This window comes from Budorcas taxicolor, chromosome 11, assembly GCF_023091745.1.
Source record: "Budorcas taxicolor isolate Tak-1 chromosome 11, Takin1.1, whole genome shotgun sequence".
NCBI classification, from domain to species: Eukaryota; Metazoa; Chordata; class Mammalia; order Artiodactyla; family Bovidae; genus Budorcas; species Budorcas taxicolor.
Window position 1 is genome coordinate 45,959,304 of NC_068920.1, and position 72,089 is coordinate 46,031,392.

Genomic DNA, 72,089 nt, shown 5'->3' on the forward strand with positions numbered 1-72,089 from the left:
CAGCCTGGAGAATTCCATGGACAGAAGAACCTGGTGGGTCACAAAGAGTCAGACATGACTGAGCAGATAAGCACCTTAACCACACCTGCGAAGTCCCTTTTGTCATGTAATGTAACGTACTTACAAGTTCTAGGAATTAGGCTGTGGTCAACTTTGGGGGGCAATTATGCACCACACCCCCTAGGACTAAAAGGACAAAGGGCTGGGTGGGGGGTTACTTTTACAAGAATGTAGCAAAAGCTGTGGCTCTGGAGAGAGTGACCTGGTAGGCACTGTGACTGTATATAAACAACCACTGCCAGCTGAAGCCCAGCCGCACCCTCTGAGATCTCTCTCTGTTCGTACGCTCATGTCCTGCCGCTGCCTGAGCCCAAATGGCACCGAGAGGGCAGGGGGGGCCTAAGTGATGGAATCCATAGAATTTGGCATTTCCGAGCACAGATTGATGCAGATAAGCGTAGAGGGTAGGGTTCTAGGGGCACAAGTCGAATGGCCAGAAGACTGAGGGTATCAAGTGAATCTAGGCTGAATTCCCCGGAGGATTCAGACATTTCTAGGCTGGTCTGGAGAAATAAATAACACAACAGCCCCCACAGGGCACTGTTTACATGAGAAATCTGACTCCTGAGAAAGAACCCTTCCCAAGGGAAGGATAACGGAGGTGGGGAAGTTGGTTTAAGGACAAGGGGATGCCTGATTCTGAGCTCAGTGCATGACCTATCGCATAGACTAAACTCTGACCCATTCCACTGGGCTTAAAAGCAAGTCTTTGGCCGAGTGGGTTCTGATAAAAAGCAAAGATAAAGAGTATCATTTCCATGGAACGCTGAGGATGGAGGAGCGGACTGTGACAGTGGCATCCAGGACTGGTGATGGGAGCTGCAACGTGAAAGCCACAGTACCAGCTGTAGAGGTGCTTTTAGGGTCCCCACCAGGGACCTTGGCCCAGACACTGCAGCAGCTAACCTAGAGGAGCTAACAGGGGCAGAACTGGCTCTGCTGCCTTTTGAAAAGGTTCCACATAGCAAACTGGGGCAGGAAGAGAGGAAGGCTGTGCCTCCAAAGGGTCAAATCAAGCGGACTCGTTGTTAGGGCACCAAGGAACTGAAATTTCTGCAGGAAGCATGGGGGCAAAGGACCAAGAGAAACACTCTTTTGTGTCTGTTATTATTATTGCACTCCTACCTATAGCCTGGGACACATGGAGTCACATGCAAAGAGGGGTGAACTAAGTCTATGTGGTCAGCAGGGTTCCAGCAGAGGACAGGCCCTCCTACTCACTGGATAACTTAAGGCCAGCCTTACAAAGGGGCTGCATGCATGCTCAGTCACTCAATCATGTCTGACTCTGTGACCGCATAAACTATAGTCCATCAGGCTCCTCTGTCCATGGGATTATACAGGCAAGAGTACTGGAGTGGGTTGCCTTTTCCTTCTCCAGGGGATCTTCCCAACCCAGGGATGGAAACTGCATCTCTGGCACCTCCTGCATTGGCAGGTGGATTCTTTACCGCTGACCCACCTGGGAAGGCCAACAAAGGGGCCCTTCCAAAGATCTGGGTGGGAAAGAATCTACAAAGAGTATGACAGCAACCTGGGGCTAGACAGGGCAGGAGCTATCACAATCCTAGGCCTGAAAGGATGAAAGGAAAGGGTGGTAACCAGAACCCAGAGGCAGAGTGGACTGCCGCAGAGGAGCCAGGGACTTCAGGAGAAACTGAAGGTAGAGGGAAGTGGCTACCAAGTAGCTTAGGAACCAGGAGTGGGAGCGGGATATCCTGTGCTCTGCTTTCTTTGAGTCTCCCAGTGTTATATTCCCCCTCCCTGTCGGGCAAATCCAAGACCAGCCTCCCTGAACGCAGAGAAGGATGGAAGGGGGTAGGGAATGAATCGGGAGAGACAAGTCAAAGAGCTTCAGAGCAGTCACTAGGCAGAAGTACATTCTACCACCAACTGTCTGGCCCTATGTAGCCTGTCTACCCAATGCATTAGGTAAACCCAGTGGGGTTTGGTCTGTTACACAGCTCACCCCATTGATCTTGGGAAATATTGAGTTGCCAAAAATTTTGTTCAGGTTTTCTCATAAGTATGAACTTCCTGGCCAACTCAATAGGTCAGAAACAAGGCCAACCACTGTGATATGATGAGCATCAACACCACGGAGTTTTCTTTGCTTTTGGTGAACTTTACATTTTTTTTTTTTTTTTGAGAAATTTATTCGATATAAAAAGATTTACACTGTGAGTAAACAGTTTTTCCATTTACAGGTAATGTATCTCTTACCATTCCAGGATAAATAATGCTCAAATCAATCAAAATGAGAATTACTTGCTAACGTGTATTTTTTTTTTCCAAAATAAAAAATTTAATGAGTGGCATTTGTCTATAATTTTGTTAGTCTCTTTAATTTGTAATATTTTATAATCTGGATTCTCACCTCTGCTTCTTTCTTTTTTAAAAAATTTTATGTATGTATTTTAATTGGAGGCTAATTACAATACTGTAGTGGGTTTTGCCATACTAACGTTTTTAAAACTTTTTATTTATTTGTTTAGGTTGTGCTGGGTCTTCGTTGCTGCAAGCAGGTTTTCTCTAGTTGTGGTGAGCAGGGGCTACACTCTAGTTGTGATGTCTGGGCTTCTTGTTACAGTGGCTTCCCTTGTTGCAGAGCACAGGTTCTAGGCCCATGGGCTCAGTAGAGGTAAATGGGTTTAGGTGCTTTGCGGCATGTGGGCTTTTCCTGGATCAGGGATTGAACCCATGTCCCCTGCTCTGGCAGGAGGATTCTTAACCACTGCGCCACCAAGGAAGCGCTGGGGAACTTCTTGTGTGTGTGTGTGTTTGCTAAGTCACTTCAGTTGTGTCAGAGCCTTTGTGACCCTATGGATTGTACCTCGCCAGGCTCCTCTGTCCATGGAATTCTCCAGGCAAGAATACTGGAGTGAACTTCTTCAGTTCAGTTCATTCATTCAGTCGCTCAGTTGTGTCCGACTCTTTGCGACCCCATGAATCGCAGCACGCCAGGCCTCCCTGTCCATCACCATCTCCCGGACTTCACTCAGACTCACGTCCATCGAGTCCGTGATGTCATCCAGCCATCTCATCCTCTGTTGTCCCCTTCTCCTCCTGCCCCCAATCCCTCCCAGCATCAGAGTCTTTTCCAATGAGTCAACTCTTCGCATGAGGTGGCCAAAGTATGAACTTCTTAGACCCAGTTTATGTGTCTGGTTACTACAGGCCAAGGCAGGTGATGGTATTAAAAGGCAGTGCCAGGTCAGTGCATTCACCATAAAGGATCATGATAGTGCCTGAACTGCATTTGAATTTGCTGTGGAAAGTTCAGGTCTGATGTTCCATGTGCAGTAGGAGGACATGAGTTGGTGCACGGGGCCAGACTCCGTGCCATGAACAGTTCCCTAGTGACTGGAGTTAATCAGATTTCACCAAATGCCTAACCACGTTGTGGAAGAGAGTCTATATGTGGGAGACACTGCTCGCTGCATCTCCATTTAATCTCTTTCTCCTTTGAAGCAACGTATTTCCCACAGGGTAAGTTTCTAAAACTCAGACCATTTAATTTTGGGGAACAATTTTATATAAAGGGAAAACTTAACTTTGTGTGTTTTCTTCCAGATCCCCTGACTTTCTGAGATTATGTATTTTGCTGGTGGGAGCTTTTTTCCCTCCTTAGTTCTACAATAAACTCTTTGTTGTTTAACATTCTATTAACCACAACCCTCTAGTAACCGGCACATCTGTAAGTCTCCAGTACAATAATTGTTGTTCATAACCATGACCCTGGGGCTCTGCGTGGTCTCAGATGCTTCCAAGTCATCAAAGGGAACACACTAAAATGATTTTGCATTCCCAGAGCACACATCAACCAACCACAGAGGGAAGGAGTCCAGATAAGTGCTAGGTAGAAGAAGAAATAATGTAAGGATTTCAAATTTGCCACAGGTAATTCACTGTATGGAGAATGAAATCTATGCTACATCTGTTACAGCTTGCCCCCACTCAATGATTTTCTTCACGGTCAGTGTAGACTCAACCAAAATACTTGTGCACAATTTTCAAAAGTACATGGCCGTGAAAGCAGATGTCAGTGTACCCAATTCAATCACTGCTTGCTTGTGCCAAATTTGTATTATCCATTGACAAATTAGAGGTTGTTAAAAAGCTTTTAAAATTGGAAACTTTCTGAGCTTAGGAGTGGGTGAGACATAGCCATCTGCTGACCACACAGCGGCAAACACCTAGGTCATTTCCAGAGCTTGGAATGGACAGTACTAAGCTTCACATGGAATGCTTTCTTCCCTCCAAGAAATCTCTGCATTAGTCACAGCGACACAAAAGAGTAAAAGCATAAAAAGAAACAAAGGAGGACTAGAAGAACAAGGTTGACAACGGGAGGAGCGATTTCATGGCCAGACTGATCAGGACTCCCAAATTCAAGCTCACTTCTCAAATGTATCACTGCAAGAGAAAGGCTGCAGAGTATGTTTCTGCTACACGAGGTGAAGTTTATTCTGGAGGAAAAGCAACACGTTGGACCCCATTTAAGGTTCTACATGTCAGGTTCTCCTGCCATCAGAGACTGGACTTGACCATGTAAACCTGGTGGATTGGCAGATAGATAGGAGAAAATCAGTTGGATTGGGAGAGAATAAACAGGATTCTACACATGTTAGCAGGAACATCTCTTCACAGCAAAAATGAACATATTTTATTCTGAATAAGAACAATAAAAGTAGGATGCAGTTATTTCCACAGATGGAGATAAGCCAATCCTTCTTTTCACAAGGTTATGGTACAACCTTATTTCTATAGAAATATTATAACATTTTTATTCTCCAGCTATCATTTCAGAATAGTTGAGATAAGTGAAGAAATGCATGCTTTCAAAGGTGGGCTTTTTTGGGGTACATGATCTAAAGACTGTATTTTCTATAGGCACCATGCTTCCTACAGTTTAGCAGTGACTTACTGGACTTAACTAGAAGACAGCAGCCTATTATGGGATCTTGCAGCCCCTGCATCTTCCAAATTCCATATTTCCACCCAAATACTCAATATCACCCCAACTGTCTACCTTGTGTTCCTGTCAGGGTGCCAGTGGCATTTGGGCTGCAATAATTCCCTGCAAGTGCGCAGGGTGTTTGCATATTTAGCGTCCCTGGCTCTTATCCACTCAACACCAGGAGCACTCCCACCAGCAAAAGTCTTTAGGATGGCCACGTCTACAGGCACTCGCTAGGAGAGCAGCGCCTTCTCCTCAATAAGAACACCGGCTATTTCATGTGAAGCCTCCAGAGCTGCGATAAGGAAGTCAGATTGCAGCCAGGACAAGGTTAGGCAACTGACTGCGCTTTTCTGGCCCCATCTTTTCTGAGCCATTCATCTCCCCGCTCTTTATGTAAAGTCATAAGCTTAGAGACATCAGTAACACGAAGATGATGCAAAAGGAACTTGTTTTTGAACAGATATTTGACTTTGTTTTTAAAAAACAATAATGTCAATATACATCATTGGATTTTTTGTACATTTTTGTGTCTTTATTTATTTTTGACGGTGTTAGGTCTTTGTTGCTGCATATCGACATTCTCTAGATGCGGCAAGCAAAGCACACGCTCTAGTTGTGATGCTCAGGCTTCTTATTGCAGTGGCTTCTCTTGTTGCAGAGCAGGGGCTCCTGAGCACAGGCTCGATAGCTGTGGGACATGGGCTTAGTTGCCCTATGGCATGTGGAATCTTCCTGGACCAGTGATCGAACCCATGTCCTCTCTATGGGCAGGCAGATTCCTAACTGTTGGACCACGAGGGATGTCTGATGTTTGACTTTAAAAAAAAAAAAGTCCATGGAATTGTGGGAAGCCTGATTCATGTTGGCATAATATTCCTAGATTCCTTTACTCCTTGCCCCTAGGATTCCTTAGGGTCAGCTTCCTGTTGCACTATGTCTGAACTCCTACCTGAAGTTTGGTGCCCAACTGCCTAAACGTTAATAACCTCTCACACATCAGCTTTGCCTCCAGATGCAGCTCTGCCCGGCTTAGCCTGATTTCACGCTCTTCTCCAAAGCCATCAGCTGCCAGCCCCACCTTCTCAGACTATGGCAGAGACTCTCCAGAGAGGGCTGCCATCAGTTCTTTTCCTCCTTTAAGATGAGCAAAGGTGCATGCTACACCATCAAGATGAGGGGCCCATGTCTCTTCCCTTTCAATCTGGACTGGCCCTATGTCTTGCTTTGATTAACAGAATGCTACAAAAGCGGCAAGCGGTAACTTTTAAGACCTGGCGAAACCAGATGCCACATCAGCAGCCAGACTACCCTGAGACCACCATGCTGTAAGGAAGCCCAAGCTAGCCATATGCAGAGGCAGCCTAATGGGGCACCAGGTCAATAGACCTGTGAGCATAGTCTTCCTGGACCTCCCAGCCCAGTCACCAGCTGAATGCTTCCAAGTTCCCCAGCTGACACCACTTGGAGAAGAAAACTGATCACATTTTTGCTGAATTATGGAAAATAATAGCTTGTTATTTCAAGCCCCAAGTTTTGAGATAATTTGTTATGCAAGAATAAACTAATGAAACACATACCAAGGACTAAGGTTAAAAATATCTCTCTGCCAGGTTGCACTGGGATGTGCTTTAAACCTCTGAATTTTGGCAAGACTCTCATAAAGATCTTTTTTTTAAATAATTTTTTTTTGTTTATTCATTTTTGGCTGTGCTGGGTCTTTGCTGCTATAAGGGGGCTTTCTCTGGCTGCTAAAAGTGGGGGCTACTCTCTAGCTGTAGTGCATGGGCTACTCATTGGCAAAGGCTTCTCTTGTTGCAGAGCCTGGGCTGTAGAGTGTGTGGGCACAGTAGTTGTGGCACATGGACTTGGCTGCCTTGTGTCGTGTGGGATCTTCTGGGACCAGGGATCGAACTTGTGTCCCATAGGTTGGCAGGTGGATTCTTAACCACTGGACCACCAGGAAAGTCCCTGTCATAAACGTCTACAACAGTCTCCCAACTCACACCAGGAAAGGAGGACTTGCCTACTGCCACTCGGGCTGTGGTACTATAACCCTCATCTATGGGCCTTTCTAAAACCCTTTTGGTAGGATTCTACTTACTGTTTGTCCTTTGTCAAGGAAAGGAGGTTCTTCCTGTTACCCTAGGCATAACCTCTCCTTTTTGTACAAAGGACATAAAGATCTGCTGTGGCTCAGCTTCCTGGGAGTTGGCATTCCACCTCACATGACTCCATCCCAGCTTTATCTAAGTAGACACAATTCTTCTCCAAGGGATATCTTGGCAACTGCATCCAGAATTTCATTCTATTCCTCAGAAATCATTTTTTTCCCTGACGTATAGACTCATGTTTAAATAAATCAATCATATAATGTGTATGATTTATTTCACCTTTGAACATGAGCTGCTTATCTAGCAAATTTTTTAGACTATCCCAGTGTTTTCATTCTCAGCACCGAAAAGTTTTTGTTACGTCTCTATTTCTATGTTTTATTAGCTTGCAGGAGTTCACCATCACACTTGAAAAATAGCAAAAAGGTTATGAACTGCCTGTTACTATCTTTGCATAATCCTACCCTTCACTTCAGAGAGATTTCAAGTACTTTCTAATCCATTTTGTGGGACTCTTTCCTTAAGCTTGGAAATCTGTAAGAAGCAAATCTTGATTTGCAGTCTCTGTTACCTACTCTTACCCCATAGCAAATCCCTTGCAAACCAGGGTGGAAAGAACAATTCCAAATTAGGCACCACTTTGGCAACTGCTCTAGGAAATGTCCTAATTTTTTTAAGAATAAAGTTTATATCAACAGGTTTATATATATATAATCCTCTGAAATTTGGACACATCAAAGTCCAAAACATTAGCCCATTTAAAGAGATCATTTTCTCAATGACTGCTGCTTTGGTGATATTACTTACTGCCCTGTTTCAAAGTTCATTTTGTAAACTTTGAAGACATTTTGAAGACATGTTTACAAAGGCCATGTGCACTCACCATTGAGGCAGGGGGTGAGAATTAAAAGCCATGTTGATAAAACTGAAGCCAAAGTTTGGGGAAAGAACTGGGTTTGTTGAGCTATGTCTTTCTTTCAGTATTTTTAAATGACCCTGGAACGGCCACTCCTGGACTGTAGGAGTAAATGAGAAGACAATATACAGGTGAGAAGTGACAATTCCCACACACCGCTGAGACATTCACAGTGGAGATGGCTTATCTGAGTTATAAGTCTGGCAGTCGGGGGAGACTTTTGGGTCTTGAAATTTTCCCCTCCAAGGGAGACAGCTGGGCTCATCCAGGGTCTGCGGATGGGTTATCTCAGTGAACTAAAAACAGTCCTAATGAAACAAGGTGGGCCGCCCATTTCTTCAGCCCCCAGCATGGGAGTTTACATCCATCATCTCGCTAGTTAAGCCTCACAGTAGCCCGGAGAGGTAGAAAACATTCGGAAATTAAGGAAACAAAAGCTCAGAGAGCTTAAATAATTTGCTCAGGGTCATTCACTTTTCTAATAAGATTCCCTGGGATGTGAACTCTGAACTGATGACTAAGAGACTTTTCTCAGAGCCTCTCCTAAATCTAGATCAAAGACTATTAGCTTGTGTCTGTACCAACCACCAAGCCCACTCCTAATCTTGGCAGAGAGCTGACTAATGAATGCCCTAGATGATGGAGATTAGATGGGAGAACGTGGCTGGGTAGGGAAAAACTCAACTAGCTATGAGCAGGTGGTAGGCCATGCTCATTTCTGTATTCTAACCATACCCTTCAAAAACATACTGTCTCCCTGCTGGATCCTAGCATAACACCTGGAAGCTGCTCATGATTTTGTAGCATTCAATTTGTCACTAATAAGACTTATAATGTTGGTGATGATAACAATAGCAACAATAAAAAGAGTTAAATTTTAATAAGCAATGTCCTGAGTTCCCAGGTGGCTCAATGGTAAAGAATCTGCCTGCAATGCAGGAGACTCGGGTTCGATTTCTGGGTTGGGAAGACCCCCGACCCCCGCCGCCACCGGAGAAGGAAATGGCAACCAACTTCAATATTCTTGCCTGGGAAATTCCATGGACAGAGGGGTCTGGCAAGTTACAGTCCATGGAGTCAGAAAAAGAGTGAGGCACGACTTAGCAACTAAACCACAAACAACAGACACTGTCCTACACATACCAAAACCATTAGCTCTTTGTGTGTTCACAGAAACCAATACGGGAAGTACTGTTCATTATAGCATCTCACAGATGAGAAAACAAAGGAGCTTGTCCAAGATTACACAGCTAGAAAAAGCCAGAGAATCAAACTAATCAGGCTAGGTTTAGTACTTGTAATCTTAATCACTCTACCAGTATTTTTCAAACACTGTAATGGGGCATTTGTCCAAAGTACTCTTCCCAGTGCCCTTCTCTGGAAAATCTAGTGTAGGAGGTTTGGATTGGGACCCAGAGCCCTGCAACCTTTTAAGAGCCCCATGAGATTCCTGCGATGATAAATTCAGCATGCCTGCCTGCTGTCTCTCACTACTGACAAAACCCCTCTAACAGCACATTTGAGCACTGTCAGAAGCATTGGGTTTTGCAAGGAAGAGTGAATTTATTTATGGGTACAAGGAGAATAACTCCCTATCGAAAAGGGTTTTTTTCCCTTCCTCCAACATCCACAGCTCAAAAGGTGTTGAGGGTACATGTTCTTTAGAAGGGTTGAATTTTCTTTGGAGTTCCTGCTCTTCTTACTGTTAGCAGAAGAGAGTCTGGAGACCCCTCCTCCTGTGGGCCTCGGTTCTTGGTAAGAATGCAAAACAGAATCTGAGGTTTTACCTGTTGCAGGAGAGTTTATTGAAGGTAAAGAGAGAATAGAGAGAACACCTCAAGAGTGAGGCGGGCCAGGCCAAGGAAGCCAATGGCCTTGGGGAGATCTGGGGTGTAGGGTTTTTAAGGCAAGGTTCTTTTGTACAATCCAGGAGGCTGTTGATTGACAGTCTTAATTGACAGCTGCAGTTTACATTAGAAGAGGCTCCACTGCACATGCCCTTCCCATAATTCAGTTTGTTATAATTATATGTATGCATTTGTAGGATATTTATGAACACTTAATGAACCCTATATGGACGTAAGTCTGAGTGAACTCCGGGAGTTGGTGATGGACAGGGAGGCCTGGTGTGCTGCAATTCATCGGGTTGCAAAGAGTTGGACACGACTGAGCGACTGAACTGAACTGAACTGAACTGATGGCCACCAAAGGTTATCTAAGGACATGATAGCATGAGGTGTGCAGATGTGCCAGAGTGGAGAAAATCTCTCCAGTCAGCCTGTGGGGGGTTTTTCCAGTCCCTTGACCATTTTGGAGTACTGATGGGGTATGTGTTTGGGAAGGGGTTGCCAAATAGCTTGAGATTAGGGGCTATTCCACATTCAGTCAATGGGGCCACCTCTTGTTGCTCATGGCTAACTTCCTGCCTAACATTACTCAAATAAGTCTTCGTCAGCACATTATCATAGCCTTTCTACTATGGCAGATGGATTTTCCTTCTGCTGCTTCAGAAGTCTGAACAAAAGAGAGCAAACTGGCAGAAGACACTCTGGTTCCTTCTATAGTCATCGTGAACTGGAAGAAGACACAAGTTCACTGACAACTGAGAAGTCAGCAAGATTACAGTGGGGACTGGATCAGGAATGGCCTTGCCTGTTGTGGCAGGTGGGTTACTGAGAAGCAGATGCCAAGATAGGACTAGACATGTGAGAGGTTTATTGAGAAAAACACCAAGAAGGATAAAGGGAGAGGAAATAGGAGAAGGCCAGAAGAGCCTTCAGATTGTGATGTAGGTTTGACACCTGCGAAAGGAAAGAAGGAAGGAGGAGGACTTCTTTGCAGTCCAATGGTTAATACTTCAGCTTCCAAGGCAGGGGTTGCGGGTTTGATCCCTGGTCAGGGAACTAAGATCCCACATGCCTCATGGCCAAAAAAAGTAAAACATAAGACAGAAGGGATGTGGTAACAAGTTCAGTGTGTGTGCTTAGTCATGTCTAACTCTTTGTGACCCCATGGACTGTAGCCCTCCAGGCTCCTCTACACATGGAATTTTCCAGGCAAGAATACTGAAGTGGGTTGCCATTTCCTATTCCAAGGGCATCTTCTTTACCCAGGGGTTGAAACCCCATCTCTTGCATCTCCTGCATTGGCAGGAGGATTCTTTACCACTGCACCACCTGGGAAGTCCAACAAATTCAATATAGACTCAAAAAAAAGGAACAATTCACAATGAAACTTAGAAAATTAAAAAAAAAAAATGAGGAATGAAGAAATTGGGTTGGAAAAGCTCCAGAGACTGCAGCAAAACCCTGAGAAAGTCTTGGCAAAGCTGATTAGGAGCTCCTCAGCAGGGGTCGCCTGTTAGCAGAGTCTTGCATTGAGTTCAGTCACTGTCTTGTGCGGTTTGGAGCAAGAGTGTCCCTGGAGTGAGTGCTGTGGCAGATCCACAGCTCTGGTGGCTGGACCCTGACAGTCACCATGCTCTCTGCAGCAGGTTGTTTGGGAAGCAATGTGAGGGGCATCCCTCTATAGTTGTCACATATGTGTGGCTACAGAACTTCTATTTAGTCCTGAAAGCAAAGGTCATTTTAGAAAATGCAGTGGGGAGATAAAGAGACTAGTCAGTAGGCTACTACAAAAATTCAGCCATGAATAGAAAAGAGCTGAGCTCAAAGAAGTGGCTGTGGGAAGAGAGGCATGAGCCACATTCAAAAGTTAAGAACCTCAATGTTGGCTCTTCAAGATGCCATCAGTTCAGTTCAGTCGCTCAGTCGTGTCGGACTCTTTGCGACCCCATGAATCGCAGCACACCAGGCCTCCCTGTCCATCACCATCTCCCAGAGTTCACTCAGAGTCACGTCCATCGAGTCCGTGATGCCATCCAGCCAAGACACCATGAAGAAAATGAAAAGGCAAGTCACAGACTCTGTGAAAATATTGGCAAAACATATATCCAATAAAAGATTCATATCCAGGAAGTACAAAGAACTTCTATGACTCTATAATAAGAGACAAACAACTCAATAAAGAAAAAGCAAATGATATTGATACCTTACCAAAGAAGATAAATGGATGCAAATTTCATGAGAAGATGCTCAACATCGTTAGTCCTTGGGAAAATATAAAATAAATGATAATGAAATGTGCTGCTACTCCTATTAGAATGGCTACTGTTAAAAGATGGCTTCTCCGGTGGCTCAGCGGTAAAGAACCCACCTGCCAATTCCGGAGACATGGGTTTGATTGATCCCTGATCTGGAAGGAAATGGCAATCCACTTCAGTCTTCTTGCCTGGAGAATCCCATGGACAGAGGAGCCTGGCAGACTCCATGGGGTCACAGAGGGTTGGAAATGACTTAGTGGCTGAACAAAATGTCGACTATTAAAAGACGGACAATTCCAAGTTGATGAGGATACAGAAAACCTGGAACCTAAATACGCTGATGGTGGTTCGTAAAATAGAGCATCCAGTTTGTAAAACTACAGCAGTTCCTTTAAAAGGTAAGCATATACTCACCATATAAACCAGCAATTCCAGTTCTAGATCTCTGCCCAAGAGAAACAAAAACCTGTATCCACACTAAGACTTGTATGAGCATGTTCTTAGCAATATTAGTCACAATAGCCAAAAACTGGAAAAGCAATCAAATGTCCATAAATAAGCAAACTATGGTATACTCATAAAATGGAATACTATTAACTATAAAAGGAACTGCTGACGCCCCGATACTTTGACTACCTAATGAGAAGACCTGACTCATTGGAAAAGACCCCGATGTTGGGAAAGATTAAAGGCAGAAGGAGAAGGGATCAACAGAGGATGAGATGATTGGGTGACATCACTGATTCAATGGATATGAATTTGAGCAAACTCCAAAGGTTGTGAAGGACAGAGAAGCCTGGTGTGCTACAGTCCATGAGGTTGCAGAGAGTCGGACATAACTGAGCAACTGAACAAAACAACAAAGGAACAAGCTACCGCTACATGCAACACCAGTGGATCTCAAAAACATCATGGGAAGTGAAATAAACCAGATACAAAGACTTCCTATTGTGTAATTCCATTTATATGGGATTTTTAGAAAAGGCACAACTGTAGAAAGAGATAGGCGGTTGTTTGAGGCCAGGGTGGGAGTACAGAGAGGCGCAGAGAACTTTTCAGCATAACGGGAGTGTTTTAACACCAAATTGTGATGACAGTTGCCCAACTCTATGCATTTACTGAGACACATTGAAGGACCTGTTTAAAGTGAGTGAATTTTATGAAATGTAAATTAAATCTCAAAAAAACTGTGAAAAAGAAAATGAGCTAAGAAAGCAAACAAGATGGGATATGGCAACTCACTGTATCTCCAAAGAGTAAGATGGAAGAAAAAGTCAAGGATGACGCCTAGGTTTCTAGCTAGGGTCCATTAGGGAGGATAATATTATAAAATAATATTTGAAATAGGAAAAGCAGATTTAGAGTTTAGCTTTGCACATGTTAATTTTTAGCTGGCTTTTGAATGCCCGGTGAAGATTTCCAATGAAGAGTTGAATGAGTAGTCTGGAGATCCTGAAAGGGATAGGAGTTGGAAAGCATTCGAGAATCATCCACTTCTAAGGAGGTAGCTGAAACTCGAAGAGCGGCTGAAATCCTCTAAGAAGAATGTTCAAGTGAGGGTTAAAGCTCAGTTGAAATACATTTTCAACTAATGTGAGCAACCTAATGAAGGTCAACTTCCCTAGAGAGTATTTCACTATTTGTGTGATGATAGGAAGGAATTGCCCTATACTTTGTATATTTTTCCAGTAGCTCAAGACCTTAGAAATTCCGCTTATAAATGTCAGAGCTAATATGTAGAGGTAATTTAACCCAGCCTGTATTATCCAATGTTTATCTTACGTCACATAACTGGAAGCTGAACCATGGCCAAGTGAACAATATCTGAGGACCTACCCTACACATGATGATGTGTTAAACATTCTTGAGATTGCAAGGGAATTTAAGTTTTAGGAGCTGATTTCAAGAAGTTTGCAGTCTGGTCTTACAGAGGCTATACCTTTTCAGCATATGGATTCTGGGGTAGGCAGAAATGGTGGCAACTAACACCTGGCACAGCCAAACAAACAAAAATAAATATTTAAAGAAAAGAACGTAGCCCATAGCCTGAAACATATAGGACAGTCCATTCTTTGAAGAGGGTAACACTTTTCCATTCTTACAGAGATTAAAAGTTGCTGAAAAGAGAATAACATTTGTCTTGTTAGAGGTTTATAGGAACACTGGAAGCTGATGGTAGCAAGAACAAAAGATTTCGACCAGAGAAGTCTTTAACAACTAACCACACCCCTCCTTCACCTTACCTTTAAAAATGCTTTGCAGATACTATAAAACTCAGGGAACTCAGCTTTGTGCTCTTGAGGGAGGCTCAAGATGGAGGAGATATATGTATACTTGTGGCTGATTCATGTTGTTGTGCAGCAGAAATCAACACAAAATTGTAAAGCAATTATCCTCCAATTAAACATAAATTTTTAAAAAATAAATTCTTTGCCAATAAAAAATGCTGTGTTGAAACATTTCAAGAAGTTTGGGGTTGAGGGGTCACAAGTCACCCTTTCTGCTTGCATGTCCTGCAATAAACTTTTCTCTACTCCAGAATCCAATCTTTCATTTTGTTTGGTCCCTCTGTACATTGGGCACACCATCTTGCATCCGGTAACAGTAACTGTTGGGCTATTTGTCTCTGTAATGATCCTTTACTGGAAATAAACTTGAGGACATTGCTCAGGCCAAAAAAAAGCTTCTGTTTTGTTTCAAAAAGTGAGTTCTTGTGGGTTTCTTTTTTAAGTTCACATTGGTCATCTTATTTGAAGTGAATTTTATCCTGATTTTCCAAGAGACACAGTAAGCATTATTTTCAGGAGCCATGAATATGTTGCATAATTCCATGCACTGATGGGTGCACTCCAGACAATGGAGAAACGAAACAGGCCCCTTGGCCTTTCATAAACAACCTCCCTACACGGAAATATGGATGCAGGAGCTGGAGGTGGGTCTGACACGTGATTCGAGTGAGCAAGGCAGCTCTCTAAACTCTGTGGCCGGAGGGCAGGAAATTATTGGCTGAGATTGGCAAATGGATAATGAGGCCTTTGAAAGCCACTGAGGAGGAGTAAAAGTAGCAGCCATCAAGAAGTAGGAACACAGAGAGAACATATTCTGATGATCCCGGGCAGGGAGTGGCATCTCCCTGCAGTGTGGTAAGGAGACTGCTGTGTCAACAACTGCAGTCATGCTCCAAATCACATAATATGGCTAAGGGAGAGAGAATTGGAGTGGGCCATCAGTTCCACCGTCAGACAAGGGAAGGGACCCACCTAATGTGTTCTGTCCATGTTAACTATGAGTGAGCTGGTCATATAATGTCATTTTCTAAGTTTGTTCCACAAAGGATAGCAAGCTTCTTCTGTCCTCCAGTAGAGAGTCAACCAAGAACTCCAGGATGACCTAGAGCAGTGGTCCCCCACCTTTTTGGTACCAGGGGCTTGTTTTGTGGAAGACAATTTTCCCTTAGATGGGGAGGCAGAGAGAGGGGGTGATGGTTTCATTCTACCTGCCATTCACCTCTTGCTGTGCAGCCTGGTTCCTAACAGGTACCAGTTCATGTCCCAGGGTTGGGGACCCCTGGCCTAGAGGAAGGCAGATGTCACCTGTCAGCATCCACAGCACTGCAGCCTCAGACTCTATGTGCCACTAAGCTGAATGCATCTCCACAGACACACTTTCAGAACTGTCCAGCAACTGAGGGCCACTACAAGACAGCAAAATACATAAGCATTCTCCAGATATCTCTTTTTCCTTTTGCATGCAAACTGAGTTTCCCCAACATCCATGTTTTTTCAGCTCAAGAGCATATTTTTAAATTATTTAAAAAGCACTTACTTCAAGAGGAAAACTTTTATATAGGCATCCTCTAGTTTTTTTTTACATGAAATTTGGACTCATTTCTGATTTATACAAATGCTATTAAATTATATCCCCAGTATTCTTTTACTGCTTACTTCAACAGACTCCTGCCACCATAAAAGAAAATGTTTGTGACTTAAACAAAACACAAGCAGGTGATCTGTGTATAACCTGTCAATTGCCAATGGTGAGGATAAATAATGTACACACGAGGAGATTCTTAGGTAGTTATTATAATCATTACATCTTGCTTCAGAACTGTCTTTGTTGCTGTTGTATTGCTACCACAATGGAAGGGGCCAAAAAGCTTGGCATGAGGAGAAGGAGCTCACATGATCCGGAGGGCTTGGGCAGGCATGAGAAATGGTCCAGAAAAGAAGTTCCAGTTCTTCCCGGTCCTCCCTCCAACCATCTTAGCTGCACATCTCCTGAAGTTCCCATAAAACATTTGGTCCAACCCACATATCCATCTGCCTTGGATAGGATTGTGTTTTGTGTCCGTGTCTAGCTTTGATGCCTCTGAATTTGGTGATTATGATCATTTTCCTTAAGGAAAATCTTGCAGGACTTCCCTGGTGGTCCAGTGGCTAAGACTCTGGGCTCCTACTGAAGGGGGTCTGGGTTTGATCCCTGGTCAGGGAACTAGACCCCTCATGCTGCAAGTAAGAGTTCGCATGCCACAACTAAAAAAGATCCCACATGCCACAATTAAGACCCAGATAAACAAATAAATAAGCAAACTTTTTTTTTTAAGAAAAAGAAAAATCTTGCTAGTAACTTACAAATGTTTTTGCACAGGCTGAGACCTTGGATTTAATTTTAATACATATTGATTTGTTCCTAAATAGGATTTTATTGAGCCTCTTTGGTTTGAAATTCACCCCCACTTCATCTGATGCATACTGGAGTAGGGATGTTTCAGAACTGGTTATGCCTTCCATGATACAGTGGAAAGGCACAGTCAGCTCCTTCTAACCAATCAGGCTTTGCCTCTGACCTTATACCCAGAGTTTTAGGTAAAGCCAGTGAATGCAGAACATTCTCTTATATTTCAGGGTTTTTGATATTCAAGAGGGCATAGTATATCATAATCTGTTGGTTTGTTATAGGCATCAGTATCATCTCATAAATTGAATGTTCAATCTGGTCTCATTGACCATGTTTGTTGAAAGATCATATTTATTTTTCTTAAAATTAATCTTTTGTTGTCATTGTTGATCAGTGACACAAAGGATGCATTTTCTGTCCTACAAAGTGTCTATTTGTGTAATAATTTACACATAAGAACCAAATTGCCACATCATATACGCTCTTGCTATTAAATAATCTGTCTGCTTAATGGGAAGCCTTGTCCCACAGATGTACTCTCAGTGTGGTCCTCAGATATAAAGACCAGTCATGATACGTGAAATCAGACTTTTTCTTCCTCCAGAATGTGTCCTACTGTAAAATATCAGAGGCAGTTTATAAATCAATCAGGGCAGACTTATAAAGATTGTTAAAGTCATTTGTATTTATGTAAATTAGTATATCTGTTCATTCACCATTACTCTTGGTGAAGATGCATATTTTTCTGTTAGCTGTTATGTTTAACTTAAAAGAGACTGCCTAAATCACCACTCTTCTTTCTGTTGGCTTCAGTACAACACAGAAATGAACTTTTGTATATCCCTTCTCAGGCATAATATATTTGCCAATATATATCCCACCTCACATGTATATTGGCATATATATATCCCACCTCATGGGCTTTCCTCATAGCTCAGTTGGTAAAGAATCTGCCTGCAATGCAGGAGACCCCAGTTCAATTCCTGGGTTGGGAAAATCCCCTGGAGAAGGGATAGGCTACCCACTCCAGTGTTCTTGGGCTTTCCTTGTGGCTCAGCTGGTAAAGAATCCACCTGCAATGTGGGAGACCTGGGTTCGATCCCTGGGTTGGGAAGATCCCCTGGAGAAGGGATAGGCTACCTACTCCAGTATTCTTGGGTTTTCCTTGTGGCTCAGTTGGTAAAGAATTCACCTCCAGTGTGGGGGACCTGGGTTTGATCCCTGGGTTGGGAAGATCCCCTGGAGAAGGGATAGGCTACCTACTCCAGTACTCTGGTCTGAAGAATTCCACAGACTGTATAGTCCATGGGGTCCCAAGGAGTTGGACATGACTGAGCGACTTTCACTTGCACATCCCACCTCATATAGTTTTCTTATAATGTGGCTGTCCCTCTTTTAAGTCAGACTGGGGAGGTCATGGCTATGTCAGCCAACAGAGTATGGTAGGAAATCATGCTGTGTGCTAAGTCGTATCCAGCTCTTTGCAAAACCATGGACTGTAGCCCACCAGGTGGTCTGTTCATGGAATTTTCCAGGCAAGAATACTTGAGTGGGTTGCCATTGCCTCCTCCAGGGAACCTTCCCAGCCCAGGGATTGAACCTGCATCTTTTGCGTCTCCTTCATCGACAAATTTAGGAGAGATACTATGTAAGTTCCCAAACAGATCATAAAAGTTTCAGCCTTATTCTCGTTCTCCCACCCTCTCCCTCTCTCCGTCTGTTTTTCTCTTTCTCTAAAAGTGCTAACTCTGGCTGATGCCAACCTTGGGCTATGAGGAAGCTCAATCTGGTCTCTGAGGGAAGTCCCCCTGGAGAGGACCTCACAAAGAGTCTCTGAGACTCCCAGCCAGCGACCATCACCAACAGCCAGACAAGTGAGTGAAGGAGCCTTCAGCTGACTGCCTAGTGTCTATCCTGTTTCAAGTCTTCCATCTGAAGACTCAGCCACCTGAAATAATGGACTCAGGGAAGCGCATTTACTTTAACCTTAATTATGGAAATAACTTTATCTGAAATATTTTTTTTTAACTCAAAAAAAAAAAAAAGCTGCTTTAGACATTGTGAGGCAGAGACAAACCTTGCTCACTCTACCCTTTCTGAATTTCTGACCCATGAAATCCATGGGTAAAACAAATGGCTACTTTCTGCCACGAAGGGTGACTTGTTACACATCCATAGTACCTGGAACACTGTCTTTTTTCTTTTCACCTCTTTTCCTGGTTCTCTAAGATTAGTACAGAATGGAGCTGGGGATGTCAAAGAAGATGTGATAATGAGGTTTACTGGTGGAGGCACACTTGATGCTCTTGCTTTTTCTTTCCTGTTTCCTCTCCATTTTTTTTTTTTTTTTTTTCATATACCAATATTTAACAAACTGATTTCTGGAGCCAGACTGCTTGTATTAGAATCCTGGCCTTGCCCTGTATTAATTGTATGACCATAGAAAGTTATTTAACCCTCTTGGGCCTCAACTTTATCATCTGTTAAGTAGGACTAATAATTATACCTTTCAAAGAGGGTTTCTGGGAGATGGTCAAATGAGCTAATACATGTGAAGAGCTTAGAATAGGGCCTGGTACACAGGAAGTGTTCATTAAAATATAAAATATTACCTTTTTACCTTTAAGGAACTTAATTTTACTTTTATGATTTATGTTTAGTACACAAACATATTTAAAGATAAATAATGGAAAATTTTAACATACAGAATCCAAATACCCAATAAAATTATTTCATTTCTCCATGTTTTCTTTAAGACCCCATCTACTCATAAACATAATTTTTAAAGTCATAATCATTGCAAAGATACAGAAGGACAGAAGTAATTACTTAGAGTATACCCTGTGAGATTAATTATTGTGAGCAAGGCAGCTACCCCAAGGGGTAGGAATATTCCTGTCTTATAAATGAGGAAACTACCACACATTTGATCAACAGAATATTATTCAGATACCAAAATTATAAGACAGGAAACTGAGTAACATTATGTGAACAATATATATGAAGTGAAAAAAAGTAGGCTATAGGACTGCAGATATTAAAATTACTAGAGTCAGACTACCAAGAAAAACTATGTGTAGTATATGCAGTAAGCAAAAAAGACAATCTGAAAATTATAGCATGGAACTGGAAACCATAAAAAAGTGACCTGGATTTTTTTGAAAGAAACTGAATAAACAGTTGCAGAGTTGAAAAATATAATAATAAAAATAAGATCTCAGCAGGGAGGTTTAATATCACCTAAAGAGAGACTTGGGGACTTGGAAGATGGGTCAAAAATATTAAAAATGAGTTAGGCGTAGAGCACGTGTGCAGAGGTGTCCAGAGCCAGCGGGGCAAGGACCATGTTGCTTCCAAACATCCTACTCACTGGTACACCAGGGGTTGGAAAAACTACATTAGGTGAAGAATTTGCATCACGATCAGGACTGAAGTACTTTAATGTGTGTGATTTAGCTTGGAAGTTTGACCACCAAATATCAAGGAGTCTGGCAAGATGGCTTCTCCCAAGAGCATGCCCAAAGATGCACAGATGATGGCACGAATCCTGAAGGGTATGGGGATTCCAGAATATGAACCAAGAGTTATAAATCAGATGTTGGAGGTTGCTTCCTGGTATGTGACCACAATTCTAGATGATGCAAAATTTATTCAAGTCATGCTAAGAAAGCTACTGTTGACGCAGATGATGTGTGATTGGCAATCCAGTGTCCTGCTGACCAGTCTCTTATCTCTCCTCCCCCAAGAGGTTTTTTTTATTAGATATTGCAAGGCAAAGAAATCAAACCCCTTTGCCATTGATCAAGCTATACTTAGGTCCTAGATTGCCACCTGATAGGTATTGCTTGACTGCTCCGAATTATAGACTTAAATCTTTACCAAAAAGAGGCGTCTACTTCTACAGGAAGAATGACAGTTCCACAGTTAAGTGTTGGTTCAGTTACTAGCAGACCAAGTACTCCCATGCTTAGCACACCAACCCCACAAGCCATGTCCATTTCAACTGAAGTAGGGACTCCAGTGTCCTTCACAGGGCAAAGGTTCACAGTACAGATGCCCACTTCACAGTCCCCAGCTGTAAAAGCATCAATTCCTGCAACATCAGCAGTTCAGAATGTTCTAATTAATCTGTCATTAATTGGGTCCCAAAATATTCTTCTTACCACTAACATGGTGTCGTTACAAAATACTGCCAATGAAGCATCAAATGCATTGAAGAGAAAATATGAAGATGATGATGACGATGACTAGGATAATTTGTAATCTAGCCTTGAAGCATGTAAACATATATATTTGGTTTTGAATCTATTGTACTGAGATTAAACATGCATGCTAGATGTTTCCTGTTGTGTTCTAGAAAAATAGTATTTAATGAGTAAATATGCTTAGCATACTTTTCAGTTGAGGTGTCACGTTGGATTTTCTTTAATAGGATTAGTAAAGGTTTCTCGTCAGCCTTTAAGTGTAAAAAATACAGTTGCAATCCATGCACTTGAAAAAATATTAAAAATGAATCCTGGAGAAATGAACAAATCCTTAGAAAATGCCGAGGTGAAGATAAAAGGTTTAGAGTATGTAACAGAATTCTAAGATGCTTAATTGGATTCGAGAAGAAAAAGTAAAAGATAATGGAGCAATATTTGAAGAATGATGGATGAGAATTTGCTAGAACTGATAAACACCACCAAGTCGAGGAGCATAATGAGTCAAAAACTGGATAAATAAAGGAAATTCATACCTGGGTGCATTAGAGGGCACCTTTAGAAAGACAAAGACAAAAAGAAAATTGTAAAATCAGCCAGAAAGAAAAAAGAAAGCCTTCAAATGAGCTGTAGTTAGACTGACAGCTGACTTCTCAACAACATTGATGGAAGCCAGAAACCAGTCTTTGGTGTGCTGAAAGCAAAAAATAAATGATGACTGCTAGAATTTTGCACCAGGAAAAATGTCCTTCAGGAATGGCATTTTCTTTCAAACACTTAGTTTGCCACTAATCAATCACAGCAAAGGATTTTCTAAAAGGCACATGTAGGTAGAAGAAAATAATCCCAGATCTCATACTAAAGCATCTAGATAGTCTCTAAGTCTTAAATATAGTTTTTAAATCTGACTTTTGATTTAAGAAGGAAGAATTTTCACTACTATTTTTGTTTCTTGGAATTGTATTCATGATTTTAAAAGTCAACATAGAAAGTGTTTCTCTTAGTACACTCTGTATGTTAATATAGCTAGACTAAAAGAAAGTTAACCCCAAAGTTGTTGTGGTTCAGTTCTGTTCAGTTCTGTCACTCAGTCGTGTCTGACTCTTTGCGACCCCATGGACTGCAGCACACCAGGCCTCCCTGTCCATAACCAACTCCCGGACCCTACTCAAACTCATGTCCATTCAGTCGGTAATGCCATCCAACCATCTCATCCTCTGTCACCCCCTTCTCCTTCCACCTTCAATCTTTCCCAGCATCAGGGTCTTTTCCAATGAGTCAGCTCTTCGCACCAGGTGGCCAAAGTATTGGAGTTTCAGCTTCAACATCAGTCCTTCCAATGAACACCCAGGACTGATTTCCTTTAGGATGGACTGGTTGGATCTTCTTGCAGTCCAAGGGACTCTCAAGAGTCTTCTCCAACACCACAGTTCAAAAGCATCAATTCTTTGGTGCTCAGCTTTCTTTATAGTCCAATTCTCACATCCATACATGATCACTGGAAAAACCATAGCCTTGACTAGATGGACCTTTGTTAGCAAAGTAATGTCTCTGCTTTTTAGTGTTGTTTTTAATATTGTTGTTGTGGTTAGAAACTAGAAAACAGAGTAACAAGCTCCTTTCAAATGACAGCAGGAAGTAGTAAGTTAACATGATCCCAGTCATAAAGTTATATGCATATTTATGCTTCTAAACAGTGGTGATCAGCTGTAGGTATAATAAAAAACTAACCAGCACAATACGAAAAAGTAGAATGCTCTCTATCTTACTATGTAAGATATTTCAATTTGGATTCCACAGAAGTCAGGAGTATTCAGAAGGGCCTACTAGACTCAAGACTACAAATTCTGTTTGACTTTTTCATTTAATCACAGAATCATGAAACTGCTACAGCTGATGTTATCCTGCACTGCACACTCAGATAAACTGTAGAAAATCAAATAGATCAAATCATAATATTTTAAAGTTGGAAGGTATTCAGAGACGTAGGAATTATGTGTTTATTATGCATGGAAAGTTTGAATCCATTTACTGACAAAGACTCACTGCTTTTTATTCTATGACTGGACATTACCAATTGATTGAAAAATGTTTAATTGAGCCCAATTTCTTTTCTATAGGAGAGTTTCCCTGGCAACTCTTTTCTATGACTTGTTCTAACTTGTTTAGCTACATCCTCTCCATAGCAACAGATGACAAGCTTATTCCCTCTTTCTTTCTTTCTTTTTTTCTCTAGCATATTCCCTTTTTTATATAACAGACCATCACATGTTAAAAGGTGACCATAGGGACTCCCCTGTGGTTAAGATTTCTTGCTTCCATTGCAGGGGCCATGGGTTTGATCGCTACTTGAGGAACTAACCCTGCATGCCATGCAATGCTGCCAAAAAAATAAAAATAAATGAAATTTAAAAGATGCCTATAATGTCTCCCTTTAGTGTTTCCTCTCTCTGGCTAAACATCTCTCTTGTGACAAGGCCTTGCTCAATCTGCCTGTGTTTGGCTAGTCAGAAGAGAAACAATCGGATTCAAGGAAGAAAGGAATGGCTGGGTGAGAAGCAGAAAAATTTAAAGCACAGAAGGGGAGGTGAACTTTGAGAAAATGAACAGAGCCAACACATGTTTTATAAGGTTAAGCATGACTTTTATGTACTTGGTGATTATTTTTAAATATGTAGGGCTCATGTGATGCATTAAAAGTAGGAAGACTCTTTGATCATGTTGTAAAGATAAAAATCTGAGGCTCAAGGTGGCCTAGGAACTTTCTGCCAGTAAGATGATGGCATCTAATTCTGAGATGGGCTTGGTAAACAAAATATCCAGCTATATCCTTAGATTTTGAAAGAGTGCACTGTAATAAAAGATTCCAATTAAAATTATCTAGCTAAAAATCTAGGTGTAAGGAAATAAGACTTCTGAGGTCTGGCCAACCCCAGTAATGTTAACTGCAAAATATACCTATGTTCATGGAGCAAGGAATGTAGGAAAATGTGTTCGTTTGGGGATTTGGGGATCTTGGGAAGACAAAGGACAGCCTGTCATTTCATGCTGACACTCACTGAACATTGCAATGGACCATAACTACTGGTGATCAGAGCTTGTTAATATTCTTGGGTAAAGGCTGAATTTTAATAGTGCTTTCTATTGCCAAGAAATCTGGCTTCTACAGCTTGGAACCTGTACTATTGCCCATGTATAAATCATAACAGAACAACTTGATAGAGGCTTCAGTTGTTGGGATCCAGCACTTGTGAGGACCACTAGGAAATGACAGCCTTCACATTCTGTAATTCTACACAGACTAATCTGACTAAAAGGATGCTCAGAAAATCTGCTCAGAGTGGATTCTTGAAGACTGGGGTAGACTGGAGAAAAATCCATGAGAAGATGGTAACCATTCTGATTTATGGCTACAGTATTCACTGGTTTCTCCTAGCAAATAAGTTTGTTCTAGGTTTCATATGGATTTCACTGCCTGTGGGAAACATGACTGAGAGATAGGTCATTGTGTTAGTCATCTATTGCTGGAATAATGCTAAGTAAAAAAACTCAACAAGCATAAACAAACAAGAATTTTACCTTTGTTACTCACTGGTCTGCGGACTGGTTAGGGTAGCTCTGCTTCAAGCTGCAGTTTGGCTAGTTTAGGTCCAAGCTGCAGATCAGGTTTGGGTCAGTTCTCTGTGTTTTACGCTGGGCCCATAGTGAAGAGAGGGAAGCTACAGCAGGGCTGTGTTCTTATGATGACGATCACAGGGATGCAAGAGGGCAAGCTGAAACATACAAACAGACACAAAGCCTGTGCTCACGCCAATTCCGCAGCACTCCACTGGCCAAGCCAACTGCTAACAAAGTGGAGTTTGGGGGGAAGCAAACTCTTCCCACTGTCCCACTGTCCCACTGTCCTGTGGGGATATAAGCGCCAGCTGCAAAGGGAAAGGTGTGGATGTACATCCCTGCTGCAGGGGAGTGAAGAGCTGAAACAATCCAATCTTTCACAGCAAGTATCCGGAGTTTTTTGGTAAAGGCTGGCCTAGATAACTGCTTTTTTATTTAATTCAAAGAATATATTTTAGACTAAAGCCTGACAGTGTTATATTAAGTGAATCCAGAAACACTGAAGACTTGACAACAGAGAAAGTCATTAATCCTAAATCCAAGAAATTTAGAAGGCTCCCAGCTCTATGTGAAGGTCTCATGGTGCTAAGTGGTAATGGGGATGCCTCAGGCCTCAAGCTCAGTGGGCTTGGCAAAGAAGCCCCTCTGCCATTCTGGTGGATTCAGGGTAAGGCAAGTGCACTCAAGCTTCTTGACATTGCCAACAATGCCAAAAGGGATATGCCTGCAAGAGGACCATTAAAACACGAACATGAAATCGAAAAAAAAGGAAAAGTTGGGATAAAGTGTCTAAGTGTGTTTATGAAAAGGCCTATCCATTTCTAAATGATGTAATGGAAAATCCATCTTCGGTCTACCCAAATCAAGACCATTTTATAAACTGAAGAATGTGACAGTTTGTGACAAACTTCTAAAGCCACTAACCAAAATCTCCTGCCTCTGGGAAAAGGGTAGCTGGAATTTCTGAACAAGTAAAATTGTGGCTTAAAGCTCTAGGGAGAAGCAATAAACTCAGAAATATTTAAGTCTATAGATGTGTGTGCATGTGTGAATAAATGAACAGAAGCATACATACAAATAACCTCATAATACAGTATGTTGATTTTGCCAACCAATGCTTGTCAAAGCAAGGACTAGATATTTTGGCATCTGCATGTTTTATTCTTTACTAATATTCATTGCTGTCAGCTTGTCTGGTTAAAATCAAGCCTTTCTTCAAATCAAATTTGCCCAGCCTCAAAGATTCTCCCTGGTGATAACCATGACATAGAAAATAAACCATCTTGCAATGGTTGAACTGGAAACAAGGTATTCCAAGGTAAAGGAAAAATGTCTCCAAAGACTTCAATTCCATGTACCTTACATCTTATAAAAATTAATTTTAAATGTATCAGAATGTATCATAAGCCTAAATGTAGAAGTTGATGTCAAATTATAAAACTTTTAGAAAAAAACAGGAGGGAAATCTTTATGACTGTGAATTAGAATTCTTAGATATGACATCAAAAGCGTGAAGTATAATAGAAAAAAATGATAAATTAAACTTCATTAGCACTTTTAAAACTTTTACTCTATGAAAGATGCTGTTCAGATAATGAAAAGATAAACTACAGACTTGGAGAAAATATTCATAGATCATATATAAACATATGTATATGTGATATGTATGTGTTTGTATGTGTGCGTTAAGTCGCTTCAGTCGTGTCTGACTCTTTGCAATACTATGGACTGTAACTTGCAGGCCCCTCTGTCCATGAAGAATCTCCAGGCGAGAATACTGGAGTGGGTTGCCATGCCCCTCCTCCAGGGAATCCTCCCCACCCAAGGACTGAACCCGGGTCACCTGCAGCTTCTGCACTGCAGGAGGATTCTTTATTGCTGAGCTACGTGGGGGTTGGGGGGGGGGGGCTATGATATGTAGAGAGTCAACAAAAAGCAAGTAACTCAATTAGAAAGTGGCCCAAAGGTTTTTACTTTAGCAAAGATATGTATGTAGATGACAAATAAGTCCATAAAGAGAGGCTCACTGTCATTTACCACTAGGAGAATGAACATTATAACCATGTGAGATACCAGTACTTATTAAATGTCTAGAAAGTGTTTTAAGAATGGGAATACCAAGTGTTGATGAGGATAGAAAAAAGAATTCTTAAATATTGCCACTTAGAGGACAAAATGGTAGAGTCACTTTGGAAAACAGTGTTTAGGGGTTATTATAAATGTAATCATATGCTAACCACATGACCCAACAATCACACCACTAGGCATTAATTTTGAGAAATGAAGACTTTTGTCCTACCCTGGATGAATGAATAAACACGTTGCAGCACATGTAACTCACGGCCCACTGCTCAGCAAATCAAAAGAACAGACCACTGATGCCCACAAAAAAAACTGCGGACTGCGGAGTCTCAACCACGGTGAGAACGTAGTGTTATAAGTAATAACGATAGTGTGGAGTAAGGGTGCAATAGGGTGTTCCGGGAGCTAAGGGTTCGCGGAGCTAGAGTGCGGTATGGAGTCTGAGAGGATCAGTGTGCAAGAGGGAAGAGCCATACTTGACCCCATCTGGGATCCCTTCCTTTTACTTCCACCTTGCCTTTTGTCGCTTTTGTTATTATAATCACTAAAAGCATGCTGTCTGCAGCTAAAAGTGTACGTAATGGCCTGTATCTTGTAACCTTGCCCCTCTGCCTGAATGTTAAACTAAAGTGCCTTTGTTCAGCTCACAGAGAGACATTCTGACCCTGCCCACCTATGAATGGCTACAGAAAAGAAGAAATTCACACACCCCCTCTTGATACTGGCCCAGCCAGGAGATACTTTGCAAGACTAATGGCCTTTTTACTTCACTTACTCACCTCCTCCCCTTCTCTGTTCTATAAAAGAAAATGGCATCCTGCCCCTGATAAGATGGTACTCTACGGCACTAGCCCACCATCTTTTTGGATATCTGGCTTTCTGCAAAAAGTTGTTATTCCTTGCCTCAACACCTCATCTCCCACCCATCGGCCAGTCATGCGAAGAGCAGGGTGAGCTTGGATTCAGTAACAAGGAGAGGTTGCTCAGAGAAAGTGAGGTTTCACCTGGGCCTGAATACTGAGCGAGGGCTGGGAAAAGAGGCTGGAGAAAGAGGCAGCAGGCTGTGTACTTTAGGAAACATTCCTTTACTGTCTGGGGACTAAAGCTCCTGGGAGAGCCCTTTACTGAACTGCCACAGACTGCCTTTGTCACACTGTCAAACACACCCTTTTCAAAGTGAAACAAAAGAAGGTGAATAAACATTTAATTGGTCGTTTGTAAATAGTGCATTCTTTTTAAAATGAAAAACAAGTTTATTCCAAGATTCATTCAATGCTTCCCAGACATCCTGGATGAAACTCACTGACTTAACAATGGGGCTCCTTTGCTTCTGTGACTTATCGTTCTGTTTCTGTTCTCTTCCAATGACACTGAAGTGAAAGCGCTCTCTTTATCGCCCTGGGAAATTGGGAGCCATCTTTTTGTGCCTGAAGAAAGAAGGTTCAGAAATGGAAACGGTGATGCTGCATTTGCTTCCCTTCCTCCAGCTCAGTGCCTACTCAGTCTGCAGGCTACCTTTGTTCCCTGGGCTGAGAGAGGAGAAGGAGGAGGCTTTTTGCCATAGAAGTATGAACCTCAGATAAAAATGTTCAGTTGTAGGGGTTTTATTTTATTGATTCGTTGCAATGAGTTATGCATGCGCTCATTCATTCATGAGGCATGTAGAAATCTCTGGTATGTGTGTAAAACCTTATTAGTCACTGGGAATACAGAAGCAGAAGCAGGAAACAGTTGAAGTTTTAAATAATCCTTGGCACGAATGGAGGACAGATTTGTACAGGCGATGTTGACAGGACAATAAATGCTATTACCAAGGGACACATAAGATGTAGGTGCACAGAAAAGGGTCACTAACTTTGCCAAGGGGAGCTGAGGGTGACGGCCTTTACAGAGCAGGTGGCATTTGAGCTGGTCTTTGAAAGGAGGGTTGAGTATTCTCAAGGAGCAAGGTGGAAAGGGCACTGGAAACAGTAGGGACGACACAGAAAAAGGCACAGAGACATGCAAAAGCATAGCATGTTGGGAACTGCAGGAAATCTGTGACTGGATTAGAAGGACAGGGGAGTAGTGGTGGGGAACATGATAAGGGATGCGAAGTTGACGTAAAGACAGTTTGGGATCAGGTTAAGAAGGCTCTTTGGACTCTCTTCTATTTGTAACAGAGAAGGATTGGTGGTTTTCAAACAAGGAGCGACGTGAACTGATCTGCACCTCATACAGATAATCCAGCAGCAGGTGTAGACTATGAAATAGAGGGGGGAACAAGATTACAGGCAAGAAGAGCAGTTGGGAGACCTCTGCTAACTGTCCCCAAGAATGGAGAGTCACATCGAGGCAATAAGAAGCACACATGGAGTTGACCAGAAGGAGACAAAAGTGGTGTGGGAGACAGGATCACTGGGACTTGGAAGCTGGCTATCTCAAAGGGAGGAAGCAGCAGGGAGCAACACTAAGGTCAAGCCTGGACAACTGGTCTATCACGTTGTAATTCCAGGATGTACACACAAAAAGGTATCCCTCTGGAGCTGCAAAGCTTAAACAGGTTCTGTGGAGTGCTGGGGGATGAAAGCCACGTGGCAGGGGTTGAGAAGCAAATAGGAGATGAGGAAGTAGATATTCAGGTACATGAGATGGCTTAATAGCTAGATATAGGACGGGTAAGTTGGATTGTTGGACTCTGTGGCAATAACACATGAGGGACTTCCCTGGGGGTTCAGTGGTTAAGAATCCTCCTTGCAATGCAGGGTATGTGGGTTCAATCCCTGGTTGGGGAACTAAGCTCCAACAGGCCCTGGGACAACTAAGCCAGCACACCACAAATACTGAACCCTTGCTCCACAACTAGGGAGTCTGTGTACTGCAGTGAGAGATCTCATGTCCTGCAACTAAGACCCAATGCAGTCAAATAAACAAATAATGCATTAGATAAAGAAACTCTGCTGTGAGAGCCATTTTCTTAAGTCTTAAGTTATGCTATGTGCTGTTAAGCATTTCTCGAATTCTGAAATATGCAGGGAAACATGTTACAGTAAACACCCAGAGGAGATAGGACAGGGTGGGTAATTTACTTAGAAGAGAGGCATTCTGGAGCTATTTTTAACTCAGCCCATCCCTTGCTTCATTGGGATGTTGGTGAAACATTCAGGTTGTTTATGAGGAGCCTGTATATAAATACACAAAGAGTCATATTTTCCATTCAAAACTGGAGGCTTCACCAGCCTTTCCTCTGTGCCATGGCACTGTCATTTGGTTCATATGCTACACTCTGTAATCCGGCGAGAGCCTGGGCTGTAATTCCATATGGCTGGCCACCAGCTTCCAGCCATAAATGACTTTGATGTTGCCGCTCAGGGAGAGCCCCAGGAGAGCTGCAGGAAGAGGATCAGACAAAGCAGGAGGAAAGGGGCCTCTGCCTCTTAGCCAGAGGGAGATGAACTCCAGAGAGGTCCCAGTATAACGTTGCAAATCTGCATCCACTGTCTGATAGGAAAAGAGAGGCTTTGCAAGTTTACCAATCCTGGCGATTCCCACTGTGAGCTTATAAACCCAAGTGCTGGTTAAGTTTTATGAATTCCACTCTGCTCCGTATGCAGAGATGGTTATGTTAATGAAGTTATGCTTTAAATTAGCTGAACGTATTCTCAAAAGAAAATTCCTTGCTGAAATTATATATTACAGATTTTGTGGTATACTTACTCTGCAATTTAATGGCATGTTGTTATTCTTCTGCACTTAATGAGTACCAGAAAATGCTCTATGTATTCTCCACTTGATTCAGAAACAAGGGAATAAACGATTTTTTAAAAATTCTGCCAGGTATGAGTGGATCTCTCTGATAATGACCGTACTGACCACTCATAAGACTGATGAACAAGAGCTCAACTGACAAAGGGATTTTAAGGAAGAAAAGCATCCACTATCGAAAATATGCTTTCTTCTTTGGCTTTCAATTCCTTCCCATGGAAACCTCAGTAAGGGACACTCAGGAGTCATGAAGGAATCATGCCCGATATCGTCTCCCTCATCCCCAAACACATTCTTGAGTTCTTATTATGGATAAGAGCAGCTTTCAAGAGAGTAGAGAGAGAGTTTCCATTGGTTGACTTTTTATTCTATTAACAATGCTATTTACCAATAGGCAACCCATTCCACTATTCTCGCCTGGGAAACTCCATGGACAGAGGAGCCTGGTGAGCTACAGTCTTCGGTGTTGCAGAGAATCAGTCACAACTTAGCAACTAAACAACAGCAACTAGTAAGCGGCAAAATTCTGGTTCCTCGTCTTGCCCCTTGGAGTAAGTTAATGGGAGAAGATCTCCATCAAATGTTTTCTGTGCCATTTGTGGGGACCCTACCACCTCTGTCCGAACATGCTTGCTCATCTGATACAAAAGAGGATTGCTATGTCAGTGAAAGATTTTTGGACAGACCATCATAAATCCCACAAAGTCACTGAATAAAACAGAAGGGGAAGTTTACTTCAGCTAGGTAATTTTATGTATGTATTCAATAATATCAAAATTACCAGCCCTAAAATTTTGACTGGTCCCTCTTCAGACCTACAAAGACGATTAATGCATTTTATAGTTGTGGTATCAACAGCTAAAGAGCTAGTTGAAAATTAGTACTAGGTCACAGTTACAATTTTTCTTAAAAAAACATATAATCAAACATACAAAACCCAACTAACATGCTTACAGACTAATTCATTTCAGGCACAGCCTTAATTTCTTTCAGATTTGAGGCTTCTAAACCTTGGCTAATTTGCCTATGCAATTATACGTTGTTTTGACAACTGCAGAACTCAAGAATCTTTTGAACAATTTGAAGGGACCTTAATTCCCACATTTAAGCAAGTGGATAAGGTGCAAATAATAATACCAAGTATCATTCTGGTTGTGGGAAAGACATTGTAACTTGGGGATTTAATCTCCAAACTTATTTAATACTCATTGGAACCATCTGTTTGAGATTTAAGTAAACCTGTCAGAGGCGCTGGGCCTGCCAGTTACCAATGACGGTTATACCAGGAAAAGAAACAGAGGTTGCAAGCTGGGGACCCATAGTTGTGCTTTATCTAGGAAGCCTTGTGCTTTAACCATTTTAAATGTGAATGTTTTTAGTTGGGGGCACTTAGTTTCCAGTTCACCTGACTGCAGTTTATTGTCATATATCTATCTGTCTGACATGCTTACTCCATCAGTCTGGGCCCAGGAGATGCAAGTTTGTAATCCCTGAGGTATCTCCTACACATATATATGTTGACGTTTCAACTCTTGAGGAGATATTTACAATCAAAAGAATACAGACCAGGCACTTAATGGTGGTCCATTGTTTAAGTATCTGCCTGACAATGCAAGGGGACGTGGGTTCGATCCCTGGTCCAGGAAGATCCCGCATGCCTCAGGGCAGCTAACCCATGCACCACGCTGACTGAAGCCCAAGCGTCTAGAGCCCACGCTCCATAACAAAGGAAGCCACCCCAATGAGAAGCCTGGGCACCGCAGCTAGAGAGTAAGCCCCGACTGCCGCAACTAGAGAACAGCTGTGCAAAGCAGCAAAGACCCAGCACAGCCAAGAATCAATAAATGCATAAATAAAAACTAAAAAAAGAAAGAATTCAGTTCAGAAGTCAGAATCTTTTGGGTACTGAGCATTCTCTATTCACCCTAGAATAGCGTTTTTACATTCATGTCCACATGTGATCTTTCCAACTCAGTGACATAGTTATTTATTATCCAATCCACCCTCATGTATTGGATGAGGTAAATGAAACTTAAAAACATAAATAATCCGCCCCATATCACACCCTTAGGTATGAGAGAAGCAGGATCTGAACACACACTTCCACCCCATCAATGCATTTGATCATGTGGCCGGGTGATCACTCAAGACAAGACGTGTCCGTTTTCTTTATGTGGCACCCATAGCTCTCTCTCTGAAACTCATGACATTCCTCCATGACATTCCTCCATGTCAAAGGTCTCTTACCTCTCTAACCAACCTAAATTCCATGATTCAACACTTAAAATGAGCTTTTCGGAATGCCTTTGGCTTCCTGGCCTCTTACCTCGCACTCTCTTGGTATAATACCCATTATTCACCTGGGGCAAACACATATCATCTTCTCTCTGTCCTATGCCTTCAACCTCTCCTTCCTTATTGGTTTCACCCCCTCACATACGAACAAAAGACCCTTCCCTCCCCCCATGTTCCTCCAGCTTTCGCCCTGTGTTTTGCATCTTTGCAACCCTTTGCCGGCTTCTGGGAAAGTAGCCTTTCGGCGGCCTCCACTTCCTAGCCTCCCCTTTACTTCTCAGCCTCCTGTAATCTGACTTCTGACCCCGTCACTCTACTGAAGCTGCTGTCGAGGTTACCAGTGACCTTCTAATTGCTAAACCGCAAGGACATTTTTCAGGACATCCTCTTTAGTATCCAACACCATTGGACACTTCCTTCTTCTTAAGCGCCCTCTCCTCCCGGTTTGCATGTTACAGCATCTGCCTTTTTCGCTCAGAGCATCACTCCAGCTGCTCCTCCAGTCTCCTGTGCAGCCCCGCTTACACCGCCAACCCGTAACTGTAAGGTTTGCAGCCTTCTTCCTTGTGAATAACTAGATCATTTTCTGGGGAAAAACAAACAAACAAACAAACACCCTGGGATGACTCCCCAGTCCGTATTCTCAGCCATAGCTTCTTTCTAAAATTTATCCAGTTAGGAACGGATGTCCCACAGGTACTTGAAATTAAGCACGTCCTAGACTCCTCATGCTCCTCTTTCCTGCTTTAATCTATGTTACCTGTCCAGGTGAGTACCTGCACCCAACTGCCCAATTTTACCCCCACCCCAGCTTTATTAAAATGTAATCGAAAAATAAAATTGTATATATTTAAAGTGTACGATGGGATGATTTAATACAGGTATACATCATGGAATATTTACCACAGTCAAGTTAACACATTCATCACTTCACATGCTGCTGCTGCTGCTGCTGCTGCTAAGTCGCTTCAGTCATGTCCGACTCTGTGCGACCCCATAGACGGCAGCCCACCAGGCTCCCCCATCCCTGGGATTCTCCAGGCAAGAACACTGGAGTGGGTTGCCATTTCCTTCTCCAACGCATGAAAGTGAAAAGTGAAAGTGAAGTCGTTCAGTCGTGTCTGACTCTTAGCGACCCCATGGACTGCAGCCCACCAGGTTCCTCCATCCATAGGATTTTCCAGGCAAGAGTACTGGAGTGGGGTGCCATTGCCTTCTCCTATCACTTCACATAGCTACTTTTAAATTTTTTTGTGGTGAGATCACTTAAGATCTATCCTCTTAGAAAAATTCCAAGTATGCAATAGAGTGTTATTAGCTACAGTCACCATGCTATACCATTAGGTCCTCAGAACTTCTCTTATAACTGAAACTTTCACGAGCATCTCCCCACCCCCCACCCCACCCAAGTCCTGGGTAACCACCATTCTACTCCGTGTTTCTCTAAGTTTGACTTAAAAAAAAATCTATATATAAATGACACTATACAGTATTTGTCCTTCTCTGTCTGGCTTATTTCACTTACCTTCATCTATGTTATTACAAATCACGACTTCCATCTTTTTATGGCTGAATAATAGTCCATTGTATACACACACGCCACAACTCCTTTGACCATTTATTTCTGGGTGGACAAAGGTTGGTCCTGCTGCTGCTGCTGCTAAGTCGCTTCAGTCGTGTCCGACTCTGTGCAACCCCATAGACGGCTGCCCACCAGGCTCCCCCGTCCCTGGGATTCTCCAGGCAAGGACACCGGAGTGGGTTGCCATTTCCTTCTCCAATGCATGAAAGTGAAAAGTGAAAGTGAAGTCGCTCAGCCGTGTCCAACTCTTAATGACCCCATGGACTACAGCCCACCAGGCTCCTCTGTCCATGGGATTTGTCAGGCAAGAGTACTGGAGTGGGGTGCCATTGCCTTCTCCAAGTTTGGTCCACTTCTGGGAATAAACCTGCAGGAAATGAGACCAGTATCTTGAAGAGACATCTGCATCCACATGTAACCAGCAGCATGATTCACAACAGCCAATGTATAAAAACAATGTAACAGCCCAATCTTGAGTCATTTCTTTCTTTCCAGTTAGCACCAGGTGAAAAAAACTCTTCAAATCTGTTTCATAGTTGGTTCTCTCCTCTTCTCCAGCCTTGCTATTGCCCCACCTGTTCATTCCTCATTCTCTATTTTTCGTTTTTTTCTTTTCTTAAATTAGTTTACATATAGTATAATTTACCCTTTTAAGTATATAGATAGTTTTATGACTTTTGACAAATGTACATAGTAATGTTGTTGTTGTTCCGTCACCAAGTTATGTCTGACTCTGTGACACCACGGACTGCAGCACGCCAGGCTTCCCTCTCCTTCACTACCTCCCAGAGTTTGCTCAAACTCATGTCCACTGAGTCAGTGATGCTATTTAATCATCTCATCTTCAGCACTGTCCCCCCTCTCCTTTTGCCTTCAATGTTTCCCAGCATCAGGGTCTTTTCCAGTGAGTTGGTTCTTTGCATCAGGTACCCAAAGCATTGGAGATTCAGCTTCAGCATCAGCCCTTCCAGTGAATATTCAGCGTTGATTTCCTTTAGGATTGATTGGTTTGATCTCCTTGCAGTCCAAGGGACTCTTAAGAGTCTTCTCCAGCACCACAATTCAACAGCATCAATTCTTTGGAGCTCAGCCTTCTTTATGGTCCAACTCGCACATCCGATTATGACTACTTAACATGTTACTATACATGTAATCAAAACTAAAATCAAGATGTGAAATGATTCCATCACCCTCCAAAAACTACCATGCTCATTTGTATTCAATCTCTTTCCCTACCCCCAGCCCTTGGTAACCACTAATCTTGTCAGTGATTCTATCCCTATAGTCTTGCTTTTTCCAGAGTGTCATAAAGATGGAATTTTAAACTGTGTAACTTTGAGTCTGGCATCTTTCACTCACATTATAAATTTGAGGTTCAGTTATGTTGTTACAGTCATCAGCAGTCCATTCCTTTTTATTATGTGGACGTACCAGTTTGTTTATCCACTCAGCAGTTGAAGAACATTTGCTTTGTTTCCAACTTTTGGCGATTGTGAAAAAAACCACAATAATCATTCCTGTTTACCTTTCTGTGTGAACATCAGTTTTCAATTCACTTAGGTAAATGCTAAGGTGTAGGATTGCTGCGTTACATGGTAAGTATATATGCAATTTTATATTCAAGAAACTCAAAAGCTGTTTTGCAAAGTGGCTGGTCCATCTTCCATCCTCTCCTGCTATGTTTGAAAGTTCCAACTGCTCTGCATCCATGCCAGTTCTTGTTAGTGCTAACTTATTTTCCCCTTTTTAGTCATTGTTAAAGGTGTGTAATGGTATCTGATTGCGTTTTTAAATTTTTATTTCATTATAATTATGGTGAACATCTTTTCATGTATCTGCCTCCCTTATAGTGGAAAGTGTCTATTTAAATCTTTATAAAAATAAATAGGGTAGTTTGTTTTCCTATTTATTATTAGGTTTTAAGAGTTTCAAAGTATTCTGGATGCAAGTCCTTTATCAGGTATGTGTTTTGCAAGACTGTTCTCCCACTTTGTGGTTTGCCTTTTCATTCTCTAAGAGTTTCTTTTTAAACCTTTTTATTTTGAGATCAATGTAGATTCACATGCAATTGTAAGAAATAATGCAGAAAGATCTGGCATCCTCTTCCCCCAGTTTCTCCCACTGGTAACATCTTGCATAGCTATAGTACAATGTTATAACTGAGGAATGAAGGTTGATTCAATCCGTCCATCTCATCCAATGGTATTAAACTTTCAGCTGTTTATATGTAGTGCGTGTGAGTGCATGTGTCTCCTCCTGTGTGGTGCTATCACATATGTAGATTTCTGTGACCACCGCAGTCAAGAGAAAGAACAATCCATCACAAAGATCCTTTTACAGCCCCAGCCACCTCCCCCCACTCTGCCTGTCTAACCCCTGGCAACTGCTAATCTGCTCTCCATCTCTATAATTTTGTCATTTCAAGAATGTTATATAAATGGAATCATACAGTATTTGACTTTTGAGTCTGATTCCTTTCACTCAGCATAATTCCTTGGAAATTCATCCAAGTAGTTATATGTATCAGTAATTTCTTCATTTTAGTTGCTGAATAGTATTCCACAGTTTGTTTGGCCATTCAGTGGTTGAAGGACATATGGGTTCTTTCTAACTTGGAGCTACTATGAATGAAGCTGCTATGAACACTCATGTAATAGTTTCTGTCTTTTTTTTTTTTTTTTAGTGAAAGTATCAGTCACTCAGTTGTGTCTGACTCTCTGAGATCCCATGGACTGTAGCCCGCCAGGCTCCTCTACCCATGGGATTCTCCAGGCAAGAATACTGGAGTGGATTGCATTCCCTTTTCCAGGGGATCTTCACACCCGAGGATCGAACCTGGGTCTCCTGAATTTTGTTAACATTTAATTTTATATTGGAGTATAGCCGATTAACAATACTGTGATAGTTTCAGTTAGACAGCAAAGGGACTTAGCCATACAGATGCTCATGTTTAGATTTTTGTGTGAACATGTTTTCATTTCTCTGATATTAATGCTGGATTTTATAATAGCTGCTTAGTTTTGTATGAAACTACTCAACGGTTTTCTAGGGTGGTTGTATAATTATCTACAATATGTTTTACACTTTACATTCCTACCAGTAATACATAAGTGATTCAGTTTCTCTATATCTTTGTCAGCATCTTGTTTTGTGGCTATTTTTAATTTTAGTCATTCTGATAAGCATGTAGCAATATCTCACTGTGGTTTTCTTAACATGTATCATCTTGGTGGATATATGTGGAACAACTTTTCATGGGTTAACAGTGTCTTTTGAATACTCCATCTTTTCTTTTTATTATTTTCTTATTTACTTCTTTTCCAGATTTCAGTTCAGTTCAGTTCAGTCGCTCACTCGTGTCCGACTCTCTGCGACCTCATGAATTGCAGCATGCCAGGCCTCCCCGTCCATCACCACTTCCCGGAGTTCACTCAAACTCACGTCCATCGAGTCGGTGATGCCATCCAGCCATCTCATCCTCTGTTGTCCCGTTTTCCTCCTGCCCCCAATCCCTCCCAGCATCAGGGTCTTTTCCAATGAGTCAACATTGGCATGTTGGCAACCTTGGCAACCTGCGCATGAGGTGGCCAAAGTACTGGAGTTTCAGCTTTAGCATCATTCCTTCCAAAGAACACCCAGGTCTGATCTCCTTTAGAATGGACTGGTTGGATCTCCTTGCAGTCCAAGGGACTCTCAAGAAGTCTTCTCCAATACCACAGTTCAAAAGCATCAATTTTTCGGCGCTCAGCTTTCTTCACAGTCCAACTCTCACATCCATACATGACCACTGGAAAAACCATATTTACTGAGATACAATTGACATATAAGCTTAAAGTATATGATGTGATAATTTGATCATGCATATATTATGAAATGATTATCACAATAAAGCCAGTCAGCAATTCTATCACCTCACATAATTCTTTTTTTCTTAAAGAATATTTAAGATTTACTGTCTTAGCAAATATATAACCAAAGTTGCCCCCATAACTTATAACTGGGGCCTTTTACCCTTTGGCCAGTATTTCCCTATTTCCCCCACTTCCTGGCCTCTGGAAACCACCATTCTACTCTCCGTTTCTATGAGTTCAACTCTTCTAGATTCCACATGTAAGTGAGACCATACAGTATTTGTCTTTTCCAACCTATTTCACCAAGCATAATACCCCCCAGTTCCATCCATGTTGTTAAAATCGCAGGATGTCCTTATTTTTTTGGCAGAATAATATAAATACCCCCATTATAGATATAAAACATAATATATAAAATAATATTCATATATATATATCACATTTTATTTTTTCCATTCATCCATTAGTGGGCATTTAGATTGGTTCCATATCTTGGTTAATATTTCTGGTGCATTTGGGAGTGCAACTATCTCTCTGATTTCAAATCTTTTGTATATATACCCAGGAGTGGAATTGCTGAATCACACGGCAGTTCTATTTTTAATTTCTTAAGGCCCATACACACTGTTTTCCATAGTGACTGTACCAACTCACATTCCCACCAACAGTGCACACTAGAGCCCATCCTTTCATGACAGGACTATTGCGTGAAAAACAGTCCCCCTTCCTCCAGTTTTCAGTTCAGTCGCTCAGTCGGGTCCGACTCTTTGGCCTCTTCCAAAACAAAACTAGATAAGGTGCCCTTCCACAGGACTCGGTCTTACCCCCTCTTAACTTGTGATTTCCCATTAAAACTCTGTCTCCTTCATCAGACCCTAATCTCAAAGGGAGCACAGGAAGATTTTGCTTAGCTCCGAATCCCCAGACAGTACATTGCTGTCACAAATCAAGTGCTATCTTTTCAATGAATGAATAATAAAAACCAGAACGACTTCAGTGCTAAAAAGAGGTGTTGGCAGAGAGAAAGAATGGATTAAAAAACGGGCAAGACATAACGACTATCATCCCATTAACCACTCTCCAGGCCAGCTTTGGCTCTAAGCCAGGTGCCAGACCGACCACGCGCACGCGCAGCTCTCTCCGTGTGGCCCCGCCCCGTCCTCGGCCCCGCCCCCGCCCTCAATCCCTCCCTCCGGGCCTTCCCACCTGTCAGCAACCAATTAGGGAGAGGAGGCGGTCCTGGTTGACGCGGTGCTCCATGGGTAGTGTCCCTAGTTACTGTTGCCAAGGCTACGGCTTGCCTGAGGCGGCGGGAGTCAGAAGTTTTGAGAGCCACTGCCTGAGAGAGGTCAAGGGTCAGAGCAAGAGCCTAGGAGGAGATGGTGAAGCAGACGATCCAAATTTTCGCAAGGGTGAAGCCCACTGTCCGGAAGCAGCAACAAGGGGTACGGGTCGGAGCAGCACGGGCGCCGGCGCGGCGGGGCCTCTCAGGCCGGGGGAGGGGCGGCACGCGAGGGTCCCCGGCCCGGGTGAGGGGTTCGGCGCCCGGCGCGGGATGCGGCCAGGCGTCCAGCACACTCGGTCCTGGCACCCGAGTAGCCCACAGACGCCAACACATTGCTTTCAGGGGGCGCGGACAGACACCCAGTCCATTTCCACCCGACACAGACATGCGGGCCCCGATTAACCTGCACAGAACAACCTGCGTACTCCGGGACACACGTGTCCACGCAGCTGCAGACCCGTGCACGCACATGTACATCTGCGTGTATGCGTGATCATAGACTAGCCTCAGCTGTGCGCCCTTATTGCACTTTTCTCGAAAACAGTCATGCAGCTCTGCCCACCCAGGTGCATTCAAACTTCTGTTTCACCCTCGGGCAAAACGTGCAAGCCAGAGATACGTGTCTACACACTCTAAGATGATACGGATGATAGATACAGATAGAGACACACAAAACCTACACGGTGGTTCTTACACAGTGGGCCCTTCGAGTTTTTTGACTATATTGTCATTCTGAACATAAACATCGACATACACTCCTTGCAGATGTAAACAGGTATTTAGGCAACTTACACAAAGAATATACAAACCTTTTATTCTGAAAACATTAACAGCATTTGTTAGGCGTTTCTTCCAGGATGCTAAGCTCAGAAGTGTACAAAGAAGGCTAAGGCATGATCCTACTCTGAGCAGAAATACTTTGAATGCTCCTCAGACGTCTCAAAACATTGTTTTCTTTCCTTGGGAGGGACTTAGATCCTTTGTCTGCATTATCCCTGAGTCTCATGAAAACCCTGCGAGGCTGATGTTTTCCTCATTTTATAGATGAGGAAGCTGAGTCTCAGACAAGTTAAATTATTTGGCTCAGCCAGCCTCCTGGTGAGTGGCAGAACCCTGATTTTAATTAAGGATTTATTTATTCCAAAGCTTTTGGGACAAAACTTTTCTGCCTCAGAAAATAAGGATATAGGCAAGGGCCATCTGAGTCATATTCATGAGTCTCTGGAATGGGTATATTTTTAACAATATTTTATCTCTACTCCATATCTACAAAGAGTGTATGTATATATGTAACAACATTTGCTGTTGTCCAGTTATTAAGTCGTGTCTGACTCCTTTGCGACCCCATGGACTGTATCCCACCAGGCTCTTCTCTGCATGGGATTGTCCAGACACGAATACTGGAGTGTGTTGCTATTTCCTTCTCCAGGGGATCTTCCTGACCCAGGGATCAAACTAGTATCTCTGTCTCCTGCATTGGCAGGTGGATTCTTTACCACTGAGCCACGTGGGAAGCCCGTGTAACATCATGTAAAGTGAAAGTCGCTCAGTCGTGTCTGACTCTTTGTGACCCCATGGACTATAGAGTCCATGGAATTCTCCAGGAAAGAATACTGAAATGGGTAGCTTTTCCCTTCTCCAGGGGATTGTCCCAACCCAGGGATCAAACCCAGGAATCGTCTCCCGCATTACAGGTGGATTTTTTACCAGCTGAGCCACAAGGGACGTCCATGTAGCAGCTCATAATTTAGGATTTGCCTCATGTAAATTTATATATTTAAAGTAAGGAGAATATAGTGTCTTGTCATCGTTTTCATCTTCAGTCTTTTCATTCATGGAATACGGTTAGGAAAAGATGCATGAAAACAGTCTAAGTGTGGCATTTAAAAAATTTAAGGAATATAGCGTATGGAATGCAACCATTGAGTATCTTCCCATTTTTTCTCCTCTTACATTCAGTTACAAGGTTTTTAAAGTACATCACATATAAAAATTGCCCCCACATCCACATTTTCCCCCACCCCCACCCCCAGATTCTTAGCTAAAAATACTGAACCTGTCTGTATTGACTCAGCAGTCAGAAACAGGTGCTTGGATGTGATCATGTGACAGGATGGATAGAGGTGGGGCTTGGGGGGGCCGGTGGGTTGATAGAGAACATTGGATTTAGCTTGAACTTCTTTCCTTAAAGTACAATGTTTGTATTTTTTAAATGTGCTTTCTTTTGCATTTCTTCTGTGAAATTCTATGGAGTGTCTTGTTTGCTACTCCAGAAAATATTTTTAGATATCATATTGTACTTTAATAATGCCAGATTCTTACTGAGTTACAACATTATGCCATTTACGGAAAAATCAGAGAACACAGATGAACAAGTTTTGAATTAGTGTATCCCTACCCTTCCTTAGAAATCCCACTGTTAGCACCCTGTACTTTTGCTCCCAAAGATTGTGTGGTGGTTTCTCTGATTAGATATACTCCTTGTAGCATTAAACTAAGAGTGACTCAAAGGTTTTTTTTTCTTCATTTTGTGGCTCTGTTACTTCATTAATCATACCCCTTGAGACACTATAAATTAAATGATGATAATTTATAGATTAATATATTAAAAGATACATAAGATGACCCTCTGTGATAATTGTAACAGTAGCAGTGCTTTTCATTTGCATAGTGCTTTGTATATTTTGAAATATCTTCACAGTCATCCTTGCATTGGTCTAATTGTCTCCTATTAGAGAACAGCTCCATCTCAAGTATTTTTATGACTAACGGTAGAAAGCCAATCTATTAGACTAAACAGGTTTTCTTGTTGTGGGTTTTTCTTAATGCCTCAAAGAATGGCTTAATGAGAGGAGTGGAAAGCCACTGTTCCTACTCTGTTAATAGTTATTGGCCTTTTTTGTCTTCCGACTACTGTTACAAGTTTTTTTAAAATGTATGGCATCCCTCACTCCTGTATGCTTTTTTGTCTTACTCACCCTTTTCACTCACCTGTCTAACCATTAACCTTTTTTAAAAAAACAATGTAGTACCCTATAGAATATAATTTTTAAATGTCTCTTGAGAAAATCTAACCAGAATGCCTTGGACCCGATGCCATAACTTTCTATGAATAATTTTATTTTACAGCATGACTTTTCTTACATGAATTCCTCACATTTTAAATGAGAGAGCTCAATAAAAATCTGCTTAGGAAAATTATTCAGACTTTCTGGAGATTTAGGAAGGCTTTTTACTTGTTTCAGAATACGACTTTCCCCCCATAATCAAGCATCTAAATGGGTCTTAAACGGGAAGTATTGCTTGTTAGAAAGAATTTTATTTCTTGGTGAAAGACAAGAAGTCTTTTTTAAAAACTTCTAAACCTAATGACTAACATTTTTTATGGTGCATTACAAAATGCTTCCATTTCCATGACATCATTTGATCCCCACAGCAATCTTGTAATGGAGGCGATTCTGTTTTCTTCATCTTATGTATGTACTGAGATGCTAAAAGTGGTGACTGGTCACACAGCCGGTAAATTGAGATCAGTGTTAGACCCAGGTCTTTGGACATCAAATTGTAGACTTCTGTCTATTCCCCATGATCTGTTTATAGGCTGGACTCTTGCTTTTCCTGGCCAATAAGTAAAGGGGTAGATAACCAAGAAGAGAATCAGAATATTACAGTTGTAAAAGGAGTTGGTTAAGACCCTTCATTTCCCTATCTGCTTAAAGAGGTTAAGTGATTTCTCTCAGGTCATTTTCTAATTAGTGGCTGAGCTGGGAGGAGAACCTAAAAAATGACATCAAAGACGTGAATTACATGTGTCTTTTGAAACCACATGTCTTTTATCAAATGCTTAAATCTCTCATGGAAACTCGAGCTTCTTTGAACATAATTTGAATTAGGGCATTCTTGTGAGCTCTCTGAGAAGGCTCAGACCCAGGCCTTTCATCTCTGTGTCTAGCATTTTGTAAATGCTGAGAAATGCTTATTGGTTGTAGTAAAATGTTAATTTCTGGTCCATGATTCCAAAGCAATACTTAGATAATATGTTGTTGTCAGGGCTATTATTTTCTCAACAATGGAGACAGACAAGACATTCAAATACTCAAATTTGAGTATTAGATCATTCAAAGAGGATCTGACCTTTGATCAGGCATTGATTTAGGTTTTACTTTTTGTTCGGTTCCATATATTTGTTTGACTGTGCACAGAGTTTAAACAGGAAAATTATCCAAGTTGTGCTATGTTATGACTTTTTATCTGAAAAGTACAGTTTTTAAAATACTATTACAATGCATGTCATAATAACACGGTCATTGTTCAAGTCATAATTTTATCATTTTATATTCATTTGTTGTCTTCATATTTGCAGATTTATTCCATAGATGAAGATGAAAAATTAACACCTAGCTTGGAAATCATCTTACCTCGTGATTTGGCAGACGGATTTGTGAATAATAAGCGAGAAAGCTACAGATTTAAGTAAGCTTTCCTTTTTTCTTCTTCAGTTCTATTCTACTATTGAAGTAACTCTTGTCCTGCTCTAATATCCACTGTGAAATTATTGGTATCATTTCTTGGGGAGAATGTAGTACAGTTCTCTGTCTTATTTAGTAAATAGAATTCAAGTTGTCTTTTCACTGCTGTGCCCAGAATTAAAAAGGGGGTATATTTCTGTATCCAACAGGTTATCCTAAGATCCTACCCTTTTAAAAAAAAAAATTATATCTGTTTATCAAGTGTTATCTTTTTCCTTTTTGGCCCACTTATAGGATGTTCAATGCATGGCTAAAATTTATTAAAGATGACAACTTAAGGAACAGTCTATATGCTGAATAGGTGAGCTTTCTTAATAGCCTAAAAGGTATAGTGACCTCACATGTGCATACGCACTCTGTACCCGTACTGTCTGTTGTACCAGCCACTCACCATGGGGAGCTCTTAAGCACTTCAAATGGAGCTGGTCTGAATTGAGATGTGCTGTGAGTATGGGACATATCTTTCTGAAAGATTACTAAGAAATAAAAACTATAAAAAAGCTCAATAATTCTTTTCATATTAATTACACAGTAAGGTGATAAAATGTCGAATATATTGTGCTAAAATATATTATTAAATTTAATTTCACCTGTTTCATTTCAGTTAAACAATGTGGATAGTAAAAATTTTTAATTACATATATACTCATATTTATGGGTTGCATTTTATTTCTCTGGCACAGTGTTGAACTGCAAGATTCAAGCAACATTCAGCCGCTCCTGGATTGTCATCAGTGCCTTTGGTCCAAATACTCTTCTAGTAGGCAGGCCTTAAATTTGGAGATTATGGCTGTTCCATAGTGTCTTTGTTCTCCAGATGACATGATTTCTTTTAGTCCACACTTTTAATTTCTGGAGAAGTTTGAGCTCAAGTTAAACCCATGTTTAATCTCTGGGCCAAATGAGAAGGGAATGGCTACCCATTCCAGTATTCTTGCCTAGAAAATTTCATGGACAGAGGAGCCTGGAGGGCTACAATCCATAGCATCACAATCAGTCGGAGATGACTGAGCGACTATGTGTGGTCCTGCTGAAGGCGTCCTAATTGCTCTCTTGTGTTCCTCTCGAGGCTGCTCTGCATGGGCCTTAATCTGAGACTGTTCCTGCCCTTGCCCATGGATAGAACCACCTCGGATATTTTTTTGTTTCTCTCTCTACTTCTTATTTCTCCTCCCTCCTCGTGATGATGATGATGATGATGACGACTGTCTCAGAAAGACTCTCTTTGGTCTTCACAGCTTTCCCCCTTATGTCTACCATGGTTATCTCTCCCGCCACCTCCACCCCATCTTTGTCTTGTGTCTCCTTTTACACTAAGCACAGCAGAATGACTAGCCCATGGTTGCATGGTGAGGTAGGTCTAACCTTGTCCTTGTGGCTCCTCATTGCCTTGTATTCTGTCCATTAAGGAGTAGCCTTGTAATACACGACTTACTTTTCTGAAGGTGGCATTCTCCCACTGGTATAAGCATGCTACATACCTTACTAGCTATGACTTAATGACGACTGGACTAGGCCTGTCTCCACAATACCACAATTTCCTAAAACATTGTGTTCAACTTGACTCTGTTTTATTGCTAAGAAACAATTGGCCATGTTCCTATCTTTTGGCCATTTCCAAAGTATGCTGTATGTTATGCAGATATAAACAGTATATTTGCACATGCACTTATGGAAAAAGTGCTGTTTGCTTATTTTTAAGTCTCTTGATCATTCTTTCTAAACCTCTGAATTAAAAATCTTTATTTTATTTGCTATAATAAAGTTAGATTTATTTTCATAGAAAGATGCCTGCTTACATTGCTGAATGAATTAAACTCAGTTACAACTACAGAGTGTGTAGTATGATCCATATACAGGAAATAAGATTAAATTTAGAAAGTAAAATAAAAGGATTTTTTTTCTTCATGAGCTTCCCAACATCCATTGAGCTTTCCAATTTCCATGATGTTATCCCCACAAGTCAGAGAATAGGAATAGCTTTCAATTTCTGTCACCTATCAGTTCAGTGTAGTTCAGTCCCTCAGCCGTGTACAACTCTTTGCAACCCCATGATTCACAGCACACCAGGCCTCCCTGTCCATCACCGACTTCCGGAGTTCACTCAGACTCACGTCCATCGAGTCAGTGATGCCATCCAGCCATCTCATCCTCTGTTGTCCCCTTCTCCTCCTGCCCCCAATCCCTCCCAGCATCAGAATCTTTTCCAATGAGTCAACTCTTCGCATGAGGTGGCCAAAGTACTGGAGTTTCAGCTTTAGCATCATTCCCTCCAAAGAAATCCCAGGGCTGATCTCCTTCAGAATGGACTGGTTGGATCTCCTTGCAGTCCAAGGGACTCTCAAGAGTCTTCTCCAACACCACAGTTCAAAGGCATCAATTCTTCGGTGCTCAGCTTTCTTCACAGTCCAACTCTCACATCCATACATGGCCACTGGAAAAACCATAGCCTTGACTAGACGGACCTTTGTTGGCAAAGTAATGTCTCTGCTTTTGAATATGCCATCTAGGTTGGTCATAACTTTCCTTCCAAGAAGTAAGTGTCTTTTAATTTCATGGCTGCAGTCACCATATGCAGAGATTTTGGAGCCCCCAAAAATAAAGTCTGACACTGTTTCCACTGTTTCTCCGTCTATTTCCCATGAATATGATGGGACCAGATGCCATGATCTTCGTTTTCTGAATGTTGAGCTTTAAGCCAACTTTTTCACTCTCCTCTTTCACTTTCATCAAAAGACTTTTTAGTTCCTCTTCACTTTCTGCCATAAGGGTGGTGTCATCTGCATATCTGAGGTTATTGATATTTTTCTCAGCAATCTTGATTCCAGCTTGTGCTTCTTCCAGCCCAGCATTTCTCATGATGTACTCTGCATAGAAGTTAAATAAGCAGGGTGACAATATACAGCCTTGATGTACTCCTTTTCCTATTTGGAACCAGTCTGTTGTTCCATGTTCAGTTCTAACTTGCTTCCTGACCTGCATACAAATTTCTCAAGAGGCAGGCCAACTGGTCTGGTATTTCCATCTCTTCCAGAATTTTCTACAGTGTATTGTGATCCACACAGTCAAAGGTTTTGGCATAGTCAATAAAGCAGAAATAGATGTTTTTCTGGAACTCTCTTGCTTTTTCCATGATCCAGTGGATGTTGGCAATTTGATCTCTGGTTCCTCTGCCTTTTCTGAAACCAGCTTGAATATCTGGAAGTTCACGGTTCACGTATTGCTGAAGCCTGGCTTGGAGAATTTTGAGCATTACTTTACTAGCGTGTGAGGTGAGTGCAATTGTGCGGTAGTTTGAGCATTCTTTGGCATTGCCTTTCTTTGGAATTGGAGTGAAAACTGACCTTTTCCAGTCCTGTGGTCACTGCTGAGTTTTCCAAAATTGTTGGCATATTGAGTGCAGCACTTTCACAGCATCATCTTTCAGGATTTGAAATAGCTCAACTGGAATTCCATGACCTCCACTGGCTTTGTTCATAGTGATGCGTTCTAAGGCCCACTTGACTTCACATTCCAGGATGTCTGGCTCTAGGTGAGTGATCACACCATTGTGATTATCTGGGTCATGAAGATCTTTTTTGTACATTTCTTCTGTGTATTCTTGCCACCTCTTCTTAGTATCTTCTGCTTCTTTTAGGTCCATATCGTTTTTGTCCTTTATTGAGCCCATCTTTGCATGAAATGTTCCCCTGGTATCTCTAATTTTCTTGAAGAGATCTCTAGTCTTTCCCATTCTGTTGTTTTCCTCTATTTCTTTCCATTGATCACTGAGGAATGCTTTCTTATCTCTCCTTGCTATTCTTTGGAACTCTGCATTCAGATGCTTATATCTTTCCTTTTCTCCTTTGCTTTTCACTTCTCTTCTTTTCACAGCTGTTTGTAAGGCTTCCCCAAACAGCCATTTTGCTTTTTTGCCTTTCTTTTCCATGGGGATGGTCTTGATCCCTGTCTCCTGTACAATGTCACAAACCTCATTCCATAGTTCATCTGGCACTCTATCTATCAGATCTAGGCCCTTAAATCTATTTCTCACTTCCACTGTATAATCATAAGGGATTTGATTTAGGTCATACTTAAATGGTCTAGTGGTTTTCCCTACTTTCTTCAATTTAAGTCTGAATTTGGCAATAAGGAGTTCATGATGTGAGCCACAGTTAGCTCCTGGTCTTGTTTTTGTTGACTGTATAGAGCTTCTCCATCTTTGGCTGCAAAGAATATGATCAATCTGATTTTGGCGTTGACCATCTGGTGATGTCCATGTGTAGAGTCTTCTCTTGTGTTGTTGGAAGAGGGTGTTTTCTATGACCGGTGCATTCTCTTGGCAAAACTCTCTTAGTCTTTGCCCTGCTTCATTCTGTATTCCAAGGCCAAATTTGCCTGTTACTCCAGGTGTTTCTTGACTTCCTACTTTTGCATTCCAGTCCCCTATAATGAAAAGGACATCTTTTTTGGGTGTTAGTTCCAAAAGGTCTTGTAGGTCTTCATAGAACCATTCAACTTCAGCTTCTTCAGCGTTACTGTTTGGGGCATAGACTTGGATTACTGTGATATTGAATGGTTTGCCTTGGAAACAAACAGAGATCATTCTGTCGTTTTTGAGATTGCATCCAAGTACTGCTTTTCAGACTCTTTTGTCAACCATGATGGCTACTCCATTTCTTCTGAGGGATTCCTGCCCACAGTAGTAGATATAATGGTCATCTGAGTTAAATTCACCCATTCCGGTCCATTTAGTTCTCTGATTCCTAGAATGTCGACGTTCACTCTTGCCATCTCCTGTTTGACCACTTCTAGTTTGCCTTGATTCATGGACCTGACATTCCAGGTCCTATGCAATATTGATCTTTACAGCATTGGACCTTGCTTCTATCACCAGTCACGCCGACAGCTGGGTACTGTTTTTGCTTTGGCTCCGTCCCTTCATTCTTTCTGGAGCTATTTCTCCACTGATCTCCAGTAGCATCTTGGGCACCTACTGACCTGGGGAGTTCCTCTTTCAGTATCCTATCATTTTTCCTTTTCATACTGTTCATGGGGTTCTCAAGGCAAGAATACTGAAGTGGTTTGCCATTCCTTTCTCCAGTGGACCACATTCTGTCAGACCTCTCCACCGTGACCCTCCTGTCTTGGGTGGCCCCACATGGCATGGCTTGGTTTCATTGAGTTAGACAAGGCTGTGGTCCTAGTGTGATTAGATTGACTAGTTTTCTGTGAGTATGGTTAAGTGTCTGCCATCTGATGCCCTCTTGGAACACCTACCGTCTTGCTTGGGTTTCTCTTACCTTGGACGTGGGGTATCTCCTCATGGCTGCCCCAGCAAAGCGCAGCTGCTGACCTTGCAATCGCTGGCGGCTGCGACCGGCGTACTTAGCGCGGCCAAGAGGAGCTACCCCATGTCAGAGGTCAGGGGCAGCAGCCAAGAGTGCCAGCCTGCTACGGCGCAGGAACGCGGAGAGGAGCTACTCCAGTCCGAGGTCAGGGACGGCCGCGGAGAGGATCTAACCGGCGCCTGAGGCCAGGGGTGGGGGCGGGAGGAGCTACCCCACGTCCAGTGAGCAGTGGCTGCACGTGCGCAGGAGGGCCTAGAGGAGCTATCCCACGTGTCACCTATAGGATGATAGAAACAAAAAGTATTGGCTTTAGCATTTTAAATAAAGAAATTAGTAAGTATGTATGTTCAGAGATAAAGTATTTAAGCATTTTAAAGGCTGTTTTCACCCAAGAAAATTCATGCAGTCGGTAAATCTTTATTGCCCATCCACTGTGTGCTGTTTTAATGGCTGGGACTACAGCAAGGAGTGCACCAGACTTCTGCTCTCAGGTGCTTGCATTTTAGTGGGAGAAGATGAACGGGCGGTGTGTGTGTGTCAGAAAGTTTTGAGTGCTGTGGAGGAAAATACAGTAAGGAAAGGCAAATAAAAATTGCTGGGATGACCGGCAGCAAACTGGAGGCATGGCTGCAGTTTTTCACAGGGATTTCAGAGAAGGTGAACATTTTAACAGAAACTTGAAGGAGGTGAGGAAACCAGACACTCTGCTGTGTGAGAGATGGGGATTCCAGGATCAGGATAGGGCAAGAATGGAGTTCTGGCTTGCTTGAAGAAGCACGAGGAATGTATGTGGCTAGAAGAGAGTGAGCAAGAGGGCTGGAGGGAGACGAAGGCTAAGGTGTAGCAGAGTGGCCAGGTCCTTTGGAGCTTTTCCCGAAGCGCTCAGGGAAGGTAATGGAGGGTTGTGAACAGAAGAAGGGACTAATTTCACTTATGTTTTAGCAGGATCATTCTTGCCAATGTGTAGATAATGGACTGTAAGGGGGCCAAGGGAGACCAGGCAAGAAGTTATCGTTGCCTGGGGCCAGAGTAGTAGCGAGTGGAAATGTTAAGAAGTAATTGGGTTCTTCCGGGTGTATTTTGAAGGTCAGACTAGCAGAGTTTGCTGATGGGTTGGATACAGAGTATAATGGAAAGAGAGGAGTCAAGCATATATTCTAAGATTTTGGACTGAACTTTGAAAAAAATGGAGTTGGCACTTACTAGGATGGAGAAGACTGGAAGAAGCCAGTTTGGGATGAGAAGAAATCAGCATTACCACATTTGAAACGGAGAGTAGGAAAAACTTACACCATCTTCCAATCCCAAAGAAGGGCAATGCCAAAGAATCTTCCAATTACCACACAGTTGCACCCATCTCACATGCTAGCAAAGTAATGCTCAAAATCCTTCACCCAGTCTTCAACAGTATGTGAACCAAGAACTTCCAGATGTACAAGCTGGATTTAGAAAAGCAGAGGAACCAGAGATCAAATTGCCAATGTTCGTTGGACCATAGAAAAAGCTAGAGAATTCCAGAAAACCATCTACTTCTGCTTCATTGACTATGCTAAAGCCTTTGACTGTGTAGATCACAACAAACTGTGGAAAATTCTTAAAGAGAAGGGAATACCATACCACCTTACCTGCCTCCTGAGAAACTTGTATGTAGGTCAAGAAGCAACAGTTAGAACTGGACATGGACAATGGACTGGTTCAAAATCAGGAAAGGAGTATGTCAAGGCTATTTGTCACCGTGCTTATTTATATGCAGAGTACATCATGCAAAATGCCAGGCTGAATGAAGCACAAGCTGGAATCAAGATTGTGGGGAGAAATATCAATAATTTCAGATATGCAGATGATACCACCTTTATGGCAGAAAGTGAAGAGGAATTAAGAGCCTCTTGATGAAGGAAGGTGAAACAGGAGAGTGAAAAAGCTGGCTTAAAACTCAACATTAAAAAAACAAAGATCATGGCATCTGGTCCTATCACTTCATGGCAAATAGATGGGGAAACAATGGAAACAGTAACAGCCTTTATTTTCTTGAGCTCCAAAATCGCTGCAGATGGTGACTGCAGCCATGAAATTAAAAGATGCTTACTCCTTGGAAGAAAAGCTATGACAAACCTAGACAAACCTATTAAAAAGCAGACATTACTTTGCCTACAAAGGTCCATATAGTCAAAGCTATGGTTTTTCCAGTAGTCATGTATAAATGTGAGAGCTAGGCAATAAAAAAGGCTGAGCACTTTTTTAGTGACGTTTTCAAACTGTGGTGCTGGAGAAAACTCTTGGGGGTCCCTTGGACAGACAGGAGATCAAACCAGTCTCTCCTAAGGGAAATCAACCCTGAATATTCATTGGAAGGACTAATGCTGAAGCTGAGGCTGCAAAACTTTGGCTACCTATGACAAAGAGCAGGCTCAGTGAAAAAGACCCTAATGTTAAGAAAGATTGAAGGCAGGAAAAGGGGACAACAGAGGATGAAATGGTGAATGGCATGACCTACTCAATGGACACTAGTTTGAGCAAGCTCTGGGAGATAGTGAAGGATAGGGAAGCCTGGTGTGCTGCAGCCTATAGGGTCAGAAAGAGTTGGACATGACTGAGCAACTGAACGACAGCAATAACATGACCTCCTAATAAATTGAAGGACCTGCTTGGAATCAGGAAACTTAAGTTATACCTCAAGGCACACTCTAGGTCAGCTTCAGGACCAAGAGTAAATTGCTTCATCTCTCCAGGTCTCAGTTTCTTCTTCTGGAAAGGATTAGATTAAACTTCATAAACTCTATGATTTTATTTTGCTTTTTAGTGGCTTTCAGAAGACAGCTGATCATAATGAATTTCCACATGATTGTACAGCTCTGTTATATAAAATAAGATGTTTGAGAGTGATTATATTTGATGTTTAATGCACAATGTATGATTTATTGAACCTTCTCCCATCTCTTTGGTTTACACGGTGGTAGATGTCATTCCCTTTCAGGAAGTGGGGTTGTATATCTGTGTTAGTCCCTCAGTCGTGTCTGACTCTTTGCAACCCCATGGACTGTAGCCCACCAGGTCCTCTGTCCATGGGATTCTCCAGGCAAGAATACTGAAGTGGGTAGCCATTCCCTTCTCTAGGGGGATCTTCTCAACCCAGGGATCAAACCCAGGTTCCCTGCATTGCAGGTAGATTGTTTACCATCTGAGCCACCAGGGAAGTGTAAGGAAGTAGGGTTGGGAATGACTAATTCATTAACTCAGTCATCACCAACTTGGTAAAAGAGTCAAAACAGCCTCAGAAGCATCGTCATCACCGAAAAGCAACACTGGGTCCGTGCTCAGACATCACAGTGGGCAGTTCTCCAAAGAGCGCTTGAGCAGCCGCATTATCTCAATATTCATATCTGAAGCCCTCAAACACCTTTGGGGTCTTGAGGAGTGTTCTGACAGACTCAGTAAATATTGCTAAATTATAATCCTGTCTGCTAAATGAGTACCCAGAGTGCCTTACAATCTCTCTTTATATACAGTTTCATTATTTGCTTCTTCAAAAGGGTGGTTGTTATGCTATAGGAATCTTTTGAAATGAATGTTGTTGAAAGACAGTGAAATTCATTCCATTTTATATTTCCAACCCAGCTCCAGACATCCTTCTGAACTCCTTAGTAGTGAAAACAAACCTACATTTCATGTCATCTCTACTTTAATTGAACTTGTGCCCAACTCATTTGTGTGGGCAGACACACACACCACTATGAAAGCTGCTTAGGACATGTATGTTTCAAAGGCTTTGCTCTAAAATCCTCCCCCTCCCAATTTTTATTTTGAAAACTTTTAAATATGCAGAAGAAGTGGAGGGAATAATGCAATCAAATCTCCTCTACCGTTAGTGGGAGAGTCACCAATTATTAATGTTTTGCCCTGTCCCCTTATATTCTCTCTCTCTCTGTCTCTCCGCCTTCTCCTTGCCTTTTCCCTGCCTTTTCCCCGCTTCTCACCTTTCCTTCCCCGATTTGTCTTGCTGTCTCTCTCTTCATGATGTTTGAAATGGGGGCCATACTTGCTGGTAGTGAGTAAACACACTGTATAAGGATGGGTTGTGCATCTTCTTGGGGCTTCCCTGGTGGCTCAGATGTTAAAGGATCCACCTGCCATGCGGGAGACCTGGGGTCAGTCCCTGGGTTGGGAAGATCCCCTGGAGGAGGGCATGGCAACCCACTCCAGTATTCTTGCCTGGAGAATCCCCATGGACAGAGGAGCCTGGCGGGCTCCAGTCCATGGGGTCGCAAAGAGTCGGACACAAACTAAGCAACTAAGCGCAGCGCAGCACAGCACAGTGTGTCTCCTCCGAGTGTTGGAAGTGCCTGTGACCCTGTCCCAAGCGGAGTTAGGTGCCATTGCAATAAGGGTGCCGTGGACACCATCCTGTCTCCCCAGTCCCCCAGCTGTGCCAGTCAGATCAAGATATCCTTAACAACACAGCTCTATTTTAACTTACTGTTTGACTTTTGACTTTGAGCAACAAAATGAAATAAACTATCCTGAGAATTAAGCAGCTGATCCTAGGATGCAGTAATTAATGGAAAATAAACTTCAAAACATTAAAACTAAGTTCAGCAATCATGCATTTCACAGCTGCGTCTTTTTCTTGTAGGTCAGACATCAGAAGTTCTTTGGCTGTTTACGTCTTGTTCTTGGGTTTCCATTTCATGCACTTAATCTCGATCTGAATTTGATGCCAATTGCAGACACTGTCGCTCTTGAGAGCTAAAAAACACACAGTTTATTATTTGGTTCAAAGCTGCTGCAGTTTTTCAGAGGGATTTATTGTGCAGATCTTGTCAAAGCAATACTGTTTACCCACCATTTGTATACAGGGGTACAAGAGCTCAGTGTGTTTGGGGCTACAGGGCAAACATTGTGTTAGGTTAGGTAAGCCTAGTGATGTAAATATGGGGTAATTTACAGAGCTTTTAGGAGGAAAAAAAATGGATTAATCCAATAGTGTTTGAAGGCTCAGCGTTTAAATAATTACTGTTTTCACATTTGCAGATTTCAAAGGATTTTTGATCAGGATGCAAAGCAGGAGACCATTTTCGAAAACATTGCCAAACCAGTTGCTGAGAGGTAGGATTTCCTATATTTTGTTCAGTGGGTTAGTGGTTTTTCATCTTGCCTTCAATTCTCAGATAATTGTGGTAATGCGCTTCAGTCTATCAATTATATACTCAGGCTGCAGGGCATGTGATGATGGTAGCGCTAATACTTTTTCTTCTTACAGCTTGTTTGTTTTAGATTTAGATACTGAGCCTCAAAACAAACCGGTGAGACGGATAGAATGGCTATCACTACTCCCATTTTGAAAGCTATGTAAATCTCTGAGGACTGGAGAGACTAAGTAACACTGCTCAGGGTTGGTAGCTGGTGGTGGCAGAGTCCTGGATGGTTACTCCTAGCTGTTAACTCCAGTGCTGTTTGCTCAGTACAGTACTTCACGCCTGTGGTTAGACGGACGAAGGACTGTGACACCTGGGAGGCCGAATTCTGATTGACCCAACTCTGCTGCTGCTGCTGCTAAGTCGCTTCAGTCGTGTCCGACTCTGTGCGACCCCATAGACGGCAGCCCACCAGGCTCCCCCGTCCCTGGTATTCTCCAGGCAAGAACACTGGAGTGGGTTGCCATTTCCTTCTCCAATGCAAGCAAGTGAAAAGTGAAAGTGAAGTCGCTTAGTCGTGTCCAACTCTTCTCGACCCCATGGACTGCAGCCTACCAGGCTCCTCCGTCCATGGGATTTTCCAGGCAGGAGTACTGGAGTGGGGTGCCATTGCCTTTTCCAGACCCAACTCTACCTCAGGGTAATAACTCTATTTCAAAACTTGGCTCTTCACTTAGGTCCCTTTTGTTTCTGCATATCCAGGTAGTTCTGGGCTGCTGACTACTAAAACCAAACTCACCTGAGAATACATAATCCTGAATAAATCAGAGTGCCATTTTATTAATATATGTTGGTGAAGTCTCCTTGGTACTAGATGCTCAAGTCCTTAGATAAGCACCTTCTCCTATAGGGAGTCTATATGGGAAACTACTACTAATAATATGGCTTTCTGCTCCTGAAATCATTGGGTGATTTTAATTATCTAAGTATCCCCAGATACTTCTATCTTTATGACTAGAATGAAAAATACATCTGCTGAACAGACTCATTTTTCAAGTCTACTGATCAGTGCATTCTCAACCACAACCTTGCCGAAAATGTATCAACACATATTGTCTCCTAAGTACCTGTTTCATGAATACTACTCAAACCATACCCTTCTCTCTCTTTTTTTCCCCCCAGCTTTATCGAGATATAATTGACATATGACATTGTGTAAGTTTAAGGTATATGTATTGCTTTGACACATTTATAAATGATATCACCAAAATGATTATCACCATAGTGTCAGCTACCATGTCCATCTCATCACGTAGTTCCCATTTCTTTTTTGTGCTAAGAACATTTCAGATTTGCTCTCGTAGCAACATTTAAGTATTTGGTCCATATAAGAGTATTATTAGCTACAGTCACCATGCTGTCCATTAGATCCCTGACCTTAAGCCCCTCTCTTTTTGTACTGTCTTCCACCACAGTTGGTAAGATATAATTGAATAGGCTTAAGCTATTTTAATTGTAGTCATAATCCAGTAGCATCTCTCCAGACTAAATTCAGGTCTCCTTGACTGGGAGTCACATATTTCTAAAATTCTGTTCTTTTTAGTAATGTTCTAGGTTGTGTCATTTTTCACATAGCTCATCTCATGTGTTTTATTTTGTGATGTCCCAAAGTCATGTGGGGAGGGGACATCAGTTTGTGTTTCCTGGATGTCTATTTATTCCCCCCAATACTGACTACCTTTCCCATCTTGAGCCCGCTTCCCACTCTGGCTCCTGCTGTGCCCTCTGCCTGGAATTCTCTTCCTTCAGAAATCTGCCTAGTTGCTTTCTGAGCTCTTTTGAGGCCTTTGCTCACGTATCCCCTTCTCAGTCAGGCCATCTGTTCTTAGTACCCGACTTGAGTACCTGCATTCCCTGTCACCCTTCCCTATATATTTGTTTTAGCATCTGACATACTATATAGTTTCCTTACTAGTTTTGTGTGTGTGTGTGTGTGTGTGTGTGTGTTTTTTTTTTTTTGCTTGTTAGCCTTCTACCAAAACAAAAACTCCATGAAGGCTGGGGATTTATTTGTTTAGTTCACTGACTTGACAGAGATACCTGACTTGATGATGACAAGATCTCAAAAATAACAGGCAAGAGCTTTGTTATCCAGGATGCTCAAGTTGTTATCAAGGTTGCTCAAGTGAATTATATCATTTATCAAGAGGAAACATTCCTCATTGTCCTTTTTAATACTTTTCTTCTTGTATCCCAATTTTCCTGAAACTGATTTTGCTGGGTTTTTTTTTTCTCCCCCCTGTTGGGCTTTATCTAGTGTCTCTGTCTCAAGCTCTTCACTCAGCTGCCCTGTGTCATTTTGTTTTTAAATATAGGTCTGGTGAATAAAATATAGCTGACTTTTGCCTTTGTAGCCAAATTCAGAGTCCCTGATATTTAATTAATTACTTTAATCTATTTATATTTATTATAGTTACTATAATAGTGTTTGGAGCAATTCTTCTCTGTTTATTTTTTTCCCCATTTATCATACTCTCTATTTTTTTTCTTTTCTTGCTATTTGTTTGTGCTCTTTGTTGTTGTTTTTGCTGCTTTATTTTCTCTCTCAAGGTGTAAACACTTCTCTGTGATTTAATTCAGATATTTAAGCTCATCTGTGCTTTTTCTCAGCATCTAAACTTCTTCCCTCTTGCTTGTCTGGCCCTCTTCTGCTCAGGCAGGGCCCTTAGCATACTTTTACTTTGCCTTTCCTACTCTCCTAGCAATTTAATTGTTGAGACCTACCCATAATTCCATTCTGGGTCATTAATTATTTTCTTGATCAGCATTTACTTAAGCTTATCTGTAAGTTTTATTTGTTTCTTTGCTCATCACTGTTTCTTATACTTATATCTGTTTCTTGGGTTCCCTTTTAGTTTTGCTAGTAATCATCATTAACAACTTTTTTCGAGAGAGCTCAAGACTGAGGAGCCTTCTGAAGCTTTCATTCTCCTTCACAATTAAAGGACCATTTGGCCAGGTATAGAATTCTAGGTTAAAAAATAATTTCTCTCATCTCTGTGAAGACATTGCTTCATTGTCTCCTTGTATGCAGTGTTGCTGAAGAGATGCCAGGGTCTATCTGGATCTTATTTCTTCTTAGGAATTATGCTTTTGTCCTAGATGTTTTTGGATTTTTTTTTCTTTTTGTATTCTCTGTCACCTCCCTTTTAAATTCTTAACTTTTACAACTTTATTTTTTTCATTTGTAGGAAATGAAAAAAAAGTCTATTCTTGTTTATTGGTGTGATGTCCTTCTTTCTCCTTCCAAGGAAAATTAGCATCTCTTCTTGGAAGCGCTGGCTTTTCTTTCTACATGCAGCTTCTCTATGTGAATGTTCTGTTGTAGAGTTGGTGCCTTGCTTTTCCCCTACAGAATTTTCTCAGACGTTTGGTGATTCTCAGGGGTGGGCTCACCTCTGTCAGTTGCAAGGGCCATCGTCTGTTTGGGAACGCGGTTTCTGTTCTCCATAGTGTGTGGGCTTTGGGCAGGGTGTCCCTGAGCGGGTCTGCTGGGTGTGAGAACGCTGCTTTCTCCCGGTTGTTGCTTACCACCAGGGACTCTGGTCGCTGTCAGTAATCCAGGCTCTTCCTCTTCTGGAAAGTGTTCTTCAACGTTGGATGGACAGATGGAGGCAAACTCACACCTCTCTCTGATTTATCTGCAGAGGAGGGGGTTATTAAGCAAATTAACACTGGACTAAGAACTGGGAGAATCACTATTTTCATTGCCTTTAAATATGTCATATGCAGTATGTTCACACTTTTTGAAAACTTGAATTGTGTGACTCTGAAATGGTAAAATACAAGGTAACAATAAAATCTCATTTATATACAATATTTGAAATAATAATTACCCCCATAAATTGAAAAAAAAAAAAAGAATTGTTTAACTTGACAGTCCTGGTGAATGGAATCTGTACCACTTTAGATGTGAAACAGAAATGCCTGCTCCTGATGAAGATTAGTCTCCAGGAACAAATTCCCAGCATAAATCCAGTTCATCTCCACCATCCCTTTAAAGCTTCTCTATTGGGCTAACCCATTGTAGCTTAATTCTGGTTTCTGTGTGCAATTGGAGCTAAATAAAATTAATCACATTTCTTTCCAAAATTCTGTAATTCAAGAATCTTACTATTTTTAGACATGCCTTTTCCTACTTAATTCAAATCAGTAATATGACTCATGACTGCAGAATTGCGGGACAGTTGGTGAGAATTCATAAAGCTTTAAACTTGTATTTTTGAGGTTATTTACTGTTCAGCAGTCTCCACTAGGAAGCACATCCTGCCTCTTCTAAACTTTGATTTTTCTGAAATATATCCTTTGTTGTTTAGTGACAGATAAAAACTACCTTCTATCATATTAATTTTGCTCACTGGTTTCGGAATAACTTTTTGGAAAGATAAAATTTAGGAAGTCCGCAGATGTGTCTAGTGTGTGCTGTTGAACCATAGAGAAGACTTTGTAGCTTTATTTGATACGTTACCTGGGGTTATGCTTCTCAGACTGGAGTGTGTCTATCTTGGAAGTGTGTGGTACTTTACGAGGGGATACTTGAAGCTGCAGACTGAACATGGCACATCATTCTGGAGTGTGAATTTCACTTAAAGACTGACTCAGAAAACTTTGAGGTCTAGACTTTTTGGAGATTTTATCACATGCACTTGTAAATCTGCAGAATCCCAGTGTTCCAGCCAATCTTATGTTATACTTGAAAGCTTCAGATGTAGGAAATTTGTTTTAGTACAGTGAGTGCTTTAGGAAAAATTTGGAGATTTAGAGAAGAACATGGTTGGACTGAAATGAATAGGGTGCACATTGCCAGGAGGACAGGTTGTGACAAAGATGTAGGTCCCCACAGTGGGCCCCACAGGACGGGTAAAGCCTCTGCATTGCAACAAGGCAGCCAGGTTGGTTTTGGAAATCTGCTGTGAACCACCGCTTTTCAACCTTTGATTTCATGATATCAAGGGCAGCGTGTCAATTTATGAGAAGAAGAGCATGAGGGGAAAAGAAAGCTCCCAAGGTCACGACCTCAGGGAGAATGTCTGTCCACCTGCGCTCTGACTGGGTGGGAGGCCAGGGCTTGGTTGAGGCGTTTCCTCCTAGAGCAGGTAGTCTCACCCTCCCATGGGGCCAGGACCAGGCCCATCAGGGCTCGCATCTGTGCCCTAGAAAACAGGCCTGGCTGGTGACGCAGTGGGTCACATCGCTTGCCCAGTTTCTGCAGCACAAGCAGTGCACATAGATCCTGCACCTTCAAGACAGGAGAAGCAGACAGGAGACAAGCAGGGCCACAGAAGAGTATTTAATATAAATGTCATTGGCCAGCGGTTCACCTCCATGTACTCATGCTTCTACTTTGGCTCAAAATAATTTAGCAACAAGTAGAATAATCACATTCTGGCCTCAGCCCTGTGATAACTTATTGTGTGACTCTGGGTCAGGCATGTCCCTTCTGAACCAGTTCTCCCATATGAAAAAGGCTGATGCTAATAATACCAAGTTTACCAGGTTCTGAGGATGCAAAGAAGCAATGCCGGTGAATGGACTTTGTGAACGTCTATGCCCTGTTCAATCTAAGGGTTAAAAAGTTAGAAATCTTCATTATCTCTGGCACTTTAAAACTCTGCCCACTCACTTCTGTGTCCAGACGAAGGTGAAGTCGATGTACTTCTCTATAAGTCTCTTCCTTGTTTTTGTTGCTAAGTTGTGTCCGACTCTTTTGGGACCCTATGGACTGTAGCCCACTGGGCTCGTCTGTCCCTCAAATCCCCCAGGTAAGAATACTAGTGGTTGCCATTTCCTTCTCCAAGGGATCTTCCTGACCCAGGGATCGAACCTGCATCTCCTGTAATCCTCTTACTAAGTACTGCTAAAAACTCTGGGCATTGTATTTAATAGAACATAAACGGTAGAGATAAAAGGGTAGACTGGTGAGGGGGCCTCGGGACCTAAAGGAATGACCCAGCAGTGAGTTCCCAGTGCCTTTTTTGGTCGTTTTTGTTGCCTGGTGTATTCCAGACTGGATGCTAGAAAAACTGGCAACCAAGAAACACCAGTAGACTTAGATAAAAGTGAAAAAAGTGAAGTCGCTCAGTTGTGCCCGACTCTTTGCGATCCCATGGACAGTAGCCTGCACCAAGCTCCTCCGTCCATGGGGTTTTCCAGGCAAGAGTACTGGAGTGGGTTGCCATTTCCTTCTCTAGGGAATCTTCCCGACCCAGGGATCGAACCCAGGTCTCGCATGTTGTAGACAGACGCTTTACCGTCTGAGCCACCAGGGAAGTCCAGACAAAAGTGCCCACCAAATTCTGCTCTCTATAACCAAGTCACCAGGAAAGGGGGCAACCCAGTGAGACAGACATTTTTAAATACTGGTTGCCCTACTCCATCCAAATACTATGGAAAAACCCACAGCCCCACCTTCATCCAGACAGCAAAGCCTGGCTATGACAAGGCACCCCATTCCGCTGCTGCCAGGGTGGTATCTGAGAAGGAGTGGAAGGACTTTCCTCCCCTCTCAGAGGTAACAGCTTCCCCTCTCCCCTCACCCAGGTTTTCAGTGGAAGTCTTACAGGGATCCTGGAGTTCACCACCATCAGCCTCCCCACCCTGCTGTGGGAGTCACAAGGTGCCCCACCCTCTCCTCTCCAGGGAGGTGTCAGTTGAGGCCACAAAGGGAGCCTGAAGTCTCACCTCTGCCCATTGGGATGAGGCCCCCCCATGCGTGTCGGGAGAGGCGGAGTGGGAACCAGGCCCCTTTCCCTGCCTGGCCATAGTGAGGTGACACCGGTAGGGTGGTGTCGGGAGAGATCTGCTAAAACAGGAGTTTTAAGTATGGTCTAGACTCTATAACTCATGCCTAAATTGTCCAGGACACAATGAAAATTATGCATAAATAAGAAATATCAAGAACTAGGAAGTCACCAAATTCCATAAGGAGAAACTGTTAACAGATGCTACACCAGAGATAACGCAGATCATAGAATGGTCTGACAAGTATTTTAAAGCAACCACCATGAAAATGTTTCCGTGAGCAATTGTGAAAGTGTTTGAAAGAGATGAAAAGATACAAAGTCTTGGCGAAAAAAACAAAAAGATATAAAGAAGAACCAAATGGGAATTTCAGACTTAAGATATAATAACTGAAATTAAAAATATAGTGGATGGGTTCAATAACAGGATGGAGAGGTCAGATGAAAGAGTCAATAAATTTCAATATGTAACAATAGAAATTAGTCAATTTGGGCAATAGAAAATAGACCGGAAAAAAAAAAAAAAAGGTGTTTAATGAAGCAAAAAACAAGGCATTACCAGATGAGTTAAAGCAGGGAAGGGTGAAGGGATTTAAAAGGAAGTAAGAGAGTTCCAGAAACACATCGATTTCTGCTTTATTGACTATGCCAAAGCCTTTGACTGTGTGGATCACAATAAACTGTGGAAAATTCTGAAAGAGATGGGAATACCAGACCACCTGACCTGCCTCTTGAGAAACCTGTATGCAGTTCAGGAAGCAACAGTTAGAACTGGACATGGAACAACAGACTGGTTCCAAATAGGAAAAGGAGTACGTCAAGGCTGTATATTGTCACCCTGCTTATTTAACTTCTATGCAGAGTAAATCATGAGAAACGCTGGGCTGGAAGAAACACAAGCTGGAATCAAGATTGCCAGGAGAAATATCAATAACCTCAGATATGCAGATGACACCACCCTTATGGCAGAAAGTGAAGAGGAACTAAAAAGCCTCTTGATGAAAGTAAAAGAGGAGAGTGAAAAAGTTGGCTTAAAGCTCAACATTCAGAAAACGAAGACCATGGCATCTTGTCCCATCACTTCATGGGAAATAGATGTGTCAGACTTTATTTTTTTGGGCTCCAAAATCACTGCAGATGGTGACTGCAGCCATGAAATTAAAAGACGCTTACTCCTTGGGAGAAAAGTTATGACCAACCTAGATAGCATATTAAAAAGCAGAGACATAACTTTGCCGACTAAGTTCCGTCTAGTCAAGGCTATGGTTTTTCCAGTGGCCATGTATGGATGTGAGAGTTGGACTGTGAAGAAGGCTGGGTGCCAAAGACTTGATGCTTTTGAACTGTGGTGTTGGAGAAGACCCTTGGACTGCAAGGAGATCCAACCAGTCCATTCTAGAGGAGATCAGCCCTGGAATTTCTTTGGAAGGAATAATGCTAAAGCTGGAACTCCAGTACTTTGGCCACCTCATGAGAAGAGTTGACTCATTGGAAAAGACTCTGATGCTGGGAGGGATTGGGGGCAGGAGGAGAAGGGGACGACCGAGGATGAGATGGCTGGATGGCATCACTGACTCGATGGACGTGAGTCTGAGTGAACTTCGGGAGTTGGTGATGGACAGGGAGGCCTGGCGTGCTGTGATTCGTGGGGTCGCAAAAAGTTGGACACGACTGAGCGACTGAACTGAACTGAACTGAACTGAACTGAAGGCTTCCCAAGTGGCACGGTGGTAAAGAATGTGCCTGCCAATGCAGGAGCCACAGGAGATGCAGGTTTGATCCCTGGGTTGGGAAAATTCCCTGGAGAAGGAAATAGCAACCCACTCCAGTATTCTTGCCTGAAGAGTCCCATGGACTGCCTGGTAGGTACAGTCCTTGGGGGTCACAAAGACTGACTGAGCATGCTCGCAAGGTTTCTATACTTCATTCAGATTGGTAACGTGTCAACACATCAGTGGACCTCTGGTAATGGAATGGTTCTGCATCTTCATTGCATTGATGGCTATCTGAATCTACATGAGATGAAATGGCATAGAACTCTACACATGTATTGTACCAATGTTAATTTCCTGGCCTTGATAATATACTCTAGTTATACGAGATTTAACCACTGAGTTAAAGTTTGAGTTTGAGTTTCCCCAAACTAGGTGAAGGTACACAGAACCACTCTGTACCCCTTTTGTAACTTCCTATAAATTTATAATTATTTCAGAAGAAAACATTAATATTCCCAGATATGAATATTTTAGTGTCAGTTGCTTTATGATGTTCTTCTATTCAGCAAATTCAGTAATCTGAATGATTAGATTTGAACTTCTCCCCCTTGGGTCTCAATTCAATAAAATTAATTTCATTAGACATTCACCCAGACATGCCTGCCAATAAACGTTTTGTTTTTCTCAGAGTTGGCTTTCAAACAGAACACACTGGTCAACCACCAAATTGTACAAAAACCCCTTGGCTCCCACAGATCTATTCAACTTCAGGCCACAACTTCACTTAAGAGATGCATTGTTTATAGACGTGTACCTGTACTTGGCTCCACTTCCTACTACTCTGAATTTCCCTATAACAGCATGTTTATGGCTTTTGTGATTTTACTACTTTTCTTAAAGTTTTAACACTTTAAAAATTATACTCTCAATTGAAAACATGGCTCTGTGTTTAAAAACAGCAACATATATCTGCTTAAGGGGCTTTCCAGATGGCACTAGTGGCAAAGAGCCTGCCAATGCAGGAGACGTAAGAGACTCGAGTTTGATCCCCAGGGTGGGAAGATCCCCTGGGGGAGGGCATGGCAACCCCCTCCAGTATTCTTACCTGGAGAATCCCATGGACAGAGGAGCCTGGTGGGCTACAGTTGATAGGGTTGCAAAGAATCAGACACGACTGAAGCACCTTAGCACACATGCACATGTATCACATTAACTACCTTCAAGGGTTAACAGGCAAAATGACACTGAGTATCTGAATGTCAGAATATTGGGAAGAAATGAGGAAAGGTCTTGCCACACTCAGATTGAAGATAGCTTCTCTTCTTCATTCTGGTGTTTCAGTGTTTTAAGAACCCTCTCTCACATAAAATGTAGATACAGATAACATCGCTTTCCAAGTTTCCTTTTGGAATTTTGTTTTTTTCTGTCGCAACCTGCTTTTCTGTTGAGAAACTGCTGAGAAGCCCAGAAGTGTTCAGGCTACAATTAGTAGAAATATGGGTGTATCACAACAGAATTAATGGTCCCCTGAGAATCCACCTGCCAATGCAGGAGACCCAGGTTCAATCCTTGGGTCAGGAAGATCTCCTGGAGAAGGGAATGGCAACCCACTCCAGTATTCTTGCTTGGAGAATTCCACGGACAGAGGAGCTTGGCGGGCTCCAGTCCATGGGCTCACAAAGAGTCAGACACGACCGAGTGACTAACACTTTCACTGTCTTTCCAGTCCTGTCTACTCAGGACTTCCTGCTCCCCTTCAGTTGACGGCCTCCTGCTGCAGGGTCCTGCGGCTGTCTGTCACTCACTGCACCACACACTCTTCTGCCTAAAGTGCTTCTGTAATTTGTGAACAGATGAGGCTGGATGTGCCAAGGTATTAACACAGGAAGCAGCCCTCCAACCAGTGACAGACAGGGGTGGGGGGTTGTTAAATACAAAGGCACCTCTTCACCCCTCGGTGGGCACAACGCTAAGGCCTGTTCCTCGCCGTCCCCCAGAGAAAACCAGTGAGACTGAGTCCCCGCAGCCCACGGTGGTGCCTGCTCTCTCATGTACCTGAAGTGGCTTGTTTTCCTTCCCTGCCTAGACTGGAGCTTCCGGGACTCACCTCCCAAGTAAACTATTCCACTCAACTCCTGGCCTCAGGACCTGCTTGATGGAAGCGGGGTGGCGGTCTAAGACCAGTATTCCAGAGAATAGCAAGAAGAGATAAGAAAGCCTTCTTAAGGGAACAGGGCAAAGAAACAGAGGAAAACAATAGAATGAGATACTAAGGGACTATTTCCTGCAAAGATGGGCACAATAAAGGACAGAAACAGTAAGGACTGAGCAGAGGCAGAAGAGATTAAAAAGAGGTGTCAAGAATACACAGAACTGTACAAAACATGCTTTAATGACCCAGATAACCACAATGGTGTGGTCACTCACCTAGAGCCAGTCATCCTGGAGTGTGAAGTCAAGTGGGCCTGAGAAAGCATGACTGCAAACAAAGCTAGTGGAGGTGATAGAATTCCAGCTGGGCTATTTCAAATCCTAAAAGATGATACTATGAAAGTGCTGCACTCAATATGCCAGCAAATTTGGAAAACTCAGCAGTGGCCGCAGGACTGGAAAAGCTCAGTTTTCATTCCAATCCCAAAGAAGGGCAATGTGAAACAATGTTCGAACTACCATACATTAGTGCTAACTTCACATGCTAGCAAAGTAACACTCAAAATCCTTCAAACTGGGCTTCAACGTACATGAACTAAGAACTTCCAGATGTACAAGCTGGATTTAGAAAATGCAGAGGAACCAAATTGCCAACATCTGTTAGAACATAGAAAAAGCAATAGAATTCCAGATAAACATCTATTTCACTGACTATACAAAAGCCTTAAACTGTGGCATCTTCTTAAAGAGATGGAAACAGCAGATCGCCTTACCTGCCTCCTGAGAAACCTGTATGCAGGTCAAAAAGCAGCAAGTAGAACCAGACATGGAATAACAGACTGGTTCAAAATACATCAAGGCTGTATATTGTCACCCTGCTTATTTAACTTATATGCAAAGAACATCATGTGAAATGCAGGGCTGGATGAATCACAAGCTGGAATAAAAAATGCTCGGAAAATTATCAATAACCTCAGATATGCAGATGACACCACCCTAAAGGCAGAAAGCGAAGAGGAAATAAAGAGCCTCTTGCTGAGGCTGAAAGAGGAGAGTGAAAAAGTTGGCTTTTCACTCAACATTTCTTTTCTTTTCTCAACATACAAAAAATGAAGATCATGGCATCCAGTCCCATCAGTTCAGTTCAGTTCAGTCGCTCAGTCGTGTCTGACTCTTTGCGACCCCATGAATCGCAGCACTCCAGGCTTCCCTGTCCATCACCAACTCCCGGAGTACATTCAAACTCATGTCGATCGAGTCAGTGATGCCAGCCAGCCATCTCATCCTCTGTCGTCCCCTTCTCCTCTTGCCCCCAATCCCTCCCAGCATCAGAGTCTTTTGTAATGAGTCGACTCTTCTCATGAGGTGCCCAAAGTATAGGAGTTTCAGCTTTACCATCGTTCCTTCCAAAGAACACCCAGGACTGATCTCCTTTAGAATGGACTGGTTGAATCTCCTTGCAGTCCAAGGGACTCTCAAGAGTCTTCTCCAACACCACAGTTCAAAAGCATCAATTCTTCGGCGCTCAGCTTTCTTCACAGTCTGACTCTCACATCCATGCATGACCACTGGAAAAACCATAGCCTTACTTTGTTGGCAAGGTAACGTCTCTGCTTTTGAATATGCTGTTTAGGTTGGTCATAACTTTCCTTCCAAGGAGTAGGCGTCTTTTAATTTCATGACTGCAGTCACCATCTGCAGTGATTTTGGAGCCCCAAAAAATAAAGTCTGACACTGTTTCCACTGTTTCCCCATCTATTTCCCATGAAGTGATGGGACCAGATGCCATGATCTTCGTTTTCTGAATGTTGAGCTTTAAGCCAACTTTTTCACTCTCCTCTTTCACTTTCATCAAGGGGCTTTTTAGTTCCTCTTCACTTTCTGCCATAAGGGTGGTGTCATCTGCATATCTGAGGTTATTGATATTTCTCCTGGCAATCTTGATTCCAGCTTGTGCTTCATCCAGCCCAGCGTTTCTCATGATGTACTCTGCATAGAAATTGAATAAGCAGGGTGACAACATACAGCCTTGACATACTCCTTTTCCTATTTGGAACCAGTCTATTGTTCCATGTCCAGTTCTAACTGTTGCTTCCTGACCTGCATATAGGTTTCTCAAGGGGCAGGTTAGGTGGTCTGGTATTCCCATCTCTTTCAGAATTTTCCACAGTTTATTGTGATCCACACAGTCAAAGGTTTTGGCATAGTCAATAAAGCAGAAATAGATGTTTTTCTGGAACTCTCTTGCTTTTTCCATGATCCAGCAGATGTTGCCAATTGGATCTCTGGTTCCTCTGCCTTTACTAAAACCAGCTTGAACATCTGGAAGTTCACGGTTCACATATTACTGAAGCCTGGCTTGGAGAATTTTAAGCATTACTTTACTAGCATGTGAGATGAGTGCAATTGTGTGGTAGTTTGAGCATTCTTTGGCATTGCCTTTCTTTGGGAATGGAAAGAAAACTGACCTTTTCCAGTCCTGTGGCCACTGCTGAGTTTTCCAAATTTGCTGGCAAATTGAGTGCAGCACTTTCACAGCATCATCTTTCAGGATTTGAAATAGCTCACCTGGAATTCCATCACCTCCACTAGCTTTGTTCATAGTGACGCTTTCTAAGGTTCACTTGACTTCACATTCCAGGATGTCTGGCTCTAGGTGAATGATCACATCATAGTGATTATCTGAGTCATGAAGATCTCTTCTGTACAGTTCTTCTGTGCATTCTTGCCACCTCTTCTTAATATCTTCCGCTTCTGTTAGGTCCATACTATTTCTGTCCTTTATTAAGCCCATCTTTGCATGAAACGTTCTCTTGCTATCGCTAATTTTCTTCAAGATCTCTAGTCTTTCCCATTGTGTTCTTTTCCTCTATTTCTTTGCATTGATCGCTGAGGAAGGCTTTCTTTATCTCTCTTTGCTAGTCTTTGGAACTCTGCATTCAGATGCTTATATCTTTCCTTTTCTCCTTTGCTTTTCACTTCTCTTCTTTTCACAGCTATTTGTAAGGCCTCCCCAGGCAGCCATTTTGCTTTTTTGCCTTTCTTTTCCATGGGGATGGTCTTGATCCCTGTCTCCTGTACAATGTCACAAACCTCCATCCATAGTTCATCTGGCACTCTATCTTTCAGATCTAGTCCCTTAAATCTGTTTCTCACTTCCACTGTATAAATCATAAGGGATTTGATTTAGGTCATACATAAATGGTCTAGTGGTTTTCCCTACTTTCTTTAATTTAAGTCTGAATTTGGCAATAAGGAATTCATGATGTGAGCCACAGTCAGCTCCTGGTCTTGTTTTTGTTGACTGTATAGAGCTTCTCCATCTTTGGCTGCGAAGAATAGAATCAATCTGATTTTGGTGTTGACCATCTGGTGATGTCTATGTGTAGAGTCTTCTCTTGTGTTGTTGGAAGAGGGTGTTTGCTATGACCGGTGCATTCTCTTGGCAAAACTCTATTAGCCTTTGCCCTGCTTCATTCTGCATTCCAATGCCAAATTTGCCTGTTACTCCAGGTGTTTCTTGACTTCCTACTTTTGCATTCCAGTCCCCTATAATGAAAAGGACATCTTTTTGGGGTGTTCTAAAAGGTCTTGTAGGTCTTCATGGAACCATTCAACTTCAGCTTCTTCAGCATTACTTGTTGGGGCATAGACTTGGATAACTGTGATACTGAATGATTTGCCTTGGAAATGAACAGAGATCATTCTGTCGTTTTTGAGATTGCATCCAAGTACTGCATTTCGGACTCTTTTGTTGACTATGATGGCTACTCCATTTCTTCTGAGGGATTCTTGCTCGCAGTAGTAGATATGATGGTCATCTGAGTTAAATTCACCCATTCCAGTCCATTTTAGTTCTCTGATTCCTAGAATGTCGACGTTCACTCTTGCCATCTCCTGTTTGACCACTTGTAGTTTGCCTTGATTCATGGACCTAACATTCTAGGTTCCTATGCAATATTGATCTTTATAGTGTCGGACCTTGCTTCTATCACCAGTCACATCCACAACTGGGTATTGATTTTGCTTTGTCTCCATCCCTTCATTCTTTCTGGAGTTATTTCTCCGCTGATCTCCAGTAGCATATTGGGCACCTACTGACCTGGGGAGTTCCTCTTTCAGTATCCTATCATTTTGCCTTTTCATACTGTTCATGGGTTTCTCAAGGCAAGAATACTGAAGTGGTTCGCCATTCCTTTCTCCAGTGGACTGCATTCTGTCAGACCTCTCCATCTTGACCCATCCGTCTTGGGTGTCCCCACATGGCATGGCTTGGTTTCATTGAGTTAGACAAGGCTGTGGTTCATGTGATTAGATTGACTAGTTTTCTTGGATTATAGCTTCAGTGTGTCTGCCCTCTGATGTGCTCTCGCAGAACCTACCATCTTACTTGGGTTTCTCTTACCTTGGACATGGGGTATCTCTTCATGGCTGCTCCAACAAAGCACAGCTGCTGGTCCTTATCTTGGACGTGGAGTTGCTCCTCTCGGCCGTCCCCCCTGGCCTTGGGTGTGCGGTAGCTTCATGGCAAATAGATGGGGAAACATGGAAACAGTGACAGACTTTATTTTCTTGGGCTCCGAAAACACTGTGGACAGTGACTGCAGCCATGAAATTAAAAGACGCTTGCTCCTTGGAAGAAAAGCTATGACAAACCTAGACAATGTATTGAAGAACAGACATTGCTTTCCTGACGAAGGTCTATCTAGTGAAAGCTATAGTATTTCCAGTAGTCATGTATGGATGTGAGAGTTGAATCATAAAGAAGGCTGAGCACAGAAGAACTGATTCTTTCAAACTGTGGTGCTGGAGAAGACTCTTGAGAGTCCTTTGGACTGCAAGGAGATCAAACCAGTCACTCCTAAAGGAAATCAGTGCTGAATATTCATTGGAAGGACTGATGCTGAAGCTGAAGCTCCAATACTTTAGCCACCTGATGCAAAGAACCAACTCATTAGCAAAGACCTTGATGCTGGGAAAGACTTGAAGGCAGGAGGTGAGAGGGGTAACAGAGGATGAGATGGTTGGATGGCATCACCGACTTGATGGACATGATTTTAAGAAAATTCTGGTAGGTGGTGAAGGACAGGGAAGCCCAGAGTGCTGTAATTCATGGAGTAGCGAAGAGTTGGACATGACTTAGTGACTGAGCAACAGCAATGCGTCTCAAAGTGTGGTCCCTGGACCAACAGCATCAGTGTAGTCTAGGAACTAGTTAGAAATGCAGTTTCCTGGGCCCCATCCAGGCCTGCTGAATCAGAGCAATCTGCGTTTTAGCAATCTCTAAGTGATTCTGATGCACTAAATTAGAACTGGGATCTTGACCTTGGTACAAAGCTTGATACAGGTTGGGAGGGCTTGGGAAACAGGGAGATAGTGACAGAGGGTACTGGTGGTATTTGTCTTTAATGATATCTTTCCAAGATATCTGGGATGTAATCTACATAACTTCCTGATTCCAAAATTGGTATTTGTTTGCTTATAATTTTTGTTTTGTTTAGTTGCTGAGTAGTGTCTGACTCTTTTGCGACCCCATGAACTATAGTATGCCAAGCTACTCTGTCCATGGAGTTTTCCAGGCAAGAATACTGGAGTGGGTTGCCGTTTCCTTCTCCAGGGGCTCTTCCTGACCCAGCAATCAAACCCCCATCTTCTGCATTGGCATGTGGGTTCTTTACCACTGAGCTACCAGGAAGCCCTTATTTATAACTTACATCACATTTATTTATAAAATCAATCAAGACATGTTACCCTGATGCTAGGGCAGCCTTCTTATTCAGAAGCAGATCCACCTTGATTTAACATTTTATAGGAAGATGAAATGGAGAAGGCAATGGCATCCTACTCCAGTACTCTTGCCTGGAAAATCCCATGGACAGAGGAGCCTGGTAGGCTGCAGTTCATGGGGTCGCAAAGAGTTGGACGCGACTGAGCGACTTCACTTTCACTTTTCACTTTCATGCATTGGAGAAGGAAATGGCAACCCACTCCAGTGTTCTTGCCTGGAGAATCCCGTGGACAGAGGAGCCTGGTGGGCTGCAGTCCATGGGGTCGCGAAAGGTTGGACACAACTGAGCGACTTCACTTTCACTTCTCACTTTCATGTATTGGAGAAGGAAATGGCAACCCACTCCAGTCTTCTTGCCTGGAGAATCCCAGGGATGGTGGAGCCTGGTGGGCTGCCGTCTATGGGATTGCACAGAGTTGGACACGACTGAAGCGACTTAGCAGCAGCAGCAGCAGCAGCAGGAAGATGAAAAAGTAGCAGAGATATCAGAAACTATTTGGACTAAATTGAGTAATTAATTATGATTGATTAGTTTTTAGAAATTTAATAAAGCTCTCGAAAGAAGTAATTGTGGGAGACTGTATAAAACATTGATTAAGATCGTGAGCTTTGGAGCCATTGAAGCTTGTTTCAGCTCCCAACTTGAATACTTAATAGCTGAGTGGCTTGGGCAAATTATTTAATCTCTCTGTGTCTCAGTTTTTAACCTGTAAATGATGCCATAATAGCTACTTCATTTGCCATGATGTTCAGGTGAACTATACGTGAAATGCCTATGCCCCAGTACATAGTATGCGCTCAGAACTATTAGCTATCATCCATTTTTGGCTCCTCACCAACATTTTTATAGAAAAAGATTTTTCATTCCAGTTCAGGATTTTACCAAGTTATGAATGTTTTTTCTTTATGGATTTTTCCCCCCTTGACTGTTTTTAGATTTGGTTTCTCCTGAGGCACAAGTTTGCAATTTTACTGTAGATCTTTACTTCAGGATTTGAGGATGCATTTACAGATGATCCAGAGATATTCCTGGTTATTACTATTCACCTTTCTATCCTCCCAAAGAATGATAGACAAAGAAAGCAAATAGAACGCAAATCCTTCTGGAGAATCCTCCCTAGACAAATGTGCAGTGATTGATTATAACTGGCAAGAT

The 72,089-nt window shown here is 42.3% G+C and overlaps 1 protein-coding gene and 1 pseudogene across 1 annotated transcript in view; both read left to right on the top strand.

The window, feature by feature from the left end:
- Positions 1-832: 832 nt before the first annotated feature.
- On the top strand, positions 833-21,080 carry LOC128055620 (transcription initiation factor TFIID subunit 9-like; annotated as a pseudogene).
- An 18,502-nt stretch (positions 21,081-39,582) lies between these two features.
- The window catches only part of KIF6 (kinesin family member 6), a 417,940-nt gene continuing 385,433 nt past the window's right edge, over positions 39,583-72,089 (top strand). The window contains exons 1-3 of the mRNA XM_052648206.1: positions 39,583-39,648; positions 43,852-43,961; positions 54,376-54,450. Of these exons, the coding sequence (XP_052504166.1) occupies positions 39,583-39,648; positions 43,852-43,961; positions 54,376-54,450 (251 nt within the window). The remainder of the gene's footprint in view (positions 39,649-43,851; positions 43,962-54,375; positions 54,451-72,089) is intronic.